This window comes from Plecotus auritus (assembly GCF_963455305.1).
Source record: "Plecotus auritus genome assembly, chromosome: 2".
Lineage (NCBI taxonomy): Eukaryota > Metazoa > Chordata > Mammalia > Chiroptera > Vespertilionidae > Plecotus > Plecotus auritus.
Genome location: NC_137771.1, coordinates 226418496 through 226489053, shown reverse-complemented (window position 1 = coordinate 226489053; position 70558 = coordinate 226418496). Strand labels below are relative to the sequence as shown.

General features: G+C 54.4%; 1 protein-coding gene across 6 annotated transcripts; it reads right to left on the bottom strand.

Moving 5' to 3' along the window:
• Positions 1 to 35523: 35523 nt before the first annotated feature.
• SETD4 (SET domain containing 4) lies at positions 35524 to 65561 on the bottom strand. Of its 6 annotated transcripts, none has more exons than XM_080657958.1 (12): positions 65372 to 65546; positions 63587 to 63755; positions 62380 to 62475; positions 57174 to 57211; positions 54402 to 54490; positions 52270 to 52699; positions 50173 to 50347; positions 48022 to 48103; positions 46914 to 46994; positions 45097 to 45220; positions 42891 to 43105; positions 35524 to 36054 (listed from the first exon to the last, which is right to left on the bottom strand). In XM_080657958.1, the coding sequence occupies exons 2-11, from the start codon at positions 63657 to 63659 to the stop codon at positions 42914 to 42916; spliced, it is 1380 nt and encodes a 459-aa protein (XP_080514084.1). In that variant the 5' UTR covers positions 63660 to 63755; positions 65372 to 65546; the 3' UTR covers positions 35524 to 36054; positions 42891 to 42913. The 6 variants fall into 6 exon arrangements, 5 of the variants coding, with proteins under 5 accessions (XP_080514084.1, XP_080514083.1, XP_080514086.1 ...); XM_080657957.1 differs by having other exon boundaries at positions 65231 to 65512; XM_080657960.1 differs by lacking the exon at positions 48022 to 48103 and having other exon boundaries at positions 50220 to 50347; positions 65231 to 65512.
• Between the last annotated feature and the right edge of the window lie 4997 nt (positions 65562 to 70558).

Sequence of the window (70558 nt, the reverse complement as noted above, 5' to 3'; positions counted from 1 at the left end):
TTTGCACGGGTTTGTTCTGTGGGATCGTACTGCTTTCCTGGAGCTAAAACACAACTGAGGCTAAGACACTATGTGGAGTTTGAGTGAAAACTCTGTCCCAGGAGTCAACAGACCCCGGACCTTGTTTCTAAGAGCAAGCACTGCATGACCAGAAGGAACCACCTTGTCCCAAAGGCTGATGACTAATGAGGGACAGGGAGGGGGTGAGTCAGGGCGCTGGGTGAGGCCAGTTTGAGTCAAAGGGGAAAAAAATCAAAAGAAAAGACCAGATGAAAGAAAATAAGGTTTCTGGGTGGTTACAATCCCCCCTTTCTTTTGGTCATTCCTCAGTCCTGGGGACTATCGGGCAACGGGTCCAGGTTCAACCAAGCAGGAGGATTCGCTCGTCAGATGGAGTCGGCTCTGTCTGCCCCTCCTGCCCCTCTGACCTGGCTCTTACAAGCTCACAGGCCCACCTCTCCCGCCATCGCCCCCGAGCCGCGAGGTGGGCCTTTCCACCTCAGAAGCTGTGACCTTATTTCCACAAGGAGGCTCGCCTCTGCCCTAGCTTCTACCCATCGAGTTCCCACCCCAACGCCAGCTCGCATCTCAAGCGGCATTATTCTCTCTGCCTTGGATCCCCTCCCCTTGGAACGCTCTGTGGGGACGGCTGGTGTTTCCCATCCCCCGCAGCCGGCCAGGCCGCGCCCTCGGGAGGCGTTTAGTTCCCATGAACATCCATCAGAGCCTGGCGCCTCACGGACCTGACTCTCCGCCCCTCTCTGAGTGCTCCCCGGTTCTACCCAGCCGTGGGCAAACGACGGCCCGAGGGCCGGATCCGGCTGTTCTATCCGGTTCTCTTGGTCTCCCCTCCGCTCCTTTACTTTGAATTTATATTAGTTCACACAAACACTCCATCCATGCTTTTGTTCCGGCCCTCTGGTCCAGTTTAAGAACCCATTGTGGCCCTCGAGTCAAAAAGTTTGCCCACCCCTGTATCTACACCTTTCTAGGACTGGAGTGCACGGATGTGTTAGAGCAACCCGCTGTGTTACCAGCAGCCCCGAGTCAACAAGGCGCCACCCCCACCTGACGCCGACAAGATGGCATTTCAGCAACAGAGTCCTTCTTCGCTTCCTGTCCTTGCCACCCTGAGAAGACAGCGCTGCGGCCCTGGGGCCCACACACCAAGGGCCAGTGACTAGCATGTATCTGATGCATGTCTTCTTCCACATGAAACTGTAGTCAGTCCGTCAGTTAGCTTGCTAGTTAGCTAGTTAGTTAGTTAGTTAGTTAGTTGATCCTCACCCGAGGATATTTTTCCATTGATTTTTAGGGAGAGTGAAAGAGAGAAGGAAAGACAGAGAAACATCGATGTGAGAGAAACACTTCGATTGGTTGCCTCCTGCATGCGCCCCAACCAGGGCCCGGAAACCCGCAACCAAAGTGCATGCCCTTGACCGGAATCGAACCCGGGACCTCTTGGTCAGCAGACCGACACTCTCTCCACTGAGCCAAGCCGGCTAGGGCTGAAACTGCATCTCATTGTGTTGTTCTTTGCAGATACGGGTCTCCCTTACACGGGACATGGATGGGTACGTGTGGCCAAACAGAGAGATTTTCTTGTAATGTGACTGCAGATTGGGGCGGGGGGGGGGGTGTGGACGCTGTTATAAACCACAGCGCTGTCTCCTCAAGGCCAAGGGCACTTTTTAAAACTTTCCCTCTTCATCTGAAGCAACTGTTTAGTTCATCAATGCTTTATTTGTCCAAGCGAACGCCTGGCCTTACAAAACATCCATTCAGACACCATGACTCAGAGCACTGGGACTTTCCTGCTAGTCTGGGAATTATGTTTATGGTACAAACGCCCGGGGAATAACAGCCGCCCTCCACGTGCCGGAGACCTTCGCGATCTTAAAGGAAGAGAACGTTAACGAGCTGCCCTTTGCGTGTAGATGCCATTGGTGAGTCTTCACTGTCCTTGGAGATGACCCATCGGTGCGGCTGTAGGGCCGTAGAACTCCGTGTGTCCACTAGGATTTGTCCACATCTGTGGACTGCACACACCAAGAGGGAACCCCAATGTACAGTGCGGGCTCGGGGGGCGGGGGTGATGGCAGATCATCCGCTGAGGCATGTGCGCGGCTCTGGTGGGGATGTTGATGGGGCGGGGGGGGGGGGGCGGATTGCCCGTGTGGGGCAGGGGCGTGGGGAACATCTCTGTACCTTCTGCTCGATTTTTCTGGGACCAAAACTGCTCTAAACAGCCAAGTCTGTTTTTATCTTTTTTTTTTTAAATATATTTTATTGATTTTTTACAGAGAGGAAGGGAGAGGGATAGAGAGTTAGAAACATCGATGAGAGAGAAACATCGACCAGCTGCCTCCTGCACACCTCCTACTGGGGATGTGCCCGCAACCAAGGTACATGCCCTTGACCGGAATCGAACCTGGGACCTTTCAGTCCGCAGGCCGACGCTCTATCCACTGAGCCACACCGGTTTCGGCACCAAGTCTGTTTTTAAAATAAATAAATACCCGATCCCGTTGGAAGTAGCGCTCCGGCCACGCTCCCGGCTCCGGGGGAACTTGGAGAGAAGGCTTCCCTTGGAGACACAGGGGAGGGAGCACAGGTGCCTCGGAGCAGGAGCGGGGCTTTAGGTGGATGGCCGCTCCCCCCCCCCCCCCCGGGGACCTTTACACCCGCGCCCCTCCCTCCCTGGGAACCTCCCCCCAGGTCTGTGCACGACCCACTGCTCCCTGTCGCGTGAGCCCCACGCAAGGGGCATCTCCTCGGAAGGGCCCCCTCGCCCTCTGAAACCGCCCAGCCACCAGCCCGTCCCGGTGCTCGGAAAAGTGCCTCTTCGTCCATGTGTTTCTCCGAGCCCACAAGCTGCTGTCCAGCGGGGCGTCTGCCCACGTGACCAGGACACTGCCCCCCTGATGCCGAGGAAGGGGCTGCGTCGGCTGCCACAGCTGTTTCGCGGTGCGCCCGTGGCATCCTGTGGCCGCTGGCAGCGCGGCGGCTAAGGAAAGGAGGTGCACACGCCCATCTCCCTGGGCAGCCTCGGGGCGGGACAGAGGCGCTGGCCCGGATGGAGTGCTGTTTCCTACCTGGACACCAGATGTTCTTCCTTCTAAACGTCTCCCTGGAAGACTCTCATCTCTGGCTCACGTGCAGGCTGGCTCCTCACACACAGGATTGCCCCTGAACACCACTGAGCGCCCCCCCGCCCCCCGCCCCGCGGCCAGCGACTCAGAAACAAAACCACAGATGGAAAGTTTGGGATATTATCACCCGGCCGGCGTGGCTCAGTGGCTGAGCGTCGACCTATGAACCAGGAGGTCATGGTTCGATTCCTGGTCGGGGCACAGGCCCAGGTTGCAAGCTCGATCCCCAGTGTGGGGCGTGCAGGGGGCAGCCGATCCATGACTCTCTCTCATCATGGATGTTTCTGTCTCTCTCTCTCTCCCTCTCCCTGCCTCTCTGAAATGAACAGAAATATATATTATTTTTTTTAAGTTTGGGGTATTATTTCTTTTCCAAGGGAGATCATCGCAGAACAGAGCAGCTACGAAGACCCAACCATATCAGAGTGGCGGAGCCACCAAGAACTCTGAGAACCCCTGGTCTGCTCATCCTCACTGGGGCCACATATATGCAGGTGCTACAGAGCCATATACCTGGCATCACATGTATTATATCATGTACTATGTATAGTTCATGTAGCATACATAGTACACAATAGAATAAAACAGGTTACATTATTACAAACTAATTTATAGAGATAGGGTCTTATATGCAGGATGTGGTCTCTATAACGTGAAGATTGGCCAAATCTCAGCCCCTTTCGGTATCCACACCCTTGCCCAGCCTTGTCCTGACCAGACTGTGTTTTCTTGCCCAAGGGGCTTGGGCTCAGCCATGTGACTCGCCGTGGCCGTGGCCGTGGCTGTGGTGTGTGGTGGAAAGAAAGGGTGCCCCTTCCCCGCCTCAGCCACCGCGATCGCCTCCATTCCCCCCTGCACCCCTGCCACCCATCGCCAGAACATGCTCAGCCGGCCTCATGGGACCTCCAACCCCGGGGGGGTGGGGGGGGGCGGTTCTGAAGCAGGACTGCCCTGGGCACCCACCACGCCCACAGACATGGGATCAATCGCCATTCATTGTGGTTTTCTGCCACCAAGATCGGGGAGCTACTATTTGGCATTATGCGGTGGCGCAGGAACGGATACACGGGATGGGGCTGTTTCTATGAAGACCTTAAACCACCCCGCCCGCACCTGCCTTTGTCATTTCTTACTGTTCTCCACATCAGACGTCCAGGCCCTCCACTGGCATCTGTGTGTTTGAAAGTACAGAGAAATTAGCAAACTCTATGTCCCCAGTGCCCATAATGGCTTATTATCTTAACATCTGTCATATTTACTGCAGACCGTTCTTACTGTGCACGATTACCCATAACGATGGCGTCTGCTCCGAGCTGGGAACTGCGCTCTAAACCACCCAAGATGAGCCAGCGACATCGATGTCCACGCCCCCCGCTCCCCCCCACCCACCCCACCCCACCCCCCGGTCGTCCTGGCATCCACGGCGCTGGTCTGCGTGAAGGAGGCGGGCAGGAGCTGAGCGAGGACTGAAGGGGGCAAAGAACGAGGGCAAAATCACTCAGAGAAACAAACTGTGTGCCCCCTGGTTCAGACCCATAGAGTCTCCTCCTGACGGGGACGTCCTGTCCCAGGGTATTTATGAGGATTGCAAAGAGGACCCCACGTCGTCACCTCCTTGGGGAAATGGCTTAAAATCTCAGTGAGGCCCGCCCTGGCCAGTGCTGCTCAGTGGATAGAGCGTCGGACTGTGGACCAGAGGGTCCCAGGTTCAATTCCGGTCAAGGGCAAGGGCCTGTACCTCAGAGGCAGGCTCCTCCCCGGCCGGCCCGGGCCCTGGTCAGGGTGCATGCAGGAGGCAACCAATCAATGTGTATCTCTCACGTCGATATTTCTCTGTCTCTCCCCCTCTCTTCCACTCTCTCTAAAAAAAAAAAAAAAAGCCTCAGTGAGGCCATTTATAAGCTCATAGGTCTCCCAACCAAGCAGTGGAAAATTTCTTTGGAGGTTCCATGATGTGTGTGCCAACTCCCAAGAATAGACACACACACACACACACATGCACACACACACATGCACACACACACGCACACACACACACACACACACACACACACACACACACACAGCTGCGTGCAGGCCTTCCGTGCTCTCAGTCCTGGTGGCGGAGACTTACCGAGGGGCACTCACCGGCCCCTTGCTGAGACAAGTCTCCCCGCTAATCTTCTCTTTCCCGCATCCATGGTCTGTCCCCAGCCCCTCTCACACGCCACGCCTCCCACCAAGCTCCCCGAAAGGTGCGCAGCGGCCCAGCCAGGGCAGAGACGCGGGGGCTCGGCACCTCCCGGGTTCCAGGGGAGGGAACTCGGCCAAGTGCAAGGGGAAGGTTCCTTTGACCCGAGGTCGAGAAGCACGGCATGTTGACATGGAGTCCTGGAAAGCCAGATGTGCCGATGAGAAGCCACCTCGGCTCTGGGAGTCACACCTCACTCCCAAGCTTCTGTGTGCCCCGTGGCCCCGCAGGCTCCATGTAAAGACAACCCGGAGCCATGGCGGGGGCTGGAGAGGCTGCTGTGCTGGGCGCTGGGGCCTGGGCGCGCCTGAGCCTGCCCTCCCCTCCCCCCAGGCACCGGCCCCGGGTGCTCCCTCCTGCACAGCTCAGGCTCGGCGCAGCCACAGCCGCTCTCTCCATCCTGGCAGCCTCCGCGAGCCTTTCGCCGAGGCTCTGGGCTCTTTCAGTCAACATGACCCATTCCACATCCTCTTATTAATTACCACCCACTTCCCCTGTAGTCAGCCCTGCAATCCCGGCTTTGATCTGCCTGGCATGTCACGTGGGCTGTGCTTCTGAGCACAGCCGCTCCTGTGACCCCCGCCCACTCCGAGCCGGTGAGCCTGGCAGACATGCCAGCGAGGAAGATGGCTCCTGGGGACCCCAGGGAAGGGGGTGTCAGCCCGGAAACCAGCGGCCCCAAGCAGAGAGGTCAGCTCCCTCATTCACTCCGTGTTCACCTATGGATAGCCCATTGGTACACGCTGAACGTCCAGTAACAGGGCTGTCTTAACCCCCCATATCCTGTCCAGTTTGAGGGAGCATAACGCATTTAGTTCAAGAACTAACCATGATTCTGAAACCAGTAAATTCCCATTGATCAGCTGCCTCCACCCTGGGGATGGGGCCCGCCACCTGGGCATGTGTCCTGACCGGGAATCGAACCGTGACCTCCTGGTTCATAGATCAAAGCTCAGCCACTGAGCCACCCGAGCCGGGCTGACACCAGTAAGTGCTGAGGAGCTGAGCGGGGTGCCTCAGGGAGAAGACCGACAGCCGGGGCCTCCTGCGGCTCCTACGCCCTTTCCTAAGGCACAGCGGCACCTGCGGAGCCCGACCGAGTCAGAGTGGCCGTGATGGGACGCCTGACCAAGGACATGAGCTGATGCCCGCTTTCCTCCTTGGACCAGTCCCTGCAGGAACAGCCACCCGGTGTTCCAGCTGCCATCACAGCAAGACGGAGGCGCTTCCGAGGGACGCACAGCTGTTCTCTCCCTGCGGGTGAGCAGCGTCCGCGGTTAACAAAGAGGCTCGCATGCTCGCAGCTCCCCCCAAGGGCCCCCAAGCAAACAGCCAGGACCAGACCAAGGCTGCCTGGCGGGCATCCCGTCTTACATGAGCGGAGAGGGGCCACGTCGTCAAACACGTTAAACACCAATGGCCTGCCTTTATTCACCATTCAGACCGTTTCCAGTTCACCAAAACATGGCCCTTTGTCACTTCGGGGCTTAACATGCAGGTGAGCTGAAGCTCATCCCTGCTTCCTCTCGGCAGCCTGAGTCAGGATAGCCCATCCCACAGCCGTAAAAGCCGCCAGCCGCTCTCCTGCTGACAGTGCTGTCTGGGTGAGGATCAAAGGGCCTCTTCCCCCAGCGGATCAGGTCTGCAGGTCCCTGGCCTCACCGTGTGGTCTCTGCTCGCTCAGGAGGGCGCAGCCGCCACTGAGATGTGACTGGGCTTGTGAATGACAGTAATTGCCATTCTGTTAAGTCACCTCCAACCAGGGAGGAAAATGCCCTCCAGGCACACTTCTCAGACTCCCAGGAAGAGATAAGAGTGGATTCAGAAAAGAACATTATCCAGCCCTATTCATCACAGCGCCACGAAGACCAGGGCTTCCCCGTAAAATGCTGCTGGGCCGCTGAAACCGGTTTGGCTCAGTGGATGGAGCATCGGCCTGCGGCCTGCGGACTGAAAGGTTCTGGGTTCAATTCCGGTCAAGGGCATGTACCTTGGTTGCGGGCACATCCCCAGTAGGAGGTGTGCAGGAGGCAGCTGATCGATGTTTCTCTCTCATCGATGTTTCTGACTCTCTATCCCTCTCCTTTCCTCTCTGTAAAAAATCAATAAAATATATTTAAAAAAAAAAAAAAAACGCTGCTGGGCCGCAAAGTGGGGCAAAGGGCTCATGTCTGTTTCCTCAAATCTCCATTTTCTTGATGCTTGGACCACCGGAAGCCCCCAAGGCAATGGGATCTTTTTAAATTGTTTTTAAATATATTTTTATTGATTTCAGAGAGGAAGGGAGTAGGAGAGAAAGAGAGAGAGAGAGAGAAACATCAATGATCAGAGAGAATCACTGATTGGCTGCCTCCTGCTAGCCCCACACTGGGGATCAAGCCCACAACCCGGGCATGTGACCTCCTGGTTCATAGGTCAACTCTCAATCATTGACCCACCCCTGCTGGGCTAGCTAGCTAACTTATTTTAAATAAGTTCTCCCTTATTAGACCATCCACTTGTTCATGGAGGCTCCCCATCCTCATATCCAAAGAAAAGGGGGAGGGGAAGGGAGAGTGAGGGAGAGGAGAAAGGGATGAATGGAGCAAGAGAGGAGGGAGGGAGGGAGGGAAGGAGGGAAAATGAGGGAGGGCGGGAGGGAGGGAGGGAGGGAAAATGAGGGAGGGAGGGCGGGAGGGAGGGAGGGAGGGAAAATGAGGGAGGGAGGGCGGGAGGGAGGGAGGGAGGGAAAATGAGGGAGGGAGGGCGGGAGGGAGGGAGGGAGGGAAAATGAGGGAGGGGGGAGGAGGGAGGGAGGGAAAATGAGGAGAGAGGGAGGAAGGGAGGGAGGGAAAATGAGGGAGGGAGGGAGGAGGGGAAAATGAGGGAGGGAGGGAAAATGAGGGAGGGAGGGAAAATGAGGGAGGGAGGGAAACTGAGGGAGGGGGGAGGGAGGGAGGGAAACTGAGGGAGGGGGGAGGGGAGGGAGGGAGGGAGGAAGGGAGGGAGGGAAAATGAGGGAGGGAGGGAAAATGAGGGAGGGGAGGGGGGAGGGAGGGAGGGAGGGAGGGAGGGAGGGAGGGAGGGAAAATGAGGGAGGGGGGAGGGAGGGAGGGAGGGAAACTGAGGGAGGGGGAGGGGGGAGGGAGGGAGGGAAAATGAGGGAGGGAGGGAGGGAGGGAGGGAGGGAAACTGAGGGAGGGGGGGAGGAGGGAGGGAGGGAGGGAGGGAGGGAGGGAAAATGAGGGAGGGGGGAGGGAGGGAGGGAGGGAGGGAAAATGAGGGAGGGAGGGAAAATGAGGGAGGGAGGGAAAATGAGGGAGGGAGGGAAACTGAGGGAGGGGGGAGGGAGGGAGGGAGGGAGGGAGGGAGGGAGGGAGGGAGGGAGGGAAAATGAGGGAGGGAGGGAGGGAAGGAGGGAAAATGAGGGAGGGAGGGAGGGAGGGAGGGAGGGAGGGAGGGAGGGAGGGAGGGAGGGAAAATGAGGGAGGGAGGGAGGGAAGGAGGGAAAATGAGGGAGGGAGGGAGGGAGGGAGGGAGGGAAAATGAGGGAGGGAGGAAGGGAGGGAGGGAAACTGAGGGAGGGAGGGAAAATGAGGGAGGGAGGGAAAATGAGGGAGGGAGGGAAAATGAGGGAGGGGGGAGGGAGGGAGGGAAACTGAGGGAGGGGGGAGGGAGGGAGGGAGGGAGGGAGGGAGGGCGGGAGGGAGGGAGGGAGGGAGGGAGGGAGGGAAACTGAGGGAGGGAAGGAGGGAGGGAGGGAGGGAAAATGAGGGAGGGAAGAGGGAGGGAGGGAAAATGAGGCAGGGAGGGAGGGAGGGAGGGAGGGAGGGAGGGAGGGAGGGAGGGAAAATGAGGGAGGGAGGGAGGGAGGGAGGGAAACTGAGGGAGGGAGGGAAAATGAGGCAGAGAAGAGCAGAGGGGTAAACAAGGAGAGAGAATGAAGAGACACAATACTAACACCTTTTCCTTTCTTTTGGCAGGAACGTGTTCTATATATTTTATCAGCCGGTAACTAAACAGAAAACGCACCCATTGGACACAGATACCACTTGTCATACAAATAATTTACCCCATAAACCGTACTGGCAAGGAAGCAAGTTTCACAGATGGTTTGAAGACGGTGATAAAGTCCTTTCCTTCCATCTGCCCAGTCCATGGCAGAATTCGGAATGGAAGTTTAATTATGTGAGGTCTCCTTCTAAGCCTCTATAAAATATACAGTGAGTGGTGCCATCTCTTCCCCAAACAGCCCTGGTGTGGACTTTACGTCTGTTGGGCTCCGATTAGGCCCTGGGGTCGTGCAGCGGCTGGTGCAGGGCCCGGGGCACCGTCGCTGAGTTCGCACGGCTGTTCCCTGAATGCCAGCGCTGTGACCCACACACAGCACAGGCTGCGGACACAGAGCTTCCCAAACCAGCTGGAGCGAGTCCCCGGGGGAACACGCCACACGCCACAACATATTAATCACAGCCAAGTGGCAGCACCAATTGAACTGGTTCATTAATTATGAAAATTCCCTCACCAAGTGACATCTTGTTAAGTAGGTGGCAGCTTAGCACATTTCTACACGGCGCTTTCTGTCCGCTCCGATCTAAAGCTTCACGTTTGGTAACGAGTGGAGGTTTTTCCCTCCCTTATTTAGGAAGAAAAAGCTACTTTATGCCTAACTCCATCTCAATATATCCTTGTGTGGTTACCTGTGCCCACTGTGTGGAGAGAGGGCGCGTGTTGGCGAAGGGAAGTGTACAACGCCAGGGTTTGTTTTACAAAGACACGTAGGGGGAATTGGGGAAATGGGTGCTGATTATTTTAAAGCCTCTGGGTCCCTGTCCAGTGCCTGCCCTGAGCTGGCTCAGAGGACTCAGCGGTCACACTGACGGCCGGCCAGCTGCTCTACCCACGTGGCTACAATCGAGAGCAGAATCTGTGCTTCTCCCCACTGTCCCCTAAAGGAACTTCAGTTTGGGGTCTTCTTTCCTCAACATGTGAGAATGAGACGTTTAAGCCACCAAACGTTCCCCTTCTGCATTCAGGCCACTCACAGAACCCACGATGGTAGCTCTATACCAGCCGTGGGCAAACTACGGCCCGCGGGCCGGATCCGGCTGTTCTATCCGGTTCTCTTGCTCTCCCCTCGCTCCTTTACTTTGAATTTATATTAGTTCACACAAACACTCCATCCATGCTTTTGTTCCGGTCCTCCGGTCCAGTTTAAGAACCCACTGTGGCCCTCGAGTCAGAAAGTTTGCCCACCCCTGCTCCATTTCACATCAAGAGTTCCTCCGTGTCTCCCCTACCCACCCCGACAACAGAGCCTGGTCTCTGGGTCCGCCAGGTTCCTGGCGTGGCTGCCATCACCAAGGCCCAAGGAACAACCCTCACACTGACAGACGTGTGTTTCTTTCACAAAAGGGTCCGATCATACATGTAGGAAGGCTAGTATGGCATTCCACAGCATCAAACATGGTCATGGGACCCTTTCGTCAGAGAATACACACTAACGATTCATGAGACATTCGTGAAAAATATTCTCCAGCTAAAATCTTAGCAGAAAAATAGAATTCAACCATTCATCTTCTCCAGCAGGACCTTTAAAAAACTCAACCTACACGCAGGCAACATACACTTAAAAACCAACAGCACACAGGACACTGCTCTGAGTGACACCTCAACGGTGGGTCCATGTCATTACACATTCGTCCAGCCCCATGGACTGCACGCTCCCCAGCGTGAGCCCTGGTAACCAAGGCCCAAGGATCAGAGCCTCACGCTGACAGACGTGTGTTCCTTTCGCAGAAGGGCCTGATCATACATGTAGGAAGGCTAGTATGGCATTCCACAGCATCCACGTCCCAGGTCTTCCCGTCTTGCTGCTCTGCCATCCGAAATACGGGGCTGCCGTGTTGCCAGCTAGTGGCCCGTGTCACCTAGCTCAGCTTTGCGCGGTGATGATGCCGAGGCCGGTTTATCGGCTGGAACAAAGGCACCGCTCTGGTGGGGGTGTCGATGGCGGGGGAGGCTGTGTCTGGGAGGGGCCGGGAGGGGCGTGGGAAACCTCTGAATCTTCTGCTCCCCTTCGCTGTGCACCAAAACTGCTCTCCAATAGAGAACCCACTTTTTGGAAAGCAACAACAGTCTTCTCAGAGCACCCCGACAACTGTGCCACGAATCCCCGTGTGGCCCTGAACCACTGGACCCGGGGACCTGCCACCTCCCGGGCCCTCGCTTCCCTGGTGATTTCCGAACAATCGGGGGAGGTAAGACCTGGCAGGGACCTTGAAATGTCCTCAGAGCCACCCATCTGCTTCCGATCCTGACGTCCCTGAGAGAAAACAACATCAGCACGAACCCTCACGACGTGACCTCTTCCGTGCCCGGGTCTGGATGACATCCCGCCCGCTCGGCCTCCACACTGCCAGGGAAGATGATCCAGACAGACAAGCTCCACACACAGGATGTGCGGGCGGGAGGCAGGGGGGCGGGGGCGGAACCAGCGGTTCTGGGAAATCTGGTGTCTGTGGGGAACACAGGTCTGGATTTCGGGAGGGCCCCGCCTGACACCCGCGGGGAAAGGCCCAGGTCTCGGAGGCGGTGCGCAGCGAGGACGCAGCTGGCCCGGTGAGAACCGGTGAGAACCGTGACGCGCTGCATCCACGCGCGGCTCCGGCTCAAAGGGAAGTCGGGCCAGTTCCCCTCGAAACGGCTTCCCAGCAGCAGGGGGCCCCACCGCCTGGAAAGCAGCGGGTGGATGCGGGCCCGAAACCCCGCTGCTGGGAATGGCTCTCTCTTTACCATCAAAGCGCGAAGACGGCGGAACTGCCAGGGGCTCACAGTCTCCTGCGATCACGGAACTCTGTGCTGCAGGCACACCGAGTCATGCGTCCCGTTTCAGAGAAACGTTATAAAATATGAATTAAGAACTCAGCGTTGCCGAAACCGGTTTGGCTCAGTGGATAGAGCGTCGGCCTGCGGACTGAAGGGTCCCGGGTTCGATTCCGGTCAAGGGCATGTACCTTGGTTGCGGGCACATCCCCAGTGGGAGGTGTGCAGGAGGCAGCTGATCGATGTTTCTCTCTCATCGATGTTTCTAGCTCTCTATCCCTCTCCCTTCCTCTCTGTAAAATATCAGTAAAATAAAATAAAATGAAAAAAAAAACTCAGCGTCGGAGACGCCCCGGTAAGCAGCAGGGCTGGGGAAAGAAGGGAGGAGGAGGTCACCTAAAAACAGCTCCAGCCACCGCTGAGCCCCCAGCCCCACTGCCCGCCGCCATTTCCCTATCCCGGGTGACCGCCGACGCCCCAGATGTCAGGAAAGACGTTCTCACCCGCCAGGCAGCGGCCCGTGTTCATAAAACTAAGTGTGGGGACTGGGTGTGACGCCAGAGCATGGAAATGATTGTACTAATTTTTAAAATAAAATAGGGAGAGCCACTCACGGCCTGTGACAGTGGACGGTCATGAAAAGTGCGTGCTGGTCCGTGTGGACGCTAAAAGCCCGGAAGTCGTCTCAACTGTGATTCATTCCAAATGGAACAGGAAGGGAAGCAATAGCACCAACATCGACCCAGGCAGTCACCTAAGTCCCAGCCACTCTGTCCCCAGGGGAGGACACTGCCTTCCCACCCCCACCCCCCATGCCCCACGTCCCACCCATGGGGCTGACCCAGCTCAATGCAGCCACCAGCCACACACACACACGCACGCGCACACGCAGACACACGCACGCACACGCACGCACACACACGCATGCACACACACGCACACGCATGCACGCACACGCACGCACACACACGTACACACACGTACACACGCGCGCGCGCACACACACACACACACACACACACGTCAGCCAAAGCGTGTGGAAGAGGGAGGCTGCAGAGCCCACGGCAGCCTGGAAGATGGAGAGGAGGGAAAGCGGCTGACGGAGAGCTAAGGTCAGAGCCTTGTTGGCAGAGGGGCTGGGGGAAGGTGGCCATTCCCCTGGTTTCAGAGGCCCCGAGACAAAGAGCCTGAATGTCCGTCTGTCCCCCCGCCCCCCACCCCAGGCACCTCAGGGGAGAAAGCCGAGCGGACTGGGAAGGAAGGAAGGGGATGAGCCCAGGAGGAGCAGCACGCGGCACGGGTTCCGACGGGCAGGCCTGGGGATTTGCAACTTGAAGAAAAAGGCCCAAGTTCTTCCGACCTAAAGGCACGGAAAACGCATGCCCTTCCAAAGAGGAAGGCTGTGGAGGGAGAAGGGAGAGGCCTCGGCCTCCATGAGTCCTCCTTCCGTCTCCTTAACGAAGCAGCACCTCTGTGCGATGAGAGCCTAAGGGCCACACGCAGACCCTGGCTGAGAAGCCCTCAGCACAGAACAAGGGCCCGCATGTCCGCCTGGTTCCCTGTGAGAGGAGCCACGGGCCCCCGGCCCCGGGAGGGAAAGGGGTGTCATTCCTCCCCATCTTTTCAAAAAAATAAAGGTTGACTCCATCTAATGAAGCCGTTTGGAGTGAAATACTCCCCCAAACTCAGAGGCCTCCTGGTTTCAGAGCCCCCGGCCAGCTCCCAGCTCAGAGCCCAAGGGTGAGGATTCTTCCGAGGAAGGTGGCGCGTTGCTTCCATGTCCAGAAGGGTGTCTATGATGTGCTCGTGACGTAATGTAATAGAACAGTGAGGGTATGAAATGTACAACTGTCTCTACAAAGTGGTAAGGATTATTGTTTTCATGATACTTTTCTGTATTTTCCAAATTTTCTACAATGGAATGTGCCCCTTCCAAAATCGGAGGAGAAATTCGATTATTCAGGAAATGAATCCGCCCCAAAGGAGAGCCGGCTTCTCAGAGCCGGGGCCGCCACCCGCCACACTTTCTATGCAGGCCCCCGCCACCCCGCAAGGCTGTGCCTGCACCCGGGAAACACTGCACCCGCACCTGGAGAACCGCCGACGGTAACTGCCCGGTCACAGACGCCGCAGAGTGTGACCCGCAGCAGCATGAGCAGCGGGGTTCTGACGGACGCTGCTGCCCCCCCCCGCCCGCCCCAAGCACAGAGAAGTGGGCCCACAATGCACCACCCGCCCAGGCAGCTCTGTGCTGGCTCCCAGATGGCACCAGGGCGCTGGGGGAGGGCTTGCTCCGAAGGACTGGTGGGCAGGAGAGGAGGGGGGAGGGGGAGAGAAAGAAGAGAGGGGGAGGGGGGAGGGGAATGGAGTGGGGTGGGGGAGGGAGTGGGGGGAGGGTGGGAGTGGGAGAGAGGGAGGGGAGAGAGAAAAGGAGTGGGGAGGAAGAGGGAGTGGGGCAGGGGAAGGGAGTGAGGGAGGGGAGGGGAGGAGGGAGGGGGAGGAGAAGGAGTGGGGGAGTGGGGGAGAGGAAGGGATAATAGAAAAGGAGTGGGGGAGGGAGAGGGAGTGGGGCAGGGGAAGGAAGTGGGGGAGGGGGAGGGGAAGGAGTGGGGGAGGGAGTGGGGGAGGGGAAGGGGGAAGAGAAAAGGAGTGGGGGAGGGAGAGGGAGTGGGGCAGGGGAAGAAAGTGGGGGAGGGGGAGGGGAAGGAGTGGGGAGAGGGAGTGGGGGAGGGGAAGGGGATAGAGTGGGAAGAGGAAAGGAGTGGGGGAGGGGAGGGGAGGGAGTGAGGAGTGGGAAAGTGTGGGAGAAGAGGGAGGGGACGGAAGGAGGGAGAGTATCACACAAATAACTGAAGTCTGCCGGCCTAAGGTAAACATGCGCTGAGTATAAATGCTCCTAGCATTTCCCGGACGGGGAAGAACACATCCCCAGTCCTGGATGAAGGAGAATAGTCCCTCTGTGTCTCCTGCCAACGACTTGCCGTGAACATCGCCGGCTTTGTCTCGTGCCTGCCTCCGTGCACACAAGTGGTCCAGGTACTTGAAGCTGGTGCCCAGGGACAGAGGCCAGCTGTTCCAGCAGCGCTTCCCACCCATGTGCAGGCATGCTCTGCGCGCATTAATGCCTAGGCCTGTTGGCCGAGTTAGCGTGGTCACAGAGCGACCCCTAGTGGCCAGCTGAGTGAGAAACAGGGAACGTGCGGACTGTATGGGGGGCGCTTGTCATCCACCTACAACTGTACTTTTTAATATATATGTTTTCATTGGTTTCAGAGAGAGAGAGAGGAAGAGAGAGAGGGGGGGGGAGAGAGAGAGAGGCAGAGAGAGAGGGGGGAGAGGGGGAGACAGAGAGAGAGAGAGGCAGAGAGAGAGAGAGAGGCAGAGAGAGAGAGGGGGGGAGAGAGAGAGGGAGAGGGGGGGCAGAGAGAGGGGGGGAGAGAGAGAGAGAGAAAGAGAGAGAGAGAGAGAGAGTCATCGACTGGCTGCCTCCTGCACAACCCACACTGGGATCGAGCCTGTCACCCAGGCATGTGCCCTGACTGGGAACTGAACCGTGACCTCCTGGTGTGTAGGTCTACGCTCAACCACTGAGCCACAACCGCCAGGCTACAACTTACTTGTTTGATGGATAATTACTGAACACCTCAGGTGTCCCGGGCACCAAGGAATAAGAAAAAAAGGAAGAATTTCCCATAATTTGTATCAGAACGTTACATAATTTGTAAGTATCTCATTGGAAAATGTCTTTCTTCTGTTGTCTTTATTTATAAAAGACAAAATAAAATCCCACATTTAAAACAGGAAGTCCCCCAATGGTAAACCAAGTTATGTGCTTTCCCATTGTAAGATGGTTTTTCCAAAAGCTGTGGAAATAAAATAATACCTGCCAGTAATTCCAAGTTCACAATACTTGCAACAGGCTGGCTGCTTCCTTTGATTTTTTGTAACAATTTCCCCAAACTCCCTCTCTGACCCCAGGGGGGGCTGAGCAGTATAGAAAGAGCGCTTTTCAAGTGAGTTCCAGTGAATTCTGTCCTAATACAGAATTTTAAATTTCCTTTTCATAACATTCTTTACAAAAATCAGTTCACACAGCAGACTCTCAAACTCACAAAAGCAAATATAAAACCACAAAATTCTGAATTCGAGTCTTCATTGAACTATCCAAAACTTGTACACAGAAATTTCTCTCTGCTAACAATGGAAGGGAGGGTGCCTGTGTGTGTGTGTGTGTGTGTATGTGTGTGTGTGTGTGTGTGTGTGTGATACCTGACTAGCTGCCTCCACTAAGAAATATCAATATGTGGAGGCTGTGGGCTGTATTTTAGTTGTATTTGTATCCTAACGCATTGCACCCGTAAAATGGCACATTGCAAATCCCGCCGCCACGCGCATCTTCTCCATGACGATGAAAGGCAAACACTTTGCGGTGTCTGTGCACGGAGACTGGAGCAGCCCGTGAGCCGTCGTGTGAGGGAGGGCGGCCCCTTCCTCCTGGGAGGGCCCATGACATTCAAACCACCAGGTCCCACAAGGCCCACCTGCGCAGCGGCCACTGGGCTCCGCGTTTACCTTATTGAGGGTTTTGGTGAGTAAGAAGTGCAGGCTATGCTGTTTATTTTGAAAGCAAAGACTAGAAAGATTAGATTGTTCCGTGAATGCAGTAAGGGAAGGTAAACGGCAGCGCCCCGTTCTGTACATTCAGGAGAGCAGCAGCGATGGGCTGGGGAAGCCAGAAAAGGCAGAGAGAACGTGAGTGCCCGGAACACAGGGTGGCCTTGCTTGGGAAAATCTCACCCTTTAGATTAAAAAGAGGAGTAAATATTTCCAAAGTGTTTCACTTAAAAATTGGTGGCACTGCCCAGCCAGGGAGGCTCAGTGGTTGAGCGTCGACCTATGAACCAGGAGGTCATGGTAGGGGGCATGCAGGAGGCAACTGATCAAAAGAGAATCATTGATGGGCTGCCTCCTGCACGCCCCACACTGGAGATGGAGCCCACATCCTGGGCATGTGCCCTGACCGGGAATCGAACCATGATCTCCTGGTTCATAGGTCGACGCTCAACCCCTGAGCCATGCTGGCCAGCAAGTTTGCATTACTTTTTAATCAGAGAAAAAATGTTCTATTTTATCCTAACCATTTCTTCATAACACACATACCTGAAAAGTATAGGAATATCTGATCCCTTTTGCATCCAAATAATGTTAGCCCGTTCGGTGATATTTTATACCCAAATTCGAAAGTCATGACGAATTGTGTACCCACAGACACTCAACATACCCACCTGAACAACAAACATGAAAGAGACACATGGGTGCCCTAACCGGTTTGGCTCAGTAGATAGAGCGTCGGCCTGCAGACTGAAGGGTCCCAGGTTCGATTCCGGTCAAGGGCATGTACCTTGGTTGCAGGCACATCCCCAGTGGGAGGTGTGCAGGAGGCGGCTGATCGATGTCTCTCTCTCATCGATGTTTCTACCTCTCTATCCCTCTCCCTTCCTCTCTGTAAAAAATCAATGAAATATATTTTTTTAAAAAAGGGACATGTGGGTTGTTGTCACGAGCACGGATAGTCTGGGTAACTGCCTGTTACCGATTCCGCTTCCGTCTGCCAACCAGAATACAGCCTCTGCACTGACACCCTCCCTGCTCTCTCAGGCGCATCAAGTGACAGCTCGTGTGAAATCAAATCCAGGTCAAATCACCAACATGCTGTGTGGGGCTGGAGGTCAGAAGTACCTTCGTGCGGAGCCCTGAGGCCAGAATGAATTTCTGTCTACTCAGCATTCTACCTCCCGACCTCAGCTGAGAGAGAGAGAGAGAGAGAGAGAGAGAGAGAGAGGTTCTCAACTCAGGCTTCAGCCTGCATTTGCAAATGACCAGGAGAAAGAAAGACATAAGCAGGCACAACCAACAGACAATGGGTTAGGACCGTGGTCGGCAAACCACGGCTCGCGAGCCACATGCGGCTCTTTGGCCCCTTGAGTGTGGCTCTTCCACAAAATACCACGGCCTGGGCGAGTCTATGTTGCAGAAGTGGCGTTAGAAGACGTTTAAGTTTAAAAAATTTGGCTCTCCAAAGGAATGTCCATCGTTGTCCTGTTGGTATTTGGCTCTGTGGACTAAGGAGTTTGCCGACCGCTGAGTCAGGAGCTCCCTGTGTCATTTGCGAAGGCAAATATGTGATGACTGGCTTCAGCGCGAATGACTCCCGTGGTGACGGGAAGAACGCCGACCTGCAGGCAGCCAAGAACGCTGTCCTCGTCCATGGGCCCCGCTCCGTGGCTGGATGTCACGGGCGCGGGGAGCCGCCTGGCAAGCCCTGCGGCCCGAGGCCCTGGGCAGGATGCGCCACGCTCCCGTCACTCGCTGGCCGTGCTCTCTAACGCGTTTCGTTTCCACACGCGCCATGGAGGCACACCTCCCCTCCCGAGCCTGCTGGGTCACAGCGGTTTACTTGTGTACAAGGCTCACTTTGGCTTCAACAGCAAGGCATCGGGACTGTGGATTCCTGCAAAGACGGAGACTCAGGCCCTGCATCATCACCCATCTCTCTGGCTCCCACTCCTGGCTGCCTGCCGTGGATTTTCTGGCGTGGCTCAGTGGCTGAGCGTCGGCCCGTGAACCAGGAGGTCACAGCTCGGTCAGGGCACAGGCCCGGGCTGCGGGCTCGATCCTCAGTGGGGGGCGTGCAAGAGGCAGCCGATCCATGATTCTCTCTCATCGTGGATGTTTCTCTCTCTCCTTCTCCCTTCCTCTCTGAGATCAATAAAAATCTTTTTTAAAAGAAATGAGAAACCAAAATTTACCTTAAGTAAACAACAATCGAATTCACATGTCAATCCCGGCCTCTTAAACGTTAAGAAACACAACACCCTTTAGACACTGCAGGGAGCCGGGAAGCGCCGGAATGTGTGCTAACACGCACTGTACCCCATAAAACGCTCGCACGCCAGCCTTCTGAGCTGCTCGCTCTTCGGCATCCAGACAGATGCCAACCACTCGGTGCAGGAGGAGCGCCCAGACCTGCCTTAACAAAGCCAGCACCCGGCTGAGCCTGGACCGAGTGCCTTCTCCCTCTGGCGGCGAGTTAGGTGGTCCCCACGACGCCAGGAGCCGCGGGGGCTTCGCAGGGGGTGCTCTGAAGAGAGCCCACGGGCCCCCACTGAGTCAGGCACCTGCTCATGCCCCAGGTCGACGGCTGGGTGAGACCCGATTTTGGAAAAAGCACTGATCCCCTGCGGAACCACGCAGCTTGAGCAACTCCGAAGGAAGAACACTGTTTTGACTTTATTTAACAGTTTCCCTGCGAAGTAACATTGTCCACACCCTTCATGCTCAGAAATATTTTATTTTTTTAATATATTTTTATTGATTTCAGAGAGGAATGGAGAGCGAGAGAGAGATGGAAACATCCATGATGAGAGAGAGTCACTGATCAGCTGCCTCCTGCACGCCCCACACTGGGGATCGAGCCGGCAACCCGGGCAGGAGCCCTGACGGGGAATCGAACCGAGAGCTCCTGGTTCACAGGTCGACACTCAACCACGGAGCCACGCCGGCCGGGCAAAGTCAGCACTTCTCAATGTCGGGTGCCCCGGGACCGGTATCCTGATTGGAGACGGCATCTAACAAAAACGGAGTTGCCGTCGGACATGGGGTGCCCGCTGCCCACGGCGCTGCCCGGGCCACGCCTCGCCCGTTCCCGGCAAACCTTTGTTTCTCTCTAAAGCACTGTTTGCTCGGCAGAAGCCGGGAGGCACGAGGACCTCCTACGGCAAATGTTGATACAAAGCAGAAGTCCCACGTGACCAGAGGTATTTACCCAGGTATTATTCCCGCCGCCTTCGCCAAGTTTACCAAGTAGGTGCGGGGGGACCCTCTCCTGTGTGAATTCAGCTCGAGTTGCCCGGATACCACTCCTTGTGCTCAACAGAGAACATAGGTCTCATTGTTCCTCTCGCCACTCAAACCACAAGGCTCCTAATCAGATCACAGGCTGAGCCACAAGCACGAACCTTGTGCAGCTGAACGCTTAGTGTCTTGCCAACGCTGCCCGCGGGCACCAGAGGCAGCGGGCTCCGCGGTCACTAAGATGTTCGGGCCCTGGACGGGTGGCTCAGTGGGTTGGAGCATCTTCCTGTACACCAAAAGGTTGTGGGTTCCATTTCAGTTGGGGTGTGTAGACAAGGCAACCCATAGTTGTTTCTCTCTCACATCAATGTCTCTGTCTCTCTGTCTCTCTGTCTCTCTCTCTCTCTCTCTCTCTCTCTCTCTTCCCCTCCTCCTCTCTCTCTAAAAATCAATAAAAACATATCCTGGGTTGAGTATTAAAAAAAAAGAAGAGCCCAGCTGATATGCTCAGTGGTTAGGCATTGACCCATGAACCAAGAGGTCACGGTTCAATTGCCGGTCAGGGCACAGGCCCAGGTTGCAGGCTCGATCCCCAGTGTGGGGCATGCAGGAGGCTGCCGATCCATGATTCTCTCTCATCACTGATGTTTCTCTCTCTCTCCCTCTCCCTCCCTCTCTCTGAAATCAACAAAAACATATAAAAAATATTTTTTAAAAACGAATAAGTTTGGGATCTCATGGACTGCGGCCAACAGCTGGGAACCCCTCCCCTGGGCAGGTGTCTGTCTTGGGGTCACCACCCCTAATTGCTGGTGACACAGGAGCCGACTGCTGAGAACGGATTCCCTGTCTGCAGCCAAATGCGTTCAAGACCCTCCTCAGCTCCCGCTGGTGGGCACGGTCCCGAGGCCCATCCCTTCCAGGACACACTCGGTGTCCACAGGCCAAGAACACCAGGACGTTTCCTGTAACACGCTCCGAAAGGCCAGCGCGCACGCAATACTAGGAGTAAACGTTCAGCGGCAGCTGCTGTGGAACCCGGAAAACCTTAAAATAGGGGGACAAGCGTCATGGGAATCTGGGGGGGTGTTTTCAGGAAGCTGGCTGTGTCTCTTGGGAGATGTCCATGCCGTCGCCCCAACACCACCGCGTGAGAGACCCTGCACCGTCTCCTGGCGTCGGCCTCCCTGCTGATCCCAGGGCTGACTCGTGGGCCTCCCTGATGCCCAGGACATGGACGGGCACATAGCAGGGGCTCAGTGTCACTGCCGTCCCTGCAATGCGCTGAGACTCCGTCATCGCCGTCGCCCGTTTCTGCCCCGCCCGGTCCCGGCTCTGTGATCACGCGGTCATGCGAGGTGTCACAGGCTGGAGGTAGGTGGGGCCGCCCCGTGCACTTTTTTGCAACCTCCTGTGAACCTCTGATTCCGCAAAGTCTCGGATGCCACCTACACAAGGGACTTCCCTGGGGTCCTCCCACCCCCATGAAGGCGGTCTCGGCCTCCGATTTCACCGTGTTCTCCGGGCGCCGCCAGCTCTGCTCCCCATAGCCGGCATCCTGGTCACCCTCACCTGCCAGGAGCTCACTCCTGCTCCCCCCGAGCCCCGGCAGAGCAGGTCACGTTACAGAGCAGCTGCCGTCCGGGGCCGCCGCCACACTGCCTGTATGACGGCCACTCTCACAGAACTCACCCCTCCGCCTGCTCTGCACGGAGGCCACCGCGACGCTGTCACGTGATCATCGTCAACACCTAGCGGGAAATCCAGGGTCCGGGAGAGATGTCGTGTGGCGAGTCAGGCAGTCCCTGGAGATCAAACCCGGAACACGTGTGTCTGGGCTCCCAGCCAGGCACCACGCACATCTGTGTTGTTCAGCCACAGCTGAGGGTGCCTCGTGTTACAGAGAACGGGCCACCGCCAGCTGCCGGAGCTCGGAAACTAAACGAAGTGCACTGAGACCAGCAGAAAGACTTCCTTCCCAGGTCCCCGGATTTGGATAACCTCTCACCCCTCCCAGCTCCCCGCAAAGCCCCTGGGGACGTCTGACTCTCCTGGCTGAATCGCACAATCAGATTCAAATGTTCAACACCCCACTGACGGCTATGACGCCACCTCCCTGTGGGCCTGGAAAGACTGGAGGCCATTCTCCTGGGAGTATGAACGAGCAGGGAGCGTCAGGACCGGGCACAGGGGGGTCAGGATGGGCACAGGGGGGTCAGGATGGGCCCAGGGGGGTCAGGACTGGGCACAGAGGGGCCAGGACGGGCACAGCGGGGCCAGGACGGGCACAGCGGGGCCAGGACGGGCACAGCGGGGTCAGGACGGGCACAGCGGGGCCAGGACGGGCACAGCGGGGCCAGGACGGGCACAAAGGGGCCAGGACGGGCACAGCGGGGCCAGGATGGGCACAGCGGGGCCAGGACGGGCACAGAGGGGCCAGGACGGGCACAGCGGGGCCAGGACGGGCACAAAGGGGCCAGGACGGGCACAGCGGGGTCAGGACAGGCACAGCAGGGTCAGGACGGGCACAGCGGGGTCAGGACAGGCACAGCAGGGTCAGGACGGGCACAGCGGGGTCAGGACGGGCACAGCGGGGTCAGGACAGGCACAGCAGGGTCAGGACCAGGACAGTCGGGCGTTCATGGAGGGCGAGTTCACCCACCTCCCAACCAGCCCTGGGCTGAGCCCACGCTCTGGGGCTCTTTGTCCTCCTAGGACTGTTCCCACCTTAGCACCCACATCAGCCTCCGTGGGTCCAGCTGCCCAGCACCCGCAGGCTCCAAGCCTCACCTTCACGCCACCCAAGTTAAAGCAGCCGGGAGAGCGGAAATCCAAGGGAACGCCTTGCCAGCCCTCCCCACAGGGCGGCCGGCTGCCGGGAAAGAGCAAAGAAGTGAAAGCGGTTCACTTCCTGGCCAAGGTAGGCAGAGGGGAAGAGGCGGGCGGGGGAGAGAGACGGGATCTTCACTGTCAGAGTTTCACGCGGCAGCACATTCAACACATCGCATGCCCGGCGGGGCGTCCAGAGCGGGGCAGTGCCCACGCTCTCTCGGGTTTCGCAGCCGGAAAGCCACGTCCACTTGTACAGCATTTCAGGGTCCATAAGGGGCTTCGGTATACAGACACTCAAACTCTCACAAGCCGGAGCTACTACACCCATTTTGCAGGTGCGGAAACTGAGACTCGGGGCGATGCAGGCCAGCAGTACAGTGGGACCGCCCGCGGCACAGCCGAGAGAAAGGGGCAGCTGAGAACTGTCGTGCTGTTCTCTGGGGAAATCAATAAAGCTTCGCGCCGGGCGGGGGGGGAGGGGGGGAAGGGGGGGTGTTGAGCCTGCACCTCCATCCTTGCGCCGGGCCCAGGACCGTGGACACAGAACTTCAGAGAGGGGCGTTTCTTCTTCCTCTGAATTCAGAGAGAACAGTCCCTGAGCTGATACACCCTCATTTCAAAGGTGATTCATATAACATCGTCTCCGGGAAGAAATCCACCCGGAAACGTGAGATGAGAGAATCATAAACAAAGGGCCCAGCTGTCGCTTGAATGGGTCGGTCGGGCCGATGGGACAGCTGCTCAAGTCAAAATATCAAAGGACTTGAAAGGCAGCGGCTCACCTTGACGGGACCCGGGCTGCAGGTGGAGGCCGCTGAACCAATGCATTTAGGTGTGTCTCCAGACCCCCCAGCGCTGGATCCAGCACCTTGAACTTGAGACAGGAAGACTGGAGGCCGTCCTCCTGGGAGCCAGGAGGACAGGGCCCCCCTTCCCCCCGCCCCCAGGAACACAGAGCCATCAATCACCTCGTGTGGGAAGGGCCGCTCCAGTTAATTTAAAATCCGGGGGCAGCTGCAGGAACCACCACACGCCAAGCACCCGCTCCCCACGCCTAACACCCGCTCCCCACACCTAACACCCGCTCCCCACGCCTAACACCCGCTCCCCACGCCTAACACCCGCTCCCCACGCCAAGCACCCGCTCCCCACGCCAAGCACCCGCTCCCCACGCCAAGCACCCGCTCCCCACGCCTAACACCCGCTCCCCACGCCTAACACCCGCTCCCCACGCCTAACACCCGCTCCCCACGCCAAGCACCCGCTCCCCACGCCAAGCACCCGCTCCCCACGCCTAACACCCGCTCCCCACGCCAAGCACCCGCTCCCCACGCCTAACACCCGCTCCCCACGCCAAGCACCCGCTCCCCACGCCAAGCACCCGCTCCCCACGCCTAACACCCGCTCCCCACGCCTAACACCCGCTCCCCACGCCAAGCACCCGCTCCCCACGCCAAGCACCCGCTCCCCACGCCTAACACCCGCTCCCCACGCCAAGCACCCACTCCCTCCGCGGCAGCGCAGACCCAGAGCGGCTGCCATTGGGTCCGGGAAGAAAAGGAAGGCATAGGGACGGGAAGAAAAGGAAGGCATAGGTCCGGGAAGAAAAGGAAGGCATAGGGACGGGAAGAAAAGGAAGGCATAGGTCCAGGAAGAAAAGGAAGGCATAGGGACGGGAAGAAAAGGAAGGCATAGGTCCGGGAAGAAAAGGAAGGCATAGGGACGGGAAGAAAAGGAAGGCATAGGGACGGGAAGAAAAGGAAGGCATAGGGACGCTGAGTCTGTGGTGAGCACGAGGAAGCCCCACTCCACCCCACCCCACCCCCGGGTCTGTTGGTTCCTCTCCTGCTCCTTCATCTCAACGTGGCTGTGGTCTGGGCCTCCAACAAGTGCGAGGTGCCCTTCCTCCCAGGGTCCCGAGGCCCGCCCTCAGCATGCAGTGTGGTTCCGGCCACCGAAGCACAGAGGCCACAGTTCACACCCGACCACAGAGCCCCACGCAGCACACGCCAGGCTGGGGCCGAGGGTCCCGGCCCCAGAACAACATCGAGTCCGATTAAAAGGCGCCGCGGCCTCTCCCAGCCGCCGGCCTTTGTGCCGTGGGAAAAGTGAGTGGGAAGCAGCGGTAATTCACACTGTGATTAACACACCGGACATCACCGACGACGTCTCACCGCGCCAGAAACAGAAGCTGCAGAGCGCCTCGCTGTCCAGTGCAGTGGCCCAGCTACTGAGGTTTACTTGTCACTTCGTTCGCGTGAAATGCGGCTCCTCCGTCACGCTCACCACACGCCAGGTGCTCAGCTCCGCATGTGGTCGTGGCCACCACACGGGCCGGCACAGACATGGAGCGTTTCCACCATCACGGGAAGAGCTGGCACCCGGACCCCACACTGAGCGAGGGAGAAGCAAGGGAGTCTAAACAGGAACAAGGGCATTGGCAGAGGCGGGTGCTGTCAGAGAGGAGCGGTCAGGGACTGGAGAAAGGAAGGGGAAGGGACTAGCTAAAGAACATACATGCCCTGGCCGGTGTTGCCCAGTGGATAGAGCGTCGGCCTGCGGACTGAAAGGTCACAGGCTCGATTCTGGTCAAGGGCACAGGCCCGGGATGTGGGCTCGATCCCTGGTGAGGGGGCGTGCAGGAGGCAGCTGATCAATGATTCTCTCTCATCATTGATGTTTCTATCCCTCTCCCTTCCTCTCTGAAATCAATAAAATATATTAAAAAGAAAGAAAAGGAGCATACATGCACAGCTCACGGACACAGACAACAGTGTGGTAAGGGCCGAGGGCGGGCGGGGGGGCTGGGCGTTGGTGGGCAAAGGGGGGGAATGAGGGCATCTGCAATAGTGTCAACACCGCTCCGGAGAGGGAGAGGTGGGTACCTTGCCCACCCCCTCCTCAGAGGCAGCCCCCTCCTCGCTGCCCTCCCACCAGGTGACACAGCAGGACAACAGGGGTTCGCGCTCCTGCCTCCTGACGCCTGTGTCCCTCCTGCTCGCTGCGTGGCCTCCTCCGTTAGCCCAACCACACACCGCCTTGCCGTGACCATTGCTCACGTCAGGAACTAAAACCTCCTGCACTCAGCAACCCCCCATCTTCAGCGGCTAGGTCATTATAAACCATCCCGCGTGAGCGTTCCAGGGGCTGGGAGAGTATCAGCCAGGGACTGAAAAGGTAGGTTTGAGGGGATATATGTAATACTTTCAACAATAAAGAATCGTTAAAAAGTAATAATAATCTATACTAATAAAAGGGTAATATGCTAATTAGACCAGACGTCTTCCAGACGACCTTCGGACGAAGTTGCAGCGCGTGGGGACTGAGGCAGAGGCAGCCGCCATGGTGGCAGGGGCCAAGCCCCTGGCATGAATTTCATGCATCGGACCTCTAGTAAAAAATAAAAAGAGCCCTAGCCAGTTTGGCTCAGTGGATAGAGCGTCAGCCTGTGGACTGAAGCGTCCCAGGTTCAATTCCAGTCAAGGGCATGTACCTTGGTTGCAGGCACATCCCCAGTGGGAGGTGTGCAGGAGGCAGCTGATCGATGTTTCTCTCTCATCGATGTTTCTAACTCTCTATCCCTCTCCCTTCCTCTCTGTAAAAAATCAATAAAATATATAAATAAATAAATAGAAACAGGTAACACCAATTTTTAAAAATATATATTTTGTTTAAATCAATCTATCAACATTACCATCATTTCAACATACAATCTATTTAGAAGTTAGTCTTTGACATTTAAGTTTCTGCAGGCAGTCTGGCATTATTTGAGCACGCTATACTTGTAGCCATCTGCATGCAGACTAGCCCCTCTTCAGTGCTCAACTGCCACATGTGGTCCGTGGCTACGAGTTAGATGGTGCAGTTCTAGATAACCAAGTAGGACAAGAACCAAAACTAAACGGATAAAGATTGGGATAGAAGGAGTCAAACTTTCTTTAGTCCAGTTGAGATGGTTTCCTATGCAGAAAATCTAAAAGACTACAAAAAACCCACTAAAAATAGTAAAAAAATAAATAAATCATAATAATAAAAGGCTAATATGCAAATGGTCGTCACACAAGAATGCCGTAACTACCGATCAGGAGGGACCTGAGGCTGCATGGTGCCTGGCTGGGGCGGCGGACCTCAGGCTTCACCCCCCCACACACACCCCCTGCCTGGCAGGGCTTGACGGGGGACCTGAGGCTGTGCCCCCCACCCAGCGGGGCTTGACGGGGGACCTGAGGCTGTGCCCCCCACCCGGCAGGGCTTGACGGGGTGAGGCCGGCCAGGTCTGGGTCTCACTCAATAGGGATGGGGCCGACCAGGTCTGGGTCTCGTGCAATTTCAAGGCCCGTACAGGTGGGCGGGGACTTAACTCTGGGCCCCAGACTCTAACAGGAGGGAGATTTTCATATACATTTTACTAATTTTCTTTCATCTCTGACACTTCTATTATAGAGAAAGGGCAAATAGCAATATTAAATTATTTCCTCTCATTAATTCCCTTTTAATGTGCACAAACTTTGTACACTGGGCCACTAGTAAATAAATAAATAAATAAGTAAGTAAGTAAGTAAATAAATAAATAAATAAATAAATAAATAAGGAAAAAGAAAACGTACGTTTGGCTAATCCCACACCAGACTGAGGTGAGGGTGCTGCTACTGGTTGAGTCAGCGGGTGAGGACGAGCACCCACAACTGGCATCCAGGCCTTTCACTCGGGCGGGAGTCTCGGATGAGGATGCAGCGGGTTATACTGGAGGCCGCCCGCTGTCTTCCGGGGCCTCACGACCCACCCGTGTTCCTGGCTTTCCCAGCGATCCCGCACTCTCCTCCCAGTCCACGCTGTCCACGAACGCCCTCTGTGGCCCACGGAGCGAGCCAGAAGCGCGGGATTCGGCGAAGCCCTCGTCTCTCGGCTGGTAAACAGGAGCAAGGAGTGGCCCGAACCTACCCCACAGCCCTGCCAGAAACCATTCCACCACAGCGAGAAGTGGGCTTCACGTCTCTGTTCTTTAATGTTTTTATTGATTTTTAGAGAGAGAGGAAGGGAAAGGGATAGAGATAGAAACACTGATGAGAGAGGAACATCACCCATCGGCTGCCTCCTGCACGCCCCCGACTGGGGACCGAGCTGCAACCCAGGCCCGAGCCCTGACCGGAACCAAACCCGTGACCGCCTGGTTCCTGGGCTGATGCTCAACCCCTGAGCCACACGGCCGGACTGGGCTGAGCTTCGCTCTGATGAGAGGAACAGGGCCAAGGCATCAGCCCCCCGAGCCACGGCCACGGTTGCTGTGTCCTCTATATACCAGGGCTGTGCCCGCTGCACACCCGCCAGCCCTGCCCTGGCCCCACGTCCCCGACCGACAGGCCTGCGGCCCCGCACAGCCTCCCCCGCGCCCGTGACTGCACCAGGTCTACGTTATTGATGCCCCCCCCCCCGCCCCGAAAGAAATGCCAGAACTCTTACGTAGCTGTCAACATCACTCCAAGACGAGCACAAGGCTGTTTTGATCGTCTGAAACCAAACCCGGGCGTCCTGAGACGCTCTCAGCCGAGCCTCCCTCACCGCCCCAGGCCCCGGCTCGGGTTTCCCTTCAAAGCTCCGCGGTGCGAAATCCTGCGCCGTTTCCAGAAGAGCACGCCTGTCCCATGTCGGGCCCTCCTCTTAAAAGCATGTTTTGACTAAGATCAGGTTCTAGCCCAGGGAGATGTGGGGAGAGGAAAAAGCCTCGAAATGGCGAGTGAAAGGAACTGAGAAATCCGCGCGCTTCTTAGGTATCAGGGGCCGTTGTTTTGGGACCAGGACCAGGATTGAGGAGCTGCAGGTGGAGGGGCCGACGGGGGGGGGGGGGGGGCGGGGGGGTGCAGGAGCCAGTGGGCCCTTCGGGGAAGACTTTCTCCCCGCACACCACCCCATCCTGGCGCAGCCTGGGGGGCGCCCAGCCGGGGCATGTGCTCAGCCTCAGGGCTCCTCACAGGGTGGGCAGGGAGGAAGGTGGGGGCAGAGGTGCCCCTCTACCTGGGGCAGGGCTGCCAGGCTAGTTGCTAGGTGCCCTGAGGCCGCTGAGAGGCGCAGCAGGATGGGGGGGGGGGGAGGGCTGGGGGAGGGAGGGCAGGGGGGTGCAGGGGATGGACACTCTGCCAGACGTTTCCATAAACAGTTCGTGCCCTGGAAACTGACCTGGGCTGCTCCCGGCACAGCTGCCACAGACACGCTCATGTTTCTAAATAAACTAAATAAGATGTTTGCCTAATAATTTATCGTTTCTTTTCTTCTTTAGAAGTATCGAACAGACCGTCAAACCTCAGAGGGAGGGCAGGGAGGGGAGGAGGGGGCGGTAAGAGATCAACCAAAGGACTTGTATGCATGCACATGAACATGACCTTGGGCACAGACAATAAGAGGGTGGGGCATGTGCTGGGGGGCGGGAGAGGGCGGGGAGAGGTCAACGGGGGGGCGGGGGGAGGAGACACATATGAAACTTTCAACAGTAAGAATTTATAAAAAAGATTTTTAAAGTATTTTTTAAAAATATCACTTTGCCCTGGCCAGTGTGGCTCAATGGCTGGAGCACTGGCCTGAGCACCGAAGGGTCTCGGGTTTGATTGCCAGTCAAGGGCACGTACCTGGGTTGCAGGTTCAATCCCCACCCCAGTCGGGCGCATTGTCAGAGGCAACCGATCAGTGTATCTCTCTCATATTGATGTCTGTCTCTCTCTCTCTCTCTCTCTCTCTCTCTCCCCCTCCCCTCTACTCTCTCTAAAAACCAATGGAAAAATATCCTCAGATGAGGATTGACAACAACAAAAGAAGTATCACCTTATGGTTTTTAATTTTTTAAAATATATTTTTATTGATCTCAGAGAGGAAGGGAGAAGGAGAGAGAGATAGAAACATCAATGATGAGAATCATGGATCCGCTGCCTCCTACACACCCCCCACTGGGGATGGAGCCCGCAACCTGGGCATGTGCCCTGACCAGGAATCAAACTGTGACTTTCCGGTTCATAGGTCGATGCTCAACCACTGAGCCACACCAGCAGGCCCAACTTTTTACATGTGACACAGATGCTACTTACGGCATGCGAGGAGAAAGCAGCGGAGTCCAGGAAGTCCATGGTCAGGACGCCCGCGTGGCCAGGTTCCGCGGAGGACTCTCCTCCTGGTTTGCAGACATCCATCTTCTCTCTTCATTCCTCGCCTAAGGAGAGATGTTCTTGATTTTAGGGAGAGAGAACCATCAAGCTGAGAGAGAACCATCCATTGGTTGGCCCTGGTTCTTGCCCCGACTGGGAATGGAACCCACAACCTGTGCCCTGAACAGGTATCAAACCTCCCACCTTTTGGTGCATGGATGATGCTCCAAGCAACTGAGCCACCCGGCCAGGGCTCATCCATCTTTTCTTGTTGAATCCTCACATGGTGGGCGGCGGGGGGGGGGGGTGGGGGGGGGCAGAGGGGGGGAGCGGGGAGCAGGGGGGAGGGAGAAGGAAGGCAGAAAGAAGCATAATAGCAGCAGCAATAATTAAAGATGAGCTGAGAACAACTAAGAGAAAAGGCCAGTTGGGGAGTTCCCGTGGGAGCTGTATCTTAGGGAAAGAGGGAGAAGACTGATTTCTCTCCTCAGGACTCTGCACCAAGCGCTGAGGTTTGATTAAAGAAACGACCTTGAACCACAGCAGAGAATAATAAAGGCGATTTCCAGTAAGTGTGCTAGCTCGAATTAGTCATTTACTTTTTATTTTTAAACTGAATTCAGCAGAGATTTACATGCATTAGATTACAGTGATTAACATTTGAAATTTGACCTTGAAATAATCTTTACATTGTAAATTCTTAATGATCAAAACAATGTTCTCAGTGATTAGAACATATTAGTAATTAATTATTAAAGGAGAATAATTGCAAATACACATTCCTAAAATCTCAAGGCTTTTAAACCATTTGTACAAATGACTGGACATTTTTTTTAATTTGAAAAAAAACACACAGCCCTCCACCTGATTTCTCATTTTCATTGTGAATCCAGCAACAACAACAATTAAGGTACTTCTCAGCCTGCTTCTGTCGCCCCACAAGCTAGAAGAGGATGCAGCTACCCTTGACCTCATCAAAGCCAAAGAAAAGAAAATGCTGTAACGATTTTAAAAATCCAAAACTCTCCCAAAGTAAGGCTGATAAAAGGTCAACAGATTTGATCATCACTTTTCTTTTAAAAATCACTTTGCCTTGCTGGCATGGCTCAGTGGTTGAGTGTTGACCTATGAACCTAGAAGTCATGGTTTGCTTCCCAGTCAGGGCACATGCCTGCAGGCTCCATCCCCAGGGTGAGGCATGTAGGAGGCAGCTGATCAATGATTCTCTCTCATCATTGATGTTTCTCTCTCTTTCTCCCTCTCCCTTCCTCTCTGAAATCAATTTAAAAAGAAATTTTTTTAATCACTTTGTAAACGTAGAGTTGGGACAGGACCCAGTGCCACACCAACAGCTATGCTGGCGTCCAGAGGAGGGGGAGGACAGGTGGCGAGCAGGATTCGCCCCAACAATTTTTACTAAGTACCAAGGTTTCAAAAAATAGTTCTCTCCCATGCTATAGAGAAAAGAAACTCAACCAGACTCGGTGCATGTATTCTAAGCAGTCTTTCCCACCGCCATAGCGCTCTTTAAGTCGGACGCCCTTGCCTGGAGATTTCCTCTCAAACGCAGAAACCCCAGAACAGGTACCAGGCAGGACGGACGGTGGCTTCCGCTGGCCAAGGTTGTCTCAGGGCCAGGACAAGGTGCACGGGCCACCCCTGGGCTGACCACACCTGGCCAGTTCTCGGGAAAGACACAAAAGCACCCTCTCCCCTCTCCCTTCTCCCCAGTCCAGCCCCTTGGCCATGGGGTCCCATCAGGAGGGACAATGTTTAATGAATAAAAAAAGAAAAAGCCATTTCGGGGGGGCCTTTAGTCCATGCAATTTCCTGAGCTATCAAGCATTACTTTTCACAATTTACTCTGTGTTGATCATTAACATGCTTTTTTCCTAATATAAAGGAGTGGTCTTTGAAAAGTGACCTCCATTAATTTTCTATTGCTGCATAAGTTACCACAAACGTAGTGGTCTCAAGCAACACAAACGTCAGTTTCACAGTCTCTATGGACCAGGAGTCCTGCACGTTTTAACCGAGTTCCTTGCTCAGGGTTTCTGCTATGAACTAAATGTCTGTGTCAGTCACCCCAAAATCCGTAAGTTAAAGACCTAATCATCAACGTGATGGGTCTTCTGGGAGGTGGGACCTTTGGGAGGTAATTAGGGTTAGAGGTCATGAGGGTGGGCCCCCCCAGATGGGATTAGTACAGCCGTGGGCAAACTACGGCCCGCGGGCCGGATCCGGCCCATTCGGCTGTTCTATCCGGCCCGCGGAGCCCAAAGAGCGGAGGGTTCTCTTGCTCTCCCCTCCGCTCCTTTACTTTGAATTTATATTAGTTCACACAAACACTCCATCCATGCTTTTGTTCCGGCCCTCCGGTCCAGTTTAAGAACCCATTGTGGCCCTCGAGTCAAAAAGTTTGCCCACCCCTGGGTACCTTTGAAAAAAAGAAACCAGAGCTTTCTCTCTGTCCCCCACCACGTGAGGGCCCAGCAAGAAGGTGGCCACCTGAACACCAGGACGAGAGCCCTCACCGACAGAGAACCTGCCAGCACACCGCTCCGATCTTCCAGGATCTTGGGCAGCGAGACAGTCCATGGTACTTCCCGATAGAAGACTGAGCCCCGACAGCCTGGCAAGGCTGGCATCAACCTGTGAGCAAGGTGCACCCTGTTTACCCACTTCCCATACAAGAAGCAAACACGGTGACGCCTTGAGGACTTCATGTTCGGGCAGCCTGAGGGCCGGGAACTCGCACACTCACACGTGAAGCGCCCTCTGTCCTGCTCGGCCGTCTCTTTCCAGAAAGCGTAGCTGTGCCCCCCCACCCACCCCCCTCCCGCTGCCCTGCGCTGCTGGCGGAAGTCATCTTGCCTGAGACCAACCTTCACACCCTCCCAGCCAGCACCGGCTGCGCACCAATAGTTCCTGATAAAAATGGAACAGCTCTGATACAAAGTTTAACTTCTCTCCCAATAACTTAGAGCAGACCCAACGCCATCCCTGGAATCATGTCATTTCTGATGCACTTCCTTGATTTAGAAAAAGAAGGAGAGGAAACCTGGGCTAGCAGGAAGGAGAAGGTCCCGCCACACACACCCCAGGGCCCTTGATACAGCTGTGCTGCTGTGAGGTGCGGTTCTGCAGTTTCGGTTGCTTTCTTTAGAATTTCACTCGGCATACATTCTCTTTTTTTTTTTTTTTTTTTAAATCCTCACCCAAGGAGTGAGGGTATTTTTTCCACTGATTTTGAGAGTGGGAGGGAGGGGGGAGGGGGGAGAGGGGAGGGGGCAGAGAGAGAAACATTGATGTGGGAGAGACACATGACTGAGTGCCTCCCACATGCTCCCCAACTGGGGGTGGGGATGGACCCTGCAACCCAGGTCCGAGCCCTTGATGGGAATCTAACCTGCGACCCTCCGCTGTGCAGGCCGACACTCTAACCACTGAACCACACCGGCCAGGGCTGGGGATACATTTTCAGTCAGACAGACACCAAGGATGAGCAAAGGGTGCTGCGAGCAGCACGTGCACTCACGTGGACGAGATCGCCGCCACGTCCTCCTCGGAGCAGTGAGCACGCGGTGAGATGTGCAACCAGCGGCCCTACCTTCCGTTTCCCAGTTCCCTCTCCGGCACGCGTCCCGGGAAATCCGTCGCTTGGATCTGCTGTGTCCCTGTCAGCTGAGAGCCAGCACCTGCGCGTCAGGGCCTCGCCTCTCTCACCGGAACATTCGAAAGTCAGTGAATTCCATTTGTTGTGATTTTTAGCAAAAACCGTGTTTATTTAAATGCATTTATTGTAATACCTGCTGGCTGCGTTATCCTTGGGATACAGAAGAACAAAATCAACACCCCTTTTAAATATAATCTATTCCTTAAAATACATTTAAAAAGTAAGCTTCAATCATTACAGCAGCAACATTATGTTTTTGCCAACAGAGTGGCTGGTTTCTGAGACCTCTCATGGCTGCTTTACCCAACACGTGGCTATGTTACAAAAGTCACCCAGAAAGAAGCACAGGGTCATCTGCCTTATTTCCCGACAACATTTGTTTGTATTTTCTGAAACGGAGTGCACTCGGGCTGTCACTGTGCCGGACGGATACACATCTCTACAGCTCGGATGTACAGTCATCTGTTACGAGCTGCAGTGGCCTGAACGGTGTGAACGGGTCAGAAAAGGCTGCCCCCCAACGGGCCACGCGGGCACATGGGCTCCTCGCTGAAGGCGACGAAGAAACAGAAGGTGCGGGAGGAACTCTCCACCCTCCTTTCTGCCAAGAATCCGAGCGTAGGTTTCCATCTGGGAAGATCCCCCCGTGCCAGGCAGAGACAACTCCTAGTCACCAGACTCTCTTACGGGGCCTGCCAACTGAGTCCAAATAACAAACCTTACTAAGTAGCCCTTATCTCCCATTAGCTTCCCCAGGCACTTACCTCCCCCGGGAAGCCCCAATCCCTTCTCCTTTGTCAGTCACTTCTCTACAACTTACTGCCTTTTTTTAAAATGGCACATAAGCTCTTAAGCTACTTCTTGGAGTTTTCATTGCTTTTCTGTGTAGCCCCTATGTACACACAAAACAAATCTGTACTCCTGTTGATCTATCTTTTGTCAGTTTAATTCACAGACCCCAGCCACTGAACCTAAGAGGCTCGAGGAAAATGCCCCCCTCAAAAAAGAAACGTGGCCCTAGCTGGTTCAGCTCAGTGGACAGTGTCGGCCTGTGGACTGAAGGTCCCAGGTTCGATTCCAGTCAAGGGCACAAGCCCAGGTTGCAGGCTCAACCCCCAGGAGGGGGTGTGCAGGAGGCAACCGATCCATGATTCTCTCTCATCATGGATGTTTCTCTCTCTCCCTCTCCCTTCCTGACATCAATAAAAATACATATGTAAGAAAAAGAGAGAAATGTGGCCCTTCCATACAGTGGGGTATTACTCAGCCATAAAAAAGGGAGTCCTGCCCTGACCGGTGTGGCTCAGTGGATAGTGTCGGCCTGCAGACTGAAGGGTCCCAGGTTCGATTCCGGTCAAGGGCATGTACCTCGGTTGCAGGCACATCCCCAGTAGGAGGTGTGCAGGAGGCAGCTGATCGATGTTTCTCTCTCATCGATGTTTCTAACTCTCTATCCCTCTCTCTTCCTCCCTGTAAAAAATCAATAAAGTATATTAAAAAAAAAAAAAAAAAGGGAGTCCGAGCACCTGCTATGTGACTGGACCTCAGAAGCTGTGCTAGGTGAAACAGACCAGACACAAAAGAGCAAATGTTACATGGTTCCACTTATATGAAATATTGAGAACCAATTACAGAGACCAAGTAGACTAGAGGTGAGCGGGTGCTGGGGCGAGGGGGATGGGCAGTTACCATTTAAGGGGTAAAGCATTTCCGTTTGGGCCCTGGAAGAGTTTTGGAACCGGTGATGGTTATACAACATGATACTCAATGCCACTGAATTGTACATTTAAAATGGCTTAAATGGCAAATTTCACGTTATGCATATTTTTTCACAATAAAAAAGTTCCCATTTTTTAAAAACTTTATTGATAAATACAGGAAGTGGCTACAGTTTGCTGACCCCCAATCTAGAGTTTTCTACAACACGGTAGTGACTCATGACTTATGACGTTAACAGCCCAGCGCTCTAGGCGAGAGGTGGTGAGTCCGTCTCCCGAGCTCTGCGACGGGCCACTGGCGAGGTCCCGTCCTCAGGGTGTCCATGGATGCACGTGGGAACATGGAGGAAGGTGCACTGGATCGGGTCGTGTGCCCTTGAAACGTCTCCACACTGTGTCCTGTACACGCGCGGGGGCCGTCTGAGAGACCCTCTGCGTTCACAGTCGCGCTCTCTGATCAGGAGCCTCAGCTGCGGGCTCCCCGACGTCCTGCCGGAAAGGGGCAGTGCGAGGCCGTCGCAGGCTTGGAGGATGACCGCCACCACCCGAGGCACAGTTTCATCCAGAAGAAGAAACATCCTCGCAGGAACGGACCGAAACGCAAGCCCAGGTCCTGACTCGGTGTCTAGCAACCCGCAAGCCAGCGCTTCTGAGCCGCCTAATGGAAATAAATCATGGCTTCTAAGTGACTCGGCAGGAGGTGAACGAACTGCGAAGTGCTACTTCCTGCTGGGTGGTTCCCCCCAAATGTACAGGGGCTATGAGGCTGAAAAATGCAGACACGCACCATGTCTGCAGAAATCATAAAAAAAGATCAAATGCAGTATTTCCTTTCAACATGGACAACCGCTTTGAGATTTTCCATTCAAGGAGACTGAACACAGCCTCCGGCGCTCACCAATTACTCCTGACAAACACCATTTGGGCCTGAGTGATGCTGAAAGTGAAATAAAACAGTGGGAGGTAGAAACCAGAACATGATAAAAGGCATTCTTCTCGGTCTGCTGACAACCCCGTAAGCCATCCTCCGGGAGCAGCCTCGCTCCTGCGAGCCGGACCATGTGACCGAGTTCTCAGGTGACTGTTGTTTGACAGTAATGGGATGGGAAGACAAAACTCAGTGTTCGCGTCCCTTGAAAGGCAGTCAGCTCTTTAGTCCCCTCACAAAGAAAAACACGCCATAAAGGGAAGGAGGACACCGTGCTGCTCCGTCATTCCGCACTCATCTGAACTAAAGGGCGCCAACAATGCCGAGACAGCACCCGCCAGAGCCCCCACACTGCCGGCAGCCCCGCCCGCTCCGTCCACCTGCGAGCCTGGTGCACGTCAGAACCGGCTGCGGGGACGAAGCACAGGACAGAACAGGCACGGCTGGCTCAGAGGGCACGCCCGGTCCTCCCCACGCCCCAGCCCCCCGAGTTCCCTCCTCCTCTAGGCCTTCCTGTCCCAGAGCCCCAGGCGGCCAGAAATGGGCCCGGAGAAGTCCGTCCCCACCACGTGTTCTGGGTCCCCTCCCGTGGCCACAGCATCCTTGCAGCAAACATCCTCGCCACATGACGAGTTGGCTGAAGGGCAATTTTGCCATTAAAAAGGTAAAGTCACGATATACAAAAGAGGGACACTTAATAGCCATAATGAAACGTGAAAAGATGAAAAACAAAATTCAAACATTTACTGTGAGATGCAGATTGTGACCACATTTAAACTGTAGTCATGGCAACACGGCACGAACAGCAGACTCTGTTCCGCGGACGGCGCCTAAGCACTTCCTGTGGGAGCCGTGGGCCTGGCTCTGCCCTCAGAGGCCTGGGCCTCGCTTTCTCCTCCCCGTGTCCTCTTTCAAAAGGAGAACCCACCTGTTGGGGCCAGTCCTGGTCATCGGGGAGAAATGCCAACTGTCGAAGGGCTGGCGGACACTGACACGTGACCTAACGGAACACGGGAGCGGCTGTGGGAGCCTCATCCGCGGGGAAATGAAGCAAAACCAACAAAGCAAATCGCCACCAGTTCTTCTGTCTGTTTGACGGCACCTGATGGCTTCGTCAATAAAGAAACAAAGCCAAACAACGAAACTGCCAACCAGCCATCGTCTCTCTTTCACCGCAGACATGCCTCACCGCCCGTTGGTTATGCGGCCGAAATGTCTGCCGCAGAAACGTTTGCTGCAAAGGGGTCTCAGCAAAGATGCTTCAGCGAAAGGCCCTGCCCCACCCGCGCTCGGCCAGGCTGTTCTCTGCCAGGCAGTGACTTCGCCCACTGACCCGAGCCGGGCTAGCCTCATCTACGGAGAGAACAGTGCGCGGTGAGGAGGGACTCCACGCACCTGGCACAGTCTGGCACCGAGCTGGCCCCCACCCGCGCCGTCCCTGGGAAGGCTGGAGGGCTTGCCTGCGGCAGCGTTTCTGCCTCTTGGGCACACAGACTCGGACTCGGCAGGTCCAGGGTTGTGAGTCTCCTTTCTAACAGGCGAGCTCCCGGGGGCGCGGACCACCGTGGGGAGCGGGTTGTAGGGTGAGCTGCCGGGGCTCCTGCCACACGGATCGATAACGGAAGGAGAGGGCGCTCCCGTGGCCCGCCGCCAGGACCCCGCTCCTGCTCCCGAATGGAGACGGAATACTCCCTCTCGCAATTTCTGCTGAGCCCCCATGAGCCATGGCTCCCAGCCTCACCTGCACGTTAAACCACATCAGAAAGCTCGTGGTCCCCACCTGACCTCCTCAGCAAGATCGTTTCCAGACCAACAGCCGTCACCATAAGGCAACTCCAATGAGACCGACGGTCACGCGTGGGCTTCTGTACTCGCCCCATTTAAGGGGAACCTGCAGGCGCTCTGCATGAAACGCCACCCACTCAAGGCGAGGCTGGGATGTGCATCGACGGCAGAGGCGGCGCGGAGGGTCCAAGGACCGGCAAGGTGAGCGAGTCTTGCCCTAAGGACAGACAATGGGGCCCGGGGACAGTCCGGCAGACCCAAGAGATCATCTCAAACGAGGCCACCGCCTCGTCACTGTGTGATGTGCGGGGCCACCTCACGCCTGTCACCAGCCGGTGGGGATCGGAGCCTGTCAGTCAACATGGACGCAGGAGTCCAAGGACAAGGACACCGGGCACACGCCACTCGACCTTGAGGCTCTGTCCTCACGTCAAACGCACGCCTTTAAGGACGGACGGGCAGCCCCAGTCAGAGGAAGGCTCCTTCCCGCTCCCAACAGGCCTGGCAGAAGCGAGTCACTGGAGCAGACCCCTTTCTGGGTGGGTGCTGTTTACACCCTTGAAAGTAAGCCCTCCTGCTTGCCTGGCCAGCACCCGTCTACCTGCCCCTGCGATGAGCCATTCCCTTCTGCTGGAGGAAAGTGCCACATCCTGACGCTTCCTCATGGCCTGTCCGTAGGCAGGCAGGCAGTTCCTGCGTCTGATCACCTGCCCCCCAACTCTCCCCTCTGAGCCCCCACATCTGGCCAGGCCCCTTCGCCCTGAACTGCTGTGTAGCTGCCTCTTCTCACCCAAGGAGGCAAGGCCCCCAGGAGCGCGGGGACGTCTGCGCTGTCCAGATCCCATTCCCACCTGAACAACACAACTGCCTGCTTCTCAGGAGCCAGCCTTCTCGGCTCGGCGGTCCTCTCGCGCCACCCAGTGTACGGAGAGGGAAGCGCCTCCAGCTCACTGCCGAGCCCGACTCCGCTCCGCCTCTCAGACACCCGCCCAGCCCTCCGAACGGACTTGTTCTCACAGGAGGCCGGGAAGAGCGCTGAGCACCTGTGTGGTCTGCCCCTCACGTGGCGCTGACCGGCTGAGCCGAGTACCATGCACTCGAGCTTGGCATTAACCTGCACTCGGCACGGGCTGGTGCACTTAAAGATGACTTGGGCGGCGACTGGGAGGTGCTCCCTGTCCTGCCTCTCACAACCACTGCAGCTGTGGCCCTTGGAGAAGCGGATGTCCAGCTGGGAGGAGTGAAAGCGGCTCCGGAAGGGAGACCGCATCGTCTTCGGCTTCAATGATGTCCAGTGTCCATAAGCAGCAGCCCTTGGCTTCTGTGCAATGAAACACCTGCTCTGACCCCGCCCCCGTCCTGACTGATGTTATTGACAGGCATGGAAACGCTGTCGAAGTATACATCCAGAGCCATGATCTAAAAAGGACTACTGAGAGCAAACTTCACACCAAAGCCACTCTCAGAGGGAGGCCAAGACCTAAAATGCTTTCGTAATTTTAAAAAAGAAGAGCCGGGCCCGGCTCAGTGGCTGAACGTCGACCGATGAACCAGGAGGTCAGTCAGAGTTTGAATCCCCGTCAGGGCACGTACCCGGGCTGTGGGTTCGATCCCCAGGAGGGGGCGTGCAGGAAGCAGCCAATCAATGGTTCTCTCATCTTGATGTTTCTCTTCCTCTCCCTTCCTCTCTGAAATCAATGAAAATGTATTTTTTTTAACAAATAAATAAGAACAGACTGTCAAACTACAGCGGGAAGGCAGGGGAGGTTGGGGGGGTGCTGTAAGAGATCAACTGAAGGACTTGTACGCATGCATATAAGCATAACCAATGGACACAAGACACTGTGGGGGGGGTGGTAAAGGCATGTACTGGAGTGGGGGTAGGGGAGGCCGGGGGGAGGTCAATAGGGGAAGAAAAAAGGAGGCATATGTACTACTATTTGTAATACTTTAAACAATAAAAAAATAAAAATAAATAAATAATAAAATCCTATCTAATAAAGAGGGAATATGCTAATTGACCATCACTCTGTCACAAAGATGGCTGCACCCACAGCTGAGGCCAAGTTCCCATAAGGAGCCTTAACGAGCAATCAGCAGGGACCTGAGGCTACGCCCTCCCCTGCCCCCATGGGGCTTGACAGGGGACCTCAGGCCGCCTTCCACACCTGGCAGGGCTTGACAGGGGACCTCAAGGTGCACTTCCCATCCTGGTGCTGGGCTAGGGGACCTCAGGCTGCTCCCCCCGCCCCAGCGCCAGGCCGGGGGACCTCAGGCTGCGCCCCCCAACCAGCAGGGCTTGACAGGTGACCTCAAGGTGCGTTTCCCATCCTGGTGCTGGGCTAGGGGATCTCAGGCTGCTTCCCCCACCCCAGCGTCAGGCCGGGAGACCTCAGGCCGCACCCCCCCACCTGGCAGGGCTTGACAGGGGACCTCAGGCCATGCCCCCCACCCAGCGGGGCTTGACAGGGGACCTCAAGGTGTGCTTCCCGTCCTGGTGCTGGGCTAGGGGACCTCAGGCTGCTCCCCCGGCTCCAGTGCCAGGCCGGGGACCTCAGGCCGCACCCCCTACCAGGTGGGGCTTGACAGGGGACTTCAGGCCACACCCCTACCCCAGCACCAGGCTGGGGGACCTCAGGCCGCACCCCCCGCCCCAGCACTGAGCCAGGGGAACTGAGGCTGTGCCCCCTGCCTGGCGGGGCTTGACAGGGGACCTCAAGGTGCACCCCCAGTGCTGGGTCGGGGGAACTCAGGTCACGCCCCCCGCCCAGGGGGGACCTGAGGCTGCAGCCCCCTGCCCATGGGGCTTGACAGGGGACCTGAGGCTGTTCCCCCTCCTGGTGCCAGGCCGGGGGACCTGAGGCTGCGTCCCCCCATCCCCCACCTGGCGGGGCTTGATGCGGGACCTCAAGGCACACCCCCCCACCCCGGTCTGGGCTGGGGGACCTCAGGCCATGCCCTCTGTCCTGGCGCCGGGTCAGGGGACCTGAGGCTATGTTCCCTGCCCAGCGGGGCTTGACAAGGGTGGGACTAGCCAGGTCAGGATCTATCCCAATGGGGGTGGGGGGGCGGCCGAGTCTGGGTCTCATGCCATTTTGAGGTGCATGTGGGTGGGCGGGGACTTGACTCTGGGTCCCGTGGTGAGCCCCAGACTCTGACAGGAGGAAGGTTTTCATATACATTTTACTTATTTTCTTTCATCTCTGACACTTCTATTATAGAGAAAGGGCAAATAGCAATATTAAATTATTTCCTCTAATTAATCCCCTTTTAATGTGCACGAATTTCGTGCACCGGGCCACCAGTAAATAAATAAATAGATAGATAGATAGATAGATAGATAGATAAGAGGAAAGGCAAAGGCCCATAATTCTGAAGGGCCCACTGAGCACAGGAATGTCCCTCCTAACCCTCCGACAGCACCAGGAAATGACAGCCACGCGCAGACCAGGAGGCAAGCAGCCACCACGGGAAGAGAGGTCAGGGGCGGGCGGACGAGGACCCACGGAAACCGGCACACGGGCGGAGGCAGGCCCCGTACTCGTGTTTATTCACTAACTTTGCGTTCCCAAACCCAGTCCGCGCTGGCTGCCCCTCCGAGCAGCTGGCCTGGTCCCGAGGCAGGGGCTGGGCGGCATCACCTGGGCCTCTGCTGCCACAGGTGCCAGCTCCTCGCCCCTCTGCTGGGCGGGGGCGGGGGGGGGAGGGAGGGGGCAGGAGCACAGGGAACGGCCACTCCAGCCCAACACTCTCCTTTTAGCTGGGAAGTCAGCTGGCGTGAAGGCCGCTGGCACGCAGGACTGCCCGGCCCTCCCTGTACCAAAGCCACCGGCCGCAGGGCGCCCTGACCCTGAGGCAACAGAAGCTCCACTGCTGGCCCTTCGCTGCCACCCCCCCAGGGAAGAAAGACCACACCCGGGGTGGCGGTGGGGGTGGAGGTGGGGGTGGAGGTGGGGGTGGGGGTGGGGGTGGGGGTGGAGGTGGGGGTGGGGGGTGGAGGTGGGGGGGTGGAGGTGGAGGTGGGGGTGGGGGTGGGGGTGGAGGTGGAGGTGGAGGTGGGGGTGGAGGTGGGGGTGGAGGTGGGGGTGGGGGGTGGAGGTGGGGGGGTGGAGGTGGGGGGTGGAGGTGGGGGGTGGAGGTGGGGGGTGGAGGTGGGGGTGGAGGTGGAGGTGGAGGTGGTGGTGGGGGTGGGGGTGGAGGTGGAGGTGGAGGTGGGGGTGGAGGTGGGGGTGGAGGTGGGGGTGGGGGGTGGAGGTGGGGGGTGGAGGTGGGGGGTGGAGGTGGGGGGTGGAGGTGGGGGTGGAGGTGGAGGTGGAGGTGGTGGTGGGGGTGGGGGTGGAGGTGGAGGTGGAGGTGGGGATGGAGGTGGCGGTGGGGGGGTGGAGGTGGCGGTGGGGGTGGAGGTGGGGGTGGGGGGTGGAGGTGGGGGTGGGGGTGGGGGTGGAAATGGGGGTGGGGGTGGGGGTGGAGGTGGGGGTGGGGGGTGGAGGTGGGGCCGGGCTGACTGCTGCCCCCTCAGGGCTCCCTCTCAGTGCAGCTCAGCTTCCTCCAGGCATCTTCCTCCAGGCGCTGTTCAGTGGGCATTAGAAGTGCCGTTAGGATGGCATGCCCTTCTTCACCTGCAGCTCCGCCATCCCAGAACCCGCAGCCCCTGCAGATGTCCTCCAAGGTCCTAGGAGCAGCCCCCGCCCCCACCCACCAGGGAAGTCACAGGGACAGGATCAAGCACACCATTTAATGGAAAGCCTCCATCAGTGTACACGACTCTGGGTAAAACGAACCTTAGTGCACAGTGTTTCAGGCGTCACACCCCGCAGAGGGGGCGACACCCCGCAGGGGAGGCGATCGGAGGCACTTGGGAGTCACGAACAGCTGTCTGCAAACGGCTCAGGGTCTCGGCAGATGCCCGCAGGATCTTCAGCTCTTCTGTCCACAACGCTTCAACCAGAGTGAGCTGGTGGATCAGCGCCATTTCTTTATCTTTCATGTGAGAAACCTGGAAGTTATTTTTAAACATTATAATCAAACATACATAAAATTTACCATTTGGGGCACTTTTAAATGTACAGTGCAGTGGTATTTAGAATGTCCACAATGTTGTGTGATCATCACCAGAAACTCTGACCCCATTAAACACACCCTCCCCAGCCCTGGCATCCTCCACCGTCTCTATGCACCTGCCTGTCCCAGGTCCTCCCAGAGGTGGGGCCGAGCACCTGCCTGTCCCAGGTCCTCCCAGAGGTGGGGCCGAGCACCTGCCTGTCCCAGGTCCTCCCAGAGGTGGGTCTGAGCATCTCCCTGTCCCAGGTCCTCCCAGAGGTGGGTCTGAGCATCTCCCTGTCCCAGGTCCTCCCAGGGGTGGGGCCGAGCACCTGCCTGTCCCAGGTCCTCCCAGGGGTGGGGCCGAGCACCTGCCTGTCCCAGGTCCTCCCAGAGGTGGGTCTGAGCACCTGCCTGTCCCAGGTCCTCCCAGAGGTGGGTCTGAGCACCTGCCTGTCCCAGGTCCTCCCAGAGGTGGGTCTGAGCACCTGCCTGTCCCAGGTCCTCCCAGGGGTGGGGCCGAGCACCTGCCTGTCCCAGGTCCTCCCAGAGGTGGGTCTGAGCACCTGCCTGTCCCAGGTCCTCCCAGAGGTGGGTCTGAGCACCTGCCTGTCCCAGGTCCTCCCAGGGGTGGGGCCGAGCACCTGCCTGTCCCAGGTCCTCCCAGGGGTGGGGCCGAGCACCTGCCTGTCCCAGGTCCTCCCAGGGGTGGGTCTGAGCACCTGCCTGTCCCAGGTCCTCCCAGGGGTGGGGCCGAGCACCTGCCTGTCCCAGGTCCTCCCAGAGGTGGGTCTGAGCACCTGCCTGTCCCAGGTCCTCCCAGAGGTGGGGCCGAGCACCTGCCTGTCCCAGGTCCTCCCAGGGGTGGGTCTGAGCACCTGCCTGTCCCAGGTCCTCCCAGAGGTGGGGCCGAGCACCTGCCTGTCCCAGGTCCTCCCAGAGGTGGGTCTGAGCATCTCCCTGTCCCAGGTCCTCCCAGAGGTGGGTCTGAGCATCTCCCTGTCCCAGGTCCTCCCAGAGGTGGGGCCAAGCACCTGCCTGTCCCAGGTCCTCCCAGAGTTGGGTCTGAGCATCTCCCTGTCCCAGGTCCTCCCAGGGGTGGGCCGAGCAGTTTGTTTCCTGCATTCTGATTTACTCCACTTTGCACAATGTTGCCTTCAAAGTTCATCAAAATAGTTTACGTCCCAGTAATGTTTTTATTCAAATGAGCTGTTCTTTTATTTATTTATATTTTTTTATTGATTTCAGAGAGGAAGGGAGAGGGGGAGAGAGAGACATCAGTGATGAGAGAGAATCACTGACTGACTGCCTCCTGCACGCCCCCCACTGGGTATCAAGCCCGCACCTGGGCATGTGCCCTCGACCGGAATCAAACCTGGGACCCCTGAGTTCACAGGCCGACACTCTGTCCACTGAGCCAAACCGGCTCAGGCAGCTCTTTTCTCATTTAATTGAAACAGTTACTAAATAAAAATAAGAGGAAAAGAATACTTAAAAAATCTAGTTTCAAGAATTCACACGGTAATTTTGCCTATTAAAAGGTGCAGGCACAATGTTAATAGTCAAAAAACAAATAACATCCATGTTCAAGTATTTAAGGCATTAAACAACACTCAAAGAAGGTGTACCATCCCTATCCAACATGCCCAAAACAAGTAACTTCTTGGTCAAAACACTTCTTTAAGAAAAAGATGCAAGCCCTAGCCGGTTTGGCTCAGCAGATAGAGCGCCGGCCTGCAGACAGAAGGGTCCCAGGTTCGATTCCGGTCAAGGGCACATGCCTGGGTTACGGGCTCGGTCCAACATACAGGAGGCAGCCAACCAATGATTCCCTCTCATCATTAATATTTCTACCTCTCTCTTCCTCTCCCTTCCTCTCTGAAATCAATAGGAAAAAAAATATATTAAAGAAAAGAAAGAAAAAGATGCAAAATTATAGAAACATACCTTTTGAAGCATAGCACTAGCCTCCTCTGTGAAATAACGGCATATTTTCTGGGCGATGTCCAAACTCGTCTTCTCATTTACATCTGAAATTATCTCCCCGAGAAGTACTTTTTTCCAGCATAGACTAGAACCAAAATGTTTAATAAGGTCATTTCAGCAGGGCCTCAAAAAATGAAGACGACTTTGACACCTAAACACAGCACACACAGCCTTCTCGTTTCCAGCTTATAAAAGCCGTCCCACAGTGGATCCCGCTCAGAAACCTGCCCCACGGGGATTCCCCACGCTCCCGCCACGTGCTCGTCCTGTGCTGAAGCGGACAAGGTTTACAAGAAGGCACAGCAAGAACAGGAAGCGGCCCTGGCACTCTCATCACCACGCAACCCTGGGTCTGGCGCAGTGGGCAGGCAGGTGGTATACATGTCTGAGGGTGGCAAGAGGGAGCAAGAGCAGCCCGAGCAGCCCGCTGGCGTGGCTCAGCGGTTGAGCGTCGACCCCTGAACCACGGAGATCACGGTGCGATTCCCAGTCGGGGCACATGCCCGGAGGCTTGATCCCCAGTGTGGGGCGTGCGGGAGTCCAGGAGGCAGCAAGTCTATGAGTCTCTCTCATCGTTAATGTTTCTGTCTCTCTGCCCTCCCTTCCTCTCTCTGAAATCAGTAAGAACGTATTTCTTTTTAAAGAGGGAGCCACAGCAGGATGCTGAACCGAGGGTGGCAGTGCCGCTCCATACGCTGGAAGAAGCACCAATGGGAGGGAGGGTGGAGGAACAGATGCTGGACGGACAGTGTCTCCGAGGAAGTGGCTGACGGCGACAGGCATGGTGACTGGGCTGCGGCAGTATGCGAGTGCAAGTACAGCAGGGGAGCCGCGCAGGGAGGACTTCCTGAAGCGGGGAGCGGACCCGAGTGGTGGGGGGTCGCGTGAGCTAGCTCAGTGCCCACACGTGGTGGTGCTTCCAAGTACAGAAGGCGCTTAGAAAGGCAGAACCAAAACCTAAGAGGCCCCACGGAGCGAGCACCACCACGTCCGGGCACTGAGCTAGCTCACGCGACCCCCACCGCTCAGGGACGCTCCCCGCTTCAGGAAGTCCTCCCTGCACGCAGCTTCCCTGCTCCGCCTCCGACCAGCACCGGCTCCAACCAGCACCGGCTCCGACCCGCACTGGCCCCGACCAGCTCCGGCCCCGACCAGCACCGGCTCCGACCAGCACCGGCTCCGACCAGCACCGGCTCCGACCAGCACCGGCCCCGACCAGCACAGGCTCCCACCAGCACCGGCTCCCACCAGCTCCGGCCCCGACCAGCACCGGCTCCGACCAGCACCGGCCCCGACCAGCACCGGCTCCGACCAGCACCGGCTCCGACCCGCACGGCTGCAGGAGCTCCGGGCCGTGCAGCACACGCCACGGGAGCCCCCATCCTTTCCGTGCAGGCCTAACCGGGACCCACATTACCCAGGGACTCCCTGCCGCCTCCCCCATGAACACACCAGGCCTCTCCCTGGACCTGGCCCTGGGGCAGAACCGGGGGCAGGGGGAGCTCTGTCGGCTCCGGGAAAACCCACCCACTCAGACTCCTCTCTGGGCAGTGCCGGTGCCCACGCTTCTGAACAAGGAGCTGCGGGTCCCCGGTGGGACCTCGAGGAGAGACTGGAAGTCTCCAAACCACGCACTCTGACCGTGATGCTCCAACAGAACCCGGAGATGGGGCACCCTCAGCAGAGAAACACCCTGCCCACGGGGAGTGGCATGAAGAGCACCCGCCCGCGTCCCCAGTGGCGTCCCAGAGCTACAGCCTGACCGATGGCGCACTCACAATTCCCCAGCCTCCAGGCTCAGCAGCTTCAGGGCCGTGAGCAGCCGCCAGGACGGCCCGTCCCATCCGAACGTCAGGTTCCTGCGAGGGAGGACAGGACAGGACAAGCGTCACTAGGACTTCGGGGCCAGGGCCAAAGCAGTTGTTCTAAAGCGGCCACTAAGCGTTACGGAGCCTGCGGTCTTGGTCAGAAAGACAAAAGGAAAATAAGTCTTCAAATACCTAAAGGTAAAGCCTGAGTAACAGGAAAGTCTCTCATGTTAAAAAAAAAAAAAAAAAAAAAGCCCTGACTGGTGTGGCTCAGTGGATAGAGCGTCGGCCTGCGGACTCAAGGGTCCCGGGTTCAATTCCGGTCAAGGGCATGTACCTTGGTTGTGGGCACATCCCCAGTAGGAGGTGTGCAGGAGGCAGCTGATCGATGTTTCTCTCTCATCGATGTTTCTAACTCTCTATCCCTCTCCCTTCCTCTCTGTAAAAATCAATAAAATATATTTTTTTAAAAAATGCAAGCAGCTATTTTCCAACGTGCTTGGGTCAGAAGCTGAAGTTGGATGAGGTCCCAGCGGCAGGCACGTGCGAGGCACAGGGAGACAGAGGCAGACGCCGCTGGGTCTCCGGGGATTAAACTAACAGCCCCCCGCCCCCAGCGCGACAGGCCTGGCACTGAGCTGGGTCCCTCACAACTGCACTTTAGCTACCGGAGGGAGAGCCTTGACCCTCTTATCCCTTTGGGTGTGAAGTCACCAGCCACCCCCATCCCCAGAGCCCAGGCCGTGTTAGGTGAGGGCCAGCCTGGCCTCCAGCAGCCAATGCCACCCCACTGTACCACATTCAGAGACAAACGCAACCTGGGCCACCAACCAACACATCCAGGCTCTCTGGTGGCACCAGGATTTCCTGTCCAAGCTGGCATCTACGTCTCTGAAAAGCTTTCTCGAAAAGTATCTTACACTCCTGTGTGCCCCACGACACCCGCACAGAGTAAGCGCGCGATCAACACCTACCTGCCAGCTGGTGAGTCAGAGGTGTCTCCTCCCTACAGAACCCTAACCCTCCACTGTTTCATCACCATTTCCCGAGGGGACAATTCTGAGAGAGCAACACTTACTCTATAAAGTCATGATCCTTTAAAATGGAAATCTTTTTGTTCATCTGCTTATCTGTTGATGGAAGGTATTTAACAAGCATATCTACATAAAAAAAATCAGACTGAGATTTAGGGTGTAATTCAGACACAAGTAGAAACCTTTCCTTCTCAGCTTACTTTCCTTCCCATCGCAATCCAGACGTACGGAAACAGTTTTACCTCATTCATTCATACAAAAAGAGGTCTATTCTTCTAGGCCAGGGGTGGGCAAACTTTTTGACTCGAGGGCCACAATGGGTTCTTAAACTGGACCGGAGGGCCGGAACAAAAGCATGGATGGAGTGTTTGTGTGAACTAATATAAATTCAAAGTAAAGGAGCGGAGGGGAGAGCAAGAGAACCCTCCGCTCTTTCGGCTCCGCGGGCCGGATAGAACAGCCGGATCTGGCCCACGGGCCGTAGTTTGCCCACGGCTGTTCTAGGCCCACACAATAAGACCGTCATCAGCTCTAGAAAAGCCACAGGAACTCCACAAGGCAGGGACCGAGCACCCACAGTCCAGCTCACGCTCCCCCGTGGCACACGGGCCAACAAACCCAGGTCCCGACGACCTCCCTCAGCCGCCTGCTCGGACGTCCACCTCCGAGGGCGGGCGCTGCACCAACAGGAGACGCGGAGTTTCTAACAGCACATTCACAACTGTCTGCACAACTGTGACTACAACCTGAGCAGCTGAACGTGAAGATGCAAACAGCCGCTAAGCCACCTGGGGCAGCAGGGTCAGAGGGACTTGGTCTTTTTAAATTTTCTCTTTGTATTTGTTTTTATTTTTAAATGCAATAATAACCAATGCATAAATGTTGATCGCAAGTCAGCATTCCATGGTCACCAGTTATTCTGATAACACGAGGCTAGTCTCAAAGCCCCTTTTCTGAGACGCCCAGCAAGGCCCGCTTTTGTGTGTCTATTTTATTTCATGAAGAACAGCATTCTTCTGCCCGTAGGATGGAGTAGCATCACCTCGACAGGTTCCTATTTCCGCTAGGACTTGTACTAAAACCACCGCAATTACCCACTCGGTGACTGTGGGCTCCTCACGCCTGGAGACGTCTCCGCCGCCTCCGGGGAAGGGGTCAGGCTCCCACCTACTGTTTCCCACTATGTTGGGAATTTTCTCAGCGTAAGTTTTTTAAAAAATATGTTTTTATTGATTTCAGAGAGGAAGGGAGACAGAGAGACAGACAGAAACATCAATGATGAGAGAATTCACTGTTCGGCCGCCTCCTACACGCCCCCTACCGGGGACGGAGCCCACAACCCGGGCATGTGTCCTGACCAGGAATGAACTGTGACCTCCTGGTTCATAGGTCGGTCGACGCTCAACCACGGAGCCACGCCAGCTGGGCCACAGCATAAATTTACCAGCTAAATCCTGATCTTAGAAAGAGTAACACCAAGGCGATGGCTACTTAACGGGCACAAAAGAGCGTAACCCAGGCCTTCATCGCGGCACAAGCCCCGGAGCGAGGCCTGCGTACCTCTCTCTGCGGTGAGCAGTGCTTCACACACAGCAGGTGCTTAATGTTTGTGCTGCTTTCTAATCCTGCTCTACCGTTAGTGACGGTGACACGTCTCCGTGCAGAGATTTCCATTTCTTTCCATCTATTAAGCGTGCATCTCCTTACACTCTTCCTCCATTCCTGTCTGACCGAACACAATAAACTCTTCTCGGTTCTTCTCATCCCCAATGTTGGTCAAAGCTTCGTTTTTTTTCTGAATTATTGCAATTACATGGTCAGCCAGAGTAAGGCTAGCCCTACCGCGGAGAAAATAAACAATACACATTTGAAGGATTGCTGCCGGGCCGGTGTGGTTCAGTGGTTGGGTGTCAACCTATGAACCAGGAGGTCACAGTTCAATTCCCTGTCAGGGCACAGGCCTGGGTTGTGGGCTTGATCCCCACTGCGGGGCGTGCAGGAGGCAGCCGATCAGTGATTCTCTCTCATCGTTGACTTTTCTCTCTCTCTCTCCCTCTCCCTTCCTCTCTGAAATCAATAAAAATATTTAGAAGGAAAAACAGGATTGCCATTTTTACTAAAACTTAAAAGAACCTCACCCCCAGAGGGGGGAAGCGTATACCATCTTAGTGATAGGAACCGAAGCTCACGCCGACCTTGTGAGACGGGCACGCACGCGTGGGGGTTCCCGCGGGGAACGAACCCGTACTCCAGCAGCAGCCGCCGGCTGTCGTGGGGGCCGTAGCAGATGAACACCTCTTCGTGCCGTCTACAGCCCGAGCCCGTCCTGATTTCATAACAGCGGGTTTCCTCATTAAATGCTGCTTCCACCTAGAAAGGAAAATCATTAATTTTTTAAAGCAAAACCCCAAACTAAAAAGACTAAGTTATTATGTTTATTTAAGCCAGATGACCCTTTGGAACACTCATTGCTGAATGTACCCACACGTGGGGACAATGAAGGTCCCCACGGCAGCCCCTCGTTCACCCCCATTCGCCCCACTGGTGAGGGAGTCCCACCCCTGGGTCCTGGGGATGGCGAACCCCTGACAATGGCTATGTCACACAGACAGCCCAGGGAGGGACGGGGAGGCAGGCAGCCAGGCCTTCTGGCCCCACAGGCTGCACTCGGGCATCACCAGCAGGGGCCACAGGAAGCAGGCTGTGTGCTAACAAGAGGTCCCTGGCTCCCCGGGGACGATGTGATTTACTTGTTTGAGTAACTTCCAGGGCTGGCAGGGAGGTGAACCTGTCAGGCTGCGGACCAGGTGGGGGGCTGGTCTGGCTGACAGAGCAACCAGCATGGGAAGCCTTCTGCACCGGCCAGGGACGGCCCGGGGCGAGCAGAGGGGCTGTCCGCAGACCTCTGGGGCCTGTGAGCCCAAAGGTGCCGAGGCGCGTGCGGAATTCAGTCTTACAACAGGCCTCTGAGCCTGACGCGGTCATGGGAAGTTGGTGACTGTTTTGTGCGTTGATGGGTAGAGAGGAGAAGAACAAGACCTACCTGCTCCCCACAGAAAGGAGTGGGTGCAGGCACTGAGGCCTCCTTCCTTAGCAGCAAAGCCCAGCATGCCCCAGCGAGGCGAGGATGAGGAGCAGGCTGGAATTCCCACCCTGCAGCATCAACGACAGATTAAGGCCGCGGTTTGGAGTCGCATGCCGAAAGCCAGCTACCACGCACTTCAGAGCCGGGGCAATCTTCTTCCGCAGAGGGCCAGAGAGGGACGAGTGCAGGCCCTCCGGGGCCCTGAGCCCCGTGCCCCAGGCTGCGGTAGGCAGCACCCACACTCAACTGTAAAATCACTGGTCCTGGGGGCGTAAGTGCATTGACAGCCCCATAAAAAGCAAGTCCGCCAACGGGGCAGAGTCCCTGTGTCCAGCACCCTATGCACTACGCCCGACTCATCTCATCGACAGCAACCACAGACACACCCTTCCGGCTCGGCCTCCTACCCTCAGCGTTGTCAGCAACGCATCTTCCTAGGAAGTGACAAGCAGACAGGCAAGGGGTGTCCTGGCCTTGGACAGCACGACAGGGCCTCCCCACGCTCTCTCCCAACGGCCGTGGGCTAACCAGGGGGCACGGGTCTTCCCACAGTGAGCATGGGTCCCAGCCAGTGTGCCTCCACGTGGACCCTGAGAGGGTTGGCTCAACCTGTGCCACAGGGGAGCGGGGCAGAGAGCAAGAGATCTGACTCTCCCAAAGCAGGATTCTCCAATGATTTCGACTCCTTCCCCCGTTCAATGAAGGTTCACTGGTTTTGTGTTTTTTAATAAAGGTTTATGGAAGGCCTACTGTGTGCAGGCCCTGCGCTGCGCACTGGGATCGCAAAGAGGAACAAAGCAAAGTGCCCGTCCTCTGAGACTGCAGAGCTCAGAGAGGGAGGCAGTACGTTAGCCAGAGATCACAGCAAAGATCAAAGCGGAAGCAAGGCCCCACGTATAAAAGGGGTCGGGACAGGAACGCAAGCCACCCTCCAGGGCCAGTTCTGGAAGGAGGCAGACCTGCACCACAGGTGGGCGCGGGAGCGCAGGCTGCGGTGAAGACCTGGGGGAGGCGGGATGTAACACTGGGCTCTGCGGGCCTGGAGGGCGACGGGGTTGGGAGGACACAGGAGCACACCTGGCGGCAGGCCGTTACCGAGAGCCGGCTACACCTTCCCTGTGGGTCCACTCACTACTCTAGGTCACAGGCTCTGCAGGTCGGTGTCCTTCCTGTGCAAACAGAACACGTCCCCTCGGCAGCCTCTCACCTGGACGGCTGGGCTGTGGTTCAGCAGATCCAGGTACGGGGCGAGCGCGCAGGTGTCTGGCTCCGCGGACAGGCCCTGCCTCCGGCCTCGCTTCATGTACACGGCTCTGGTGTTGACCGTGCACCAGGCCCACAGGAAGGCCCTGTAGCTGAAGACGCTCTCCGCGGCCTCCGAAAGCAGAGGCTGCAGGGAGGAGAAGAAGCCTCGGGAGGAAGTGAACAGCTCGCGCACGCGCGTCCTCTGCTCTCTGGCCTCCGCTGCCAACGGCCTGGGAAGAAGAGTCACCACTTCCGGCTCCAAACAAACAGGGCAGGTGTAGGCCTTTGGCAAAACCTCCAGGTAGGGCTTCCAGGGAGACCGATCCCCAGCATGCCTTTCTGCGACTAAAAAGGTGCACAGAGCCAGCAGAGGAGACGGGGAAGGCTGCCACCTTGTCAAATGAAAAGCCAAAGGAAGGAAGTTACTTTTATGGGGAGACACAGACACTCTAGTGGTTAGTTCTGCTCCCACAGAAACGGGCCGGTCAGCACTCGCCCAGTTGATTTCATGCGCCTGTGGGAGGGTCTTCCTTCCTCAAAGCTCTGCTCTCCAGAGAGCGCCCAACACCAGTGCTCTGAGCAAGTCACGTCCACACCAGAATGGACTCACTAACCCGAGTCCCAGCTTTGTGTGCAAGATTCCTTTCTGCAAAACCCCTCTTTGCTTCCAAGTTGGTTCTCCAGCTTTAAGCTTTTGCTGGAAGTCCACTGGTTTCGCTGGGACAACGATAGAGCACGTGGTGGGGGAAGCGATGGAAAGAATCCAGTACATCCACTGGTACATGTAGGTATTTCTATTTTAATCCTAAACTTACCACCTCTATTGCAAATTATACACTGCAGGATTTTTATCTGTTCACAGTAAAAATCTCATGCTGCATGAATGTATTTAGAATAATCCTTCAACATCTAGATTCCTATATTACCATACATTCTACTCAAAATTTCAGAATGACATGGAAAATATTAATACTAAGAGCATCCTTGCCTCTACTCACACCAATAGATATATCAGTCCTGCCCTGGCCGGTTTGGCTCAGTGGATACAGCGTTGGCCTGCGGACTGAAGGGTCCCGGGTTCAATTCCGGTCAAGGGCACATGCCTGGGTTGCGGGCTCGATCCCCAGTAGGGGGCGTGCAGGAGGCAGCCGATCAATGATTCTCTCTCATCACTGATGTTTCTATCCCTCTCTCTCTCTCCCTTCCTCTGTGAACTCAATAAAAATATATTTTTTTAAAAAAAGATATATCAGTCCTCTTACAAAAGCCAGTGGGGCCCAGCCAGTGTGTCTCAGTGGTTGAGTGTCGATCTATGAACCAAGACATAGGTAGGTCCTGGTTCAATTCCAGTCAGGACACATGCCCCAGTTGCAGGCTCGATCCCCAGTAGGGGGCGTGCTGGAGGCAATGGATCGATGACTCATCATTGATGTGTCTATCTACCTCTCCCTCTCCCTTCCTCTCTGAAATCAAAAAAATATATATTAACTTTTTTAAAAGCTAGCAGGGGGTGGGGGAGGACACATTCAGAATTTACCCTGGGTTAAGAAACAATTCAATCTTTCAACCTCATAATTTAGAAACCCTTCTGCTGAGGATCTCACGCACTCTGTCCTCAGTGCCCCGAACAGAGGCCCAGGATAACATGAGCTGGAAATTAGTTCTCCACGCCAAGGCTGGCCCCCTCTCGTCTATGCTAAATAAAACTAACTCTTTCATAATGTCAACAGCTCTTCAGAGTTGAAAGCAAATTTAAGCAAGTACAATGAGGGTAAAAATAAAAAAGCAATTAACATTTGTCAAGCTCTACTACGATGGAGAACAAGCTACTATGAGCAAGGCGCTCAGCCATGACTTCCTTTATTATCCCATCTCATCTTCCGTTTCTGGGACAGATCAGGATTCAAACCCACCTCCCAGTTTGCGATGAATTAAAAACAAACTTCACAGCCCAGAGTAGACCTTTGCACCATTTCAGGTATCAGCTGTGCAAGGGGCTGGGTCCTCCTGAACTCGGCCTTAGGTGACATACCTGCCGATGGTACACACTTGAAGGAGAAGCAGTGCCCCGGTAGCATGTGAGCGGTCACTTACTTAGCAATGTACGCCCCTAAGTAGCTCCTAATCACTGTGTCCGTGGTGAGCAGGCAACTCTCAGGCAACGAAATAATCACCTGTCCCTCCTTACCGAAAAAGAAAGCAAAGTTTAGAACGCCCATGCTTGGGGAAGGACCTGTGGGTGCGCGTCTTCTCAAGCCCTCCGTTTCATCTACTAAGAACCCAGGATAACCCGACCACAGCAACCACCGGCGACTAACTCCCAAGCCCCTGCGTCAGCGCTGTAGGCAAGGCTGCTCCCACACAGGCACTACAACCCCCACAGGAGTTAAAGGTCAATCACGTGACTGTCAACCTTCCACCAGAAAGGAGTGTGGCAACACTGACAACCCAGATCAAACTGTCCCTTCCCTCTCTCAGGCCAGGAAGTGGTGCTCCTTCAGGAGACAGACAGAACCCACACACACTCAACCCCATGTGTGCAACCCCATGTACCAGTGGCTGTCCTAGAAATGGCCACCCTCCCTCTAGTCCAGGGGTCCTCAAACTTTTTAAAGAGGGGGCCAGTTCACTGTCCCTCAGACCGTTGGAGGGCCGGACTATAGTTTTTAAAAAAAAAACTAGGAACAAATTCCTATGCGCACTGTGGGCCCGGGACGCGTCGGCTGCTAAGCAGGACAGGCAGCGGCACCCGGCGGGCCGGATCCATGTCCTCGGCGGGCCGCATGTGGCCCGCGGGCCGTAGTTTGAGGACCCCTGCCTGTGTCCACCTGCGAAAGCAAGGGCAGCGCACCCAGCACAAGGGGCTCGTCTAACACCTGCCGAAACACAGCTCTTCCCACGGAGATGGGAACAGAGAAAGGAAATTAAGATGCAAGTAACGGACACCAGAAACAAGGAAGGCGCCAGGACGCCGGTGTGAGGTCCTGCTTGCATTGAAACTGGTGTCACAGTTACAAATCCCAGCTGACTATCAGCTGGGTGCCATTTCCAGTTGCCTCATCTGTAAATCGAGATTAAACTAGATCATCACTACCACCTCCTCCTGCCCCAACATCCGTGACTTTATGATTTTTAAAAATCCACCCGCTGGCCCGGTGGTTAGAGAATCGTCCTGTACCACCAAAGGTTGTGGCTCGATTCCCAGTCGGGGTACATACCAAGGTTTCAGGTTCTTCTCCACTCAGGGCGGGTAAGGGAGACAACCTATCAATGTTTCTCTCTCATGTGGATCTCTTCTCTCTCTCTCTCTCTCTCTCTCTCTCTCTCTTTCTCCCCCCCCCAAATCAATAAAAACATAGCCTCAGGTGAGGATTTTTTTTAAAGCCACTTGATAAAATGGTCTATATGTTCCTTGGGGTAAATCTCTTCATCATCAAAACTCATCAAACTGAACACTTAAAAGCTGTGCAGCCCAGCCGGCATGGCTCCATGGTTGAGCATTGACCTATGACCTATGAACTAGGAGGTCAAGGTCTGATTCCTGGTCGGGGCACATGCCCAGGTTGCAGGTTCAAACTCCAGTAGGCGGTGTGCAGGAGGCAGCCAATCCATGTTTCTCTCTCATCAATGTTTCTATCTTTCTCCTCTCCCTTCCTCTCTCTCTAAAGTAAATAAAAACCTATTTAAAAAAATAACCTATAGTCACTGCTCTATACATGAGAGGTATATGTCTCCTCTCCAAAGTCTGCTATAGAATGAGGTCAATTACACCTCTGTTCAAAAAATAACAATATTACCCAACAATGTACATGCACTTAATGCCAATAAGCTGCACACTTAAAGTGGTAAGTTTTATTTTATACTAGTATGTATTTTGCCAAAATTAAAAATTATAAAGTAATTTAAAAATTAAAATAGCATAATAGAATTACAACACTAAAAGTTACCATTCTTTACACTAAACGTATGTACAAGGCTGGGGTGTATATAAATTAAATTGAGAAATTAAAACAATTTGAAATAAAAATAAATTAAGGAACTGATTAGTAGCTTTACAGAAAACTGCATTAGATGTGCTTTAAATGGCATAAACGGACCTGGGAGGTCCGATCACCATGCCATTCCCTCCTTGTTTTCCAGGTGAGGACACGGAAGCCCACAGTCCGGAGCCTTGTCCCGCCGGTGCCACCGCAGGCTGGCCCCTGGGGCAGCACCGAGCCTCCTCCCTCCGCCTGCTCGGTTCTACCTCCTCTCAGATGAGAGCGGCTCCCTCCCCTGGCACGGCTATCACATGATCTGCTTTATAAAATCTGCTGTGGCAGACCGCTGGCTGCCTACCCAACAGGCCTCGCTCCTCCTCACCACCCAACCCCCCCCCCCGAAGGACACTGCCCACAGGGGTCGCCTCCCAGCCGCTGGGGCTGCGCACCGCGTCGCTGGCAGCTGAGAGGAGGCTGGCTCATGGGTCCCATTTCCTTGCCGGGAGAAGCTGCCCTTCCTCACCCCTTGGTGCTGCTGCTCAGGCTCCAGGAGCCACACGCTGGGCCCGAGGGTGGCGGCTCCCTCCAAGGGCGTGGGTAGAGAGCTGCTAAGTCCTGGGCCTCTGACGGCCACGGATGCCACAGCAGCCAGGTCGCCTACCAGGGCGCGTACACGTGACGGCAAAATAAACTGCCCTGTGCAGCCCTGCTACGTGGGTCTGTCTCGGTATGCGGCAAGCAGCTCTAACTGGCAGAGTTGTACTGAAACACATCCAGTAAGTGAAACATGCCTGTATGCCGAACGTATGTTTACTCCACGTGCTTCAACCCACAAAACAAAGCAGCAACATCTACACTGGGTTTCAAGGACAAGAGAGATTCTCACCTGCAGGGACGTTTTGCTCATCAGCCCTCTTCCGGTATCTAGGAACGCAAAGACAGGAAAGAGTGAATGCTGCTGCAGCGTCCAGGTCTCAGAGCACTCTCTGGAGAGAAGATGCGCATGACCGTCAAAGCCGGCGTCTCGTATCCTTTGAGTCCCAGAGGGTCAAGACGCTGCTCTGGAAAACGGACAAGTGCTGGCCTCCTCTTGGGTTTGCGATCCTCGAAGGGGAAAGTGGCCTGCAGAATCGAGACCTAAAGACCATGCACCTTCCACAGAGCGGCTGCTGGGTCTCTTAGGGACCCTTAGGCTGACCTCCTCCGCGGGGTCTTCCTTAGACTTGTATGCTAATTTAAGTGGAAATTTATCTCCAACCATAGAGGGATGGGCAAAAGTAGGCTTACAGTTGAAATACAAATAAATAATACAATAATTCATGCATTATAATACAAGAATAAACTGTGTTTTGAGTACTCACAACTGTTAACCGACTTCCATCCACCTCTGCATATGAACAGAACCTGGCATATGGGATAAACCTGGAAGATGCTTTACCAATATTTCTACAACATAGTGTTCAAGGGAGAACATATTTCCCAATGATATTTCCGATAAGGGCTTAATCTCCAAAATTTACAGAGAACTCCTACAACTTAACAAAAGGAAGATAAACGACCCAATCAAAACATGGTCAAAGGATGTAAATAGACACTTTTCGAAAGAGGACATATAGAAGGACAAGAGACATATGAAAACATGCTCAAAGTCACTAGTCATCTGAGAGATGCAAATCAAAACAACAATGAGGTACCACCTCACACCTGTCAGAATGGTTATCATCAACAAATGACAAGTGCTGGCGAGGATGCGGAGAAAAAGGAACCCTCCTGCACTGCTGGTGGGAATGCAGACTGGTGCAGCCACTGTGGAGAACAGTATGGAGTTTCCTCCAAAAGTTAAAAATGGAACTCCCATTTGACCCAGTAATCTCACTCCTAGGACTATATCCCAAGAAACCAGAAATACCAATCAGAAAGGATATATGCACCCCTATGTTCATAGCAGCACAATTTGCAATAGCTAAGATTTGGAAACAGCCTAAGTGCCCATCAGCAGACGAGTGGATTAAAAAAATGTGGTACAGCCAAAACCGGTTTGGCTCCGTGGATAGAGCGTCGGCCTGGGGACTCAAGGGTCCCAGGTTCGATTCCGGTCAAGGGCATGTACCTTGGTTGTGGGCACATCCCCAGTGGGGGGTGTGCAGGAGGCAGCTGATCGATGTTTCTAGCTCTCTATCCCTCTCCCTTCCTCTCTGTGAAATATCAATAAAATATATTTAAAAAAAAAAAATGTGGTACATTTACACAATGGAATACTACGCTGCTATAAAAAAGAAGGAACTTTTACCAGTTGCAACAACATGGATGAAACCAGAGAGCATTATGCTAAGCGAAATAAGCCAGTCAGAGAAAGAGAAATATTACATGGTCTCACTCATATGTGGGATATAATGATCAACATAATTTGATGAACAAGAATAGATCCAGAGACAAATGGAGGAGAGGGGGGGTTAGAGAGCAACCAAAGGACTTGTGTGCATGCATATTAGCATAACCAATGGACACAGACACTGGGGCAGTGGGGGCTTGCCCGGGGTGGGAATGGCTGCGGGAGAGGGGGTCAACTGGGCAAAAAGGAGACATATGTAAAACTTTATAGACAAAAAAAAACAAAGCAGGAGAGGAACCAAGATGGCGGCATAGGTAAACACCTGAACTTGCTGTCTTGCACAACCACATCAAAACTACAGCTAGCTGAAACCGGTTTGGCTCAGTGGATAGAGCGTCGGCCTGCGGACTGAAAGGTCCCAGGTTCGATTCAGGTCAAGGGCATGTACCTTGGTTGCGGGCACATCCTCAGTGGGAGGTGTGCAGGAGGCAGCTGATCGATGTTTCTCTCTCATAGATGTTTCTAGCTCTCTATCCCTCTCCATTCCTCTCTGTGAAATATCAATAAAATATATTTTAAAAAAAGAGAGAGAAAAAAAAAAACTACAGCTAAAAGAAAAAACGGATCATCCAGAACCACGGGAAGGCTGGCTGAGAGCCAGTTCTACAACAAGGAGGAAAGAGAAAAGCACATCTAGACGGGTAGGAGGTGCAGAGGTGCGGAAGAGTGAAGGTACGGAGGCGCATGTGGAAATGGGCTGGCGACCTAGTACGCTGTGGTCTTTTCCAATCGGGAGGGAGATACAAACTCCCAACTGCTCTGAACTCCAGTTCCGGGCGAGACTCTGGAGAAACTGGACTGTCTGGCATCAGGCGGGAACACGAGGGCGGCTTTTTTTTTTTTTTTTTTTTTTTTTTAATATATTTTATTGATATTTTACAGAGAGGAAGACAGAGGGATAGAGAGTTAGAAACATCAATGAGAGAGAAACATCGATCAGCTGCCTCCTGCACACCTCCCACTGGGGATGTGCCCGCAACCAAGGTACATGCCCTTGACCGGAATCGAACCCGGGACCCTTCAGTCCGCAGGCTGACGCTCTATCCACTGAGCCAAACCGGTTTTGGCTCGAGGGCGGCTTTCTATCAGAGGTTGTGGCAGCGTTCATTGTTCCTGCACGGGGCCGCAGGACACAGAGACCCAGGGACCTATCAGAGCAGAGCAGACTGGCAGCCATTGCGGTTTGCTCCGCCCAGTGATTCCCTGAGACCACGCCCCACCTAATTTACAACCCCACCCAAGCTGTGCACAGAGGCATTTGCATATGAATGGCCTGGCCTTTTGCAACCTAACCTCACAATCTGCAGCTGGGTCAAAGAACCCCAGAGCTTCCAAAAGACGACCTAAGGCTCATCAGCAGCCTGCATTGCTTCACAGCTGGGCCTCATCTGGGCACCTCCCAACCCCAAACTAAGAGGAGAAATCTGCAGATCTCTCTGTAACTCCTGCTGGGCGGCCTCAGGCAGGGGTTGACTTAGCACCTCCTTGGAGATCCAAGAGCCAGTGTACCCAGGGGTCAGAGAGGGACCATCCAGATTACAACTCCTCAGACCCATAGGGACACACTCAGGGGGCAGACTCAGTGAGCACCAAAGCCCCACTGAAGCAAGTCCTGCCCCATAAGGGTGTCTCCAGCACAGCAGTTCTCCCATTGTAGACACAACTTGTCCTCATAGCCAACTGGTCTGGAGGTCAATTCCTCCCAGTGATACCAACAGCAAAAAACGCTTAACTACAACAAGACTGTGCACACAACCAACAAAGGGGTGCACCAAGAGCATTCACCTCAGGTGACTGGGGAGGCTGAGCCACTGGGCCCTATAGGACACATAGCACACGAAGCCACCCTATCAACACAGGGAAGCAGCCAAAATGTGGAGACAAAGAAACATGTCACAAATGAAAGAAATGGAGGAAAGCAAACTACAGGATATAGAGTTCAAAACCACAGATATAAGGTTACTCAAGAATCTTCTAGAAACCTCTAAGAAATATATAGTGAGACCCTCAAGGATATGAAAAAGAACCAAATAGAAATTAAGCATACACAGACTGAAATAAAGAATAATATACAGAGATCCAACAGCAGACTAGAGGATCCCAAGAATCAAGTCAAAGATTTGAAATATGAAGAAGCAAAAAACACCCAACTGGAAAAGCAAAAAGAAAAAAGAATCCAGAAATATGAAGATAGAGTAAGGAGCTTCTGGGACAACTTCAAGCGTACCAACATCCGAATTATGGGGGTGCCAGAAGAAGAGAGAGAGCAAGATACTAAAAACCTATTTGAAGAAATAATGACTGAAAACTTCCCCCACCTGGTGAAAGAAATAGAGTTACAAGTCCAGGAAGCGCACAGAACCCCAAACAAAAGGAATCCAAAGAGGACCACACCAAGACACATCATAATTAAAATGCCAAGGACAAAAGACAGAGAGAGAATATTAAAAGCAGCAAGAGAAAAACAATTAGTTACCTACAAGGGAGTACATTCGACTGTCAGCTGATTTCTCAACAGAAACTATGCAGGCCAGAAGGGAGTGACAAGAAATATACAAGGTGATGAATAGCAAGAACCTACAACCAAGATTACTCTACCCAGCAAAGCTATCATTCAGAATTGAAGGGCAGATAAAGAGCTTCATAGACAAGAAAAAGCTAAAGGAGTTCATCACCACCAAACCAGTATTATATGAAATGCTGAAGGGTATTCTTTAAGAAGAGGAAGAAGAAGAGAAAAGTAAAGATAAAAATTATGAACAACAAATACATATCTATCAACAAGTGAACCTAAAAATAAAGTGAATAAAAAATCTGATGAACAGAATAAACTGGTGAATATAATAGAATCAGGGGCATAGAAAGGGAGTGGACTGACAACTCTCGGGGGGGAAAGGGGTGTGGGGGGTGCAGGAAGAAACTGGACAAAGTTCAGAAAACAGAGCATGGCCACCTACACTTACTAAGGCGAGGCGGGAAGTGGCCACAAGGACCTTGTGAAAGTAAAGCTTATTACAGACTAAGTTCCGGGAATGTCTGCGCTTCTGCTGACAGACAACAGCACTAAGACTCGGGTCACTGGCCATGTACCTTGTCTACACTGCTGGAAAGGAGCATCAAATTGGTGGCTCGCCTCTGAGAGGGCGCAAGGTCCTATAATCACAACTTCTATGAATTATCCTTATTCCTGCCTTCGCCTTATTTTTCTATTCCCATCCCCCTTTTGTAATTTCGAATTTTATTTCACCATTCTGGAATGTCTTCCCATAAGCCACTTCAATTTACTTTTAGAACAAGGTAAAGCATGTTAATCCACGTTCTCAAATATTACAGCTACAGCCTGGCCTGCACGGCTCAGTGGTTGGGAGTCGAGCTATAAACCAGATCAGGGTTTGATTCCCGGTCAGGGCACGTGCCTGGGTTGTGGGCTCAACCTCCAGTACGGAGCATGAAGGAGGCAGCCAATCAATGATTTTCTCTCATAATTGATGTTTCTATCTCTCCTTCTCCCTTCCTCTCTGAAATCAATAAAAATATATTTTTTAAAAGAAAATTACAGCTACAAGGCAGGAAGTCTGACACAATACGAGATACGCTCCCCGAGAGAATACAGCCGCCTACTAGGCTCAGCCCTGCTTTCCTGTCACCTGTGCCCACGTCACCTGTGACAAAGGTCATGAGAACTGACAGCCAGACTCACCTGGAAAACAAGCAGGTATTAAATTTGTATCTTCAAACTTCCTAGCTTTCAACCACTTCTTAAGCGCTATAAATTCAGGCTTGTAGCTCTCATTCACTAATCAATGGAAGAAAAAATGGTGATTAAAATCACTATAAAATCAGATTACCATTTAAAAAGAAAATCTCTGATGAATTGTCTCAGTGTTATCATAAAAAGAAATGAATTTTAAAATGTACAAATAATGTAAACTAAAAAGAAAAAACATATGATCGTCTCAAAGAGGCAGAAGCAACTGGTAAAATTGACCGTTACCAATGTAGTACCTCCCAGTTAGCCAGGCACTTTCACAGACAGTATGTCTTCAAACCGGGTGACAGGGAACTCAAAATGGGGAGTTTATATCCAAACATTGATACCTTGCAGGTAATTAGAGGACAGGAGAGCGGGCAGGACTAGAAACAGAAACCTGGGAGTCCCCAGAAAAGACACAGTTGAAGGAAGGAGAAATATGTTAATATTCCCACAAGAGTTAAAAAGAACACAATGGCACAATTACAAAGAGAATTATTTAAGAAACTAGAGGCCCGGTGCATGAAAATTCATGCACTGGAGTGGGGGGATCCCTCAGCCCAGCCTGCCCCCTCTCACAGTCCGGGAGCCCTCAGGGACAGGTGGCAACCTGTCAATCAGGGAAAGGCGACGCCCCATCACACCTCTGCTGCTGCCACTGCCGGTAGCGCAAGTCTCTGCCAGCCCTGGTTACCTGAGCCTCGGGCAGCCCTGGGCGGCTGGGCAGCCGACACCCGAGGCTTGCCTGTGCCTCAGGCCAGCCCTGGGTGGCTGGCGGGGCTGAGGGGACTGGACGCTGCCATCTTGTGGCTGTGGGCGCAGCCATCTTTGAGGGTGTGGCAGTCAATTAGCATATTTCCTCCTTATTGGCTGTGGGCACCGCCATCTTTGTGAGGGCGTGATGGTCAATTAGCATATTCCCTCTTTACAAGATAGTATATTCTCTGTAAACATTGCCCAGGAAGGATAAATATGTTTATATTCCCACAAGGGTTAAAAAGCATACAATGGCACAATTACAAAGAGAATTATTTAAGAAATATTCTCTGTGAACATTGCCCATGTGCCTTTGAGAAAAGCTATATGCATCTGTTACTATCAAGCAACAAAAGATCCTTTTTTATATCACCGGCACCAAAAAAAATAAAAACTGTACCTCCTCTTGACTGAGAACTTCTGCAGAGTTTTCGTCTTCTGATCCGGCTTGTTCTTCCTCTTCCCTTCTTCATACTACAACTGCAATTTCTGTTTAGGTGCCCAATTGAAAATAAAAAGCACTTCTTCTGCTCCTTCTCCCAATGTAAGATAATTACTGTTCTTGGTACCTATAAAAATTTAAATCAACAAATATATATCATTTGGTAAACCATTTCTCTAAAGTGTTTTTATATACAGAACTTTTATACAGAGAGCTAAATCATGATCCCTTGTGCAGTAATGGAATGCACATTTTACTGGTCCTTCTAAAACAGTTCCTTTTTTTAAAAAAAATGTGTGTGTGTATGTGTGTGTGTGTGTGTGTGTGTGTGTGTGTGTATATATATATATATATATATATATATATATATATATAAATTTATACCGTAGGCATGTACAGGAGGCAACTGGTAGATGTTCCTCTTTCACATCAATGTTTCTCTCTCCCTCTCTCCCCTTCCTCTCTAAAATTAAAAAAAAAAAAAAGCCCAGCTGGTGTGGCTCAGTGGTTGAGTGTGGACCAATGCACCCAGGAGACCCCAGTTTGACTCCCAGTCAGGGCACATACCCAGATTGCAGGCTGATCCCCAGTAGGGAATGTGCAGGAAGCAGCCGATCTATGTTCTCTCTCATCAATGTTTCTCTCTCTCAATTGCTCTCTATCTCTGAAATCAATTTTTTTTAGTATTTAAAATAAAATAAAAATATCCTCAGGTGAGAATTAAAACAACACCAAGATTCAGATACTGGAATATTATGTAGCCATCAACAGGAGGAAAAAATATAAGCTAAGGTGTAGAAATGTCCAAGGAGAAAAACAAAGTTTCAGAACATTACAAACTCAATGATCCCCTTTTTTTTAATATATTTTTATCGATTTCAGAGAGGAAGGGAGAGGATAGACAGAAACATCAATGATCCCTTTTAGGTTTGATTGGGAACACAATATGTATGTTTATAAAACCAGAAGACTTAAGGAAAGATAGCCCAAGATGTGCAAGGGGAGGGGCGTTATGGTGACTTTTATACACTCCTATTGTGACTTCCATGTGCATGAATGCTTCGGTGACAGTACCCTGGGAGAATTAGGCTTTTCTGTGTGCCCTTTAACCACACAACTCTTAAAATCCACCACCGACACCGGGCAGACATGAGTAACAAGCCAAGAGCTCCAGGCACTGTTACCACCCGCCTCGGCCCTGCAAGGGTCCCCCTGCTTCATCGACCAAAAGGTGGCGAGCCGAGCCCGACTCGCCCCCCCGTGCCCCGCGCCCCGCGCCCCCGGCGCCCCGCGCTCCGCCCGCACAGACTCGGGCCAGCTGCGCGGGTCCCCGGGGGCGTGCGAGCTCTGCACGCGGAGCCGGCGTGACGCCGCCCAGGGCGCAGACCCTCCTCCCCGTCCCACCCGCAGCTCCCACCCCGCTGCCCTGCGCCTCGCGCGCCAACGTTCGCCAGAGGAACCACTTCCGGGCCTAGCGGAGTTTGCGACACGAACTCAGTTCTTTTTACATCAAAAAAGTAACATAGTAGCAACGCTCCAGCGCCAGCTGCTCCCGTTACCCGGGCAACCGGAGGCCCCGGCCCGGAAGTGCTTCCGGCTCACCTGGCGCCCGGACGGTCTCCAAGGTGACGGCGGCGGGGCGGCTGGCCCAGGGAGACCCAAACCGCACCGGTGACCGCGAGTTAAGACCAGACTCGGGCCTCCGCGGAGGGAGCGGCTGGCGCGCCCCGCGTCCTCACTAACCGAAGCCAAGTCCTGGGCCGCCCGGCGGAGCCCCCTCCCCGCCGCGGGCTTCCGCCGGGGGCATGCGCGGTGTGTTCCCGCAGCGCCGGGGACGCCCGCACCCGACGTGGTCCGTCCCCCGACCCGGAGTCGCGAACAGGAAAACTCAGGGGCCCGTCGGCGTGGAGCGCAGCTTAAGTGCGGACCAGCGGAGGGGAGGGACTTCCTACGCACGTCCCAGGCCTGACCCTCAGGGCCGGCATCCAACCCCCCTTTTGCTCCGCCTCTGTCTCCGTCTCCGTCTCCGCCTCGACGCCGGAACAGCGAGCCCAGGCAGCCAGAACTTCCCGCCGCCCCCGATTCCCCGACGCGCCCCGCCCCTGCGTGCCTCGCCCCGCCTCTTGTGCCCCGCTCCGCCCCTTTGCTCGGCTAGTCCCGTCCCGCCCCTTTGCCCGGCTAGCCCTGCCCCGCCCCTTTGCTCAGCTAGTCCCGCCCCACCCCGCGTGCCCGCCCCACCCCGCGTGCCCCGCTCCGCCCCTTTGCTCGGCTAGTCCCGTCCCGCCCCTTTGCTCGGCTAGTCCCGCCCCGCCCCTTTGCCCGGCTAGCCCTGCCCCGCCCCTTTGCCCGGCTAGTCCCGCCCCGCCCCTTTGCTCGGCTAGCCCCGCCCCGCCCCTTTGCCCGGCTAGCCCTGCCCCGCCCCTTTGCTCAGCTAGTCCCGCCCCGCCCCTTTGCTCGGCTAGCCCCGCCCCGCGTGCCCCGCCCCGCCCCTTTGCTCAGCAAGTCCCGCCCCACCCCGCGTGCCCGCCCCATTTCACCCTCCCTGGCCTAGTTCTCCCAGGATCAGCCTCGCAGGAGAAGTCCATATCTTTTAAGTAAATACTCCTCCCTGTGCGGAGATGGAGCTCAATTTCTGCCCCCCCATCGCCCCCGGAATTGTGAGATAGGCTTAGTGACTTGCTTCTAAGTGTACAATGCAGTATGGAAAGTGGGGAAAAGTAAGTGTGCAGTGCAGAAACCTGGCAAGCCATGCCTGGCCAGGTGCTGAGGGTTAACATGGTCAGTAATGAATTATGGTGATAGCATGCCAGGGTATAGGGAGGGCACTTCACCCCTGTGGTCTTCCTCCCCCAAATCCTACAACCGAGTTCTTCCTTGAGAAGAACATCAGACAAACGCCAAAACACCTGAGCAGTACTCGTAAACTGTGTCAAAGGTCACGAAACACCAGGAAACTGAGAATCTGTCATAAACCAGAGGAAACTAAGGTGACAAGACAGATAATGTAATGTGGTACTCTGTAGGGAATCCAGAAATAGAAAAAGGGCATTAGGGGGGAACTAGTAAAATTCAAATAAAGCATGGAGCTCAGTTATTACTACTGTTCCAATGGTAGTTTCTTACTTGTGACAAGTGAGCCATCATAGTAAGATGGTTAATAGTTGGGGAAATTTGATAAGGGATATATTAGCATTCTCTGTACTACTGAAGCATAGTAACCTCCATCTTGTGTAAAAACTAATATTTGCAATTTTAACCCTGCTATTTTGGCTTCTGTAAACGCTTGCTTGCTTAAATAATAGGGAAAATAAAACTACTCCCATTCCAGAGAGGCCATAAACCATGCCCCAGACAGAGTTGTCAGTGCTGGCACCAGGCCAGGCCTTGAGACATGGTCTCATGGCCCCTTCCCAGCACACAGGGCTTCTTTCTCAGAAGGCCCGGAAGTCTCATTCCAAATTTGGGAGACAAAGGACTAGGAAAAGTATAAAAAGGGAAGACTTCCTCCATGTTGGGGCCCAGAATTTGAGAAGCAATATTCCTCTGAGCCTGCCAGCATAATAAAAGACTCCAAATTAATTGGGCTTATTGATGAAGGCGTCTTCTGTTTTAGCTTGCTGATTTACAATGTTAACACTACATTTCCAACTTTTCAATAAATCTATTCTAAAATTTAAAGTTTGCTGAAAAGGATAGGAGGGAGGGGCTGGGAATTGATGGTCCCAGATTTAGACCCAAGAGTCAGTGATGTCATCAAAAATCAATGCTTTTTCTAGTTTTCCACATAATACCCTTCTTAGGGAGTTGGCTATTGACCTTCTGGTTTGCTTCCTCCTGGTCTCAAGACAGTTGCTACAGCTTCAGTCATCACACTCTCACACAATACATTCCAAACAGGAAGAAAGGAGCAAACAAAACATTTTGGTTTTTGTTTTTGTTTTTTATGGGGAAGGAAGATAACGTATCCTCCCATTTTCCTTGACCAAACTCTAGCCAAGCTCTTCTGAGCCTTCATCGCCACGCGTCATCAACCTTCAGGTACACAATCTTCAGACTCAGCAAGAGTGATTTCATGGACTCCACCCCTCCCACATTAAAGACTTAAACACTAACATTGTTTCTAACATCTCCAGGCTGCTTCCCCAGAATGACCTTGCTCCCCTTAAGGGGCTCAAGGCGGCCAGCAGAATTTACTTTTTGTTCTAGGTAACACTTGATGGCTGGCCCTTTACCAAGCTTCCTTAGAGCATTGACTAAAAAGGCTTACACTGTGAGAATCCTCCTTCAGTGCGCGGGTGATATTATGTATCTCCTACAGCTCAGGAGTGTCTTTCTCAAGGACCTGAAAGCCATTGCTTTGAAATGTAATTATCAGAAAGGACAGAGCCCCTGCCTTCCACACAACTGCCCTAATCAGCGTTTACATTGATAGGAATGTTTCACTTCCCTGACTCAAGTCCCTCTGGTCCCCCACCCCGCTCCCTCACTCTCCCTTTAAAATGCCCCGTTGAGTTCAGTTCATGCTGGACCCTCTTCCCTATTGCAATAGTCTATTACTGGTTCAAATCTGCCTTACCCCTTCAGTATCCAGTTTTATCTTTGACAGAATCAAGTCAATTGTTTGTAGTTACTTATCTACTAAACAGCTCAGCCACACATTGATTCCCCGACTCAAAGTCCATGCTGTACCCTGTAGGAAGACTTACTGGCCACCCTAAACAAGCAGGGTAAGAAGCAAAGCCAGGATCAAGCTGAGTTTTGTGAGGGTCAGTAAGCCTGGGCAAGGGAAGACCTTGAGAGCGTAGTAACTTATGTAACAACTAGAGGCCCGGTGCACAAATTCGTGCACAGGTGGGATAGTGAAGATGGGAGTTTATTCCACAAGTTAACAGATGTGATGTGATAAAATTCTTTTTCCATATAGCAGCCAGGATGACCTCAGATTTGACTCTCACAGCTTAAGGGTCGCCAATTGGCCAACAGCAGTAATAACAGAAATCAAGGATGTTCAAACCCAGACAAGGTGCCGTGTATGGGGAGTGGGAGGGGCTCAAACATGCCACCCGGACCAAGACACAAATTTGACAGAGCAAAAAAAAAGATACAAAATCATCCAAATAGAGCTTAATTCACTGGCTTTACATTAGCATGCTTTTCAAAGTACATTTTCAAAAAGGTTCCCATAGTCCAGTCAATCAGTACTTCCCTTTGTGAGTCCTCCTGCTCCAGACTTACAAAGTTCTTTTCCCAAATTGAAAAATATACATTTTACTTGCGTTTTCTCATTCTTGTTTTATGGTGTTATAAATAAAACAATGCTTTAGAAAGTGAGAAAACACTTTCTCTCTCTTTAGGAAATTAATTGGTGTTTGTTTTTTCTTGCCAGTCATTATCCCAGTACCATTTTTGGAATAATTCTTCCTTTCCCCCATTAATTGTTAATGCCACTTACATCATATGCTAAATTCTCGTTACTACGTGATGTTTTATATATTGTATTTTCTGGAGGATCCTGCCCTACTGACCTGTCAGTTCTTGTGTTGCTACCAGTACCAAAATGATAAGCAAATCAGGCTGAAAACCATGATTCATGCCCTCTTAGAATAGGCCTTTTGAAACAGCAGGCCCCTCACCAAAGTTCCCTACACACCATGTGCTATCGCTGAGTGGCCCTCTTAGTAAATTTAACCCATCCCCTTCCTTCTAACACTGGCTCACCCCAGCTATACAAGAGAGTAAAGGGTGGTGTAGAAAGAGTCCAGCAAGTGACAGACCAAGCCTATCTATCTATATAAAAAGCCAGCAACCAGAACGCCATAACGACGGGAATGACAGGTCGCTATGACGCCCACTGTGGCCAGCAAACCAGCCCAATGGGGGGTGGGCCGGCCTGCCAACCTCCCCAGCCCCTCCCCCCATCTGGCCACACCCCTGATCAGCTTCTCCCACCCTGATGAAGGGTGGGCGGACAGCCAAGCACCCATCCCAATAGGGGGTGGGGCCAGCTGGACAATCTGCTGCAACCCCTCCCCCTGCCTGGCTCCACCCCAGATTGGCCCTCCCACCCTGATCAGGGGCCCACCGACCCCCGCTCTGATGGTCCTCCACCACCTGGATCAGCCCGAGGCCCCTCCCCCCAGCCAGCTCCTCCCCTGATTGCCCCCCCCACTCTGATCAGGGAAAGGGCCAGCTGGCCAACCACCCATGGCCCCTCCCCCAGGCTACTGGCCCCCGATCAGCCCCCACCACCCCTATCGGCCCACAGCCCCTTCCCCAACCAGTTCCTCCCCCAATCAGCCCCACACACACCAATTGGGGATGGGGCTGGCTGGCCAACCTCCCACAGTCCCTCCCACAGCCAGTGACCCCACAGCCAGTGACCCCTGATTGCCCCCCCTACCCCATTTGGGAGTGGGGCCTAGCGGCCAATCACTCACAGCCCCTCCCCACAGCCGGCCTGTCCCTGATCAAGCCCCAATTGGGGTGGGCCAGCCAGCCAACCTCCCACCATCTCCTCCTCCCAACAGGCCAGGGCCCAATCCGCTGATTGGGGCCGGGCCACCAGACCCCACCAGTGCATGAATTGGTGCACTGGGCCTCTAGTCTATATACATATAAAAGGCTAAGTGACCGACCATACGTTCATACAACTATCCGACCAACCAGCCCATCAGGTGGTACATATGGTGCACACTGGCAATTTAAAAATAAACATTGACTGGCACATACTCGATACATATAAAGCTCTCACTGGCTCCAATCGCACGTGTGTGTTTTGATCTGTCATTGTCGATCCTGAATTTGGTTGTTTTTATTGACATTCATATTAAAATATTTCTTCTAATTAATTTCCTTTCAGTGTGCACAAATCCATGCACCAGGCCACTAGTATTTGGATAAGGGAGTGCCGGGAACCAATTCCAGCATGTA

What these genes read in the sequence shown, in the direction of transcription:
- SETD4 (XM_080657958.1), bottom strand. Translation starts at nt 63,659, where the DNA reads ATGAAGAAGGGAAGAGGAAGAACAAGCCGGATCAGAAGACGAAAACTC. An exon ending in TGAGCAAAACGTCCCTGCAG is followed by an intron (nt 54,491 to 57,173) that starts GTGAGAATCTCT and finishes TTTTTCGGTAAG; the next exon opens with GAGGGACAGGTGATTATTTC. An exon ending in AAGGATCATGACTTTATAGA is followed by an intron (nt 46,995 to 48,021) that starts GTAAGTGTTGCT and finishes CCTCCCTCGCAG; the next exon opens with GAACCTGACGTTCGGATGGG.